General features: G+C 35.0%; 5 protein-coding genes across 6 annotated transcripts; 3 read left to right on the top strand and 2 right to left on the bottom strand.

The window, feature by feature from the left end:
• Window positions 1-16,129: 16,129 nt before the first annotated feature.
• LOC132554417 (prostaglandin G/H synthase 2-like) lies at window positions 16,130-23,956 on the top strand. The gene is made up of 10 exons (XM_060218736.1): window positions 16,130-16,210; window positions 17,672-17,788; window positions 18,459-18,602; window positions 18,867-19,010; window positions 19,714-19,892; window positions 20,150-20,233; window positions 20,866-21,112; window positions 22,321-22,607; window positions 22,785-22,929; window positions 23,441-23,956. The coding sequence occupies exons 1-10, from the start codon at window positions 16,141-16,143 to the stop codon at window positions 23,782-23,784; spliced, it is 1,761 nt and encodes a 586-aa protein (XP_060074719.1). The 5' UTR covers window positions 16,130-16,140; the 3' UTR covers window positions 23,785-23,956.
• Window positions 23,957-29,210: 5,254 nt separating this feature from the next.
• Window positions 29,211-31,515, bottom strand: LOC132554423 (peptidyl-prolyl cis-trans isomerase FKBP4-like). 2 transcript variants are annotated; one of them, XM_060218743.1, is made up of 2 exons: window positions 31,172-31,515; window positions 29,211-30,840 (listed from the first exon to the last, which is right to left on the bottom strand). In XM_060218743.1, exon 2 carries the CDS (start codon window positions 30,790-30,792, stop codon window positions 29,956-29,958), a length of 837 nt encoding a protein of 278 aa, XP_060074726.1. In that variant the 5' UTR covers window positions 30,793-30,840; window positions 31,172-31,515; the 3' UTR covers window positions 29,211-29,955. The 2 variants fall into 2 exon arrangements, with proteins under 2 accessions (XP_060074726.1, XP_060074725.1); XM_060218742.1 differs by having other exon boundaries at window positions 31,437-31,515.
• A 372-nt stretch (window positions 31,516-31,887) lies between these two features.
• On the top strand, window positions 31,888-58,697 carry LOC132554420 (golgin subfamily A member 1-like). The gene is made up of 21 exons (XM_060218738.1): window positions 31,888-31,961; window positions 35,590-35,702; window positions 37,398-37,477; window positions 37,778-37,859; window positions 38,047-38,121; window positions 38,462-38,559; window positions 39,447-39,575; window positions 40,944-41,092; window positions 42,253-42,364; window positions 43,410-43,505; window positions 44,044-44,172; window positions 44,771-44,866; window positions 45,417-45,512; window positions 47,502-47,597; window positions 49,468-49,620; window positions 50,685-50,780; window positions 51,132-51,221; window positions 51,458-51,548; window positions 52,132-52,445; window positions 53,090-53,431; window positions 54,039-58,697. The coding sequence occupies exons 2-21, from the start codon at window positions 35,591-35,593 to the stop codon at window positions 54,195-54,197; spliced, it is 2,595 nt and encodes an 864-aa protein (XP_060074721.1). The 5' UTR covers window positions 31,888-31,961; window position 35,590; the 3' UTR covers window positions 54,198-58,697.
• Window positions 58,698-61,395: 2,698 nt separating this feature from the next.
• LOC132554407 (actin-related protein 2/3 complex subunit 5-A-like) lies at window positions 61,396-66,422 on the bottom strand. Its single transcript, XM_060218722.1, has 4 exons — window positions 66,249-66,422; window positions 64,534-64,606; window positions 63,665-63,841; window positions 61,396-62,491 (listed from the first exon to the last, which is right to left on the bottom strand). Exons 1-4 carry the CDS (start codon window positions 66,386-66,388, stop codon window positions 62,429-62,431), a joined length of 453 nt encoding a protein of 150 aa, XP_060074705.1. The 5' UTR covers window positions 66,389-66,422; the 3' UTR covers window positions 61,396-62,428.
• A 222-nt stretch (window positions 66,423-66,644) lies between these two features.
• LOC132554415 (large ribosomal subunit protein uL29-like) lies at window positions 66,645-71,507 on the top strand. Its single transcript, XM_060218734.1, has 4 exons — window positions 66,645-66,675; window positions 67,126-67,200; window positions 69,584-69,645; window positions 71,239-71,507. The coding sequence occupies exons 1-4, from the start codon at window positions 66,673-66,675 to the stop codon at window positions 71,468-71,470; spliced, it is 372 nt and encodes a 123-aa protein (XP_060074717.1). The 5' UTR covers window positions 66,645-66,672; the 3' UTR covers window positions 71,471-71,507.
• Window positions 71,508-72,089: the final 582 nt, after the last annotated feature.

Here is a 72,089-nt window from a genome sequence, read left to right as displayed (position 1 = left end):
TGATTTCATGGCTGTCGTTGTGGTGATGTGGAGGTTTAGAACCTGGGTTGATGTAGTAGGGGCAGCATTATAGATACAAGCTGACTACTGGTCAAACAACTGTTGTAGGTACAAGCTGACCACTGGTCAAACAACTGTTGTAGGTACAAGCTGACAACTGGTCAAACACCTGTTGTAGGTACAAGCTGACTACTTGTCAAACAACCAGGTACAAGCTTACTGCTTGTCAAACAACCATTGTAAATACTGGCTAACTACTTGTCACCATAGGGTGAAAAACCCTAAAAAAAAACCTCTTAACTCAAAATAAATACTCATAAAAATTACCCTGACATGTGTTAACAGATCTACAGCTGTGAATGATAGAGATGTCCCAAATATTGTTAAATCTATATTTGAAAATTTCCATGAATTGTTGGTAGAGAACATGTTCATGGGTACAACAGTGGTGATTTACAAACATCTTCCACACTAAAGGTGAGATAAAAAAACAGATACAAAACATGTTCTTTGCAACAGGAAGAACAAAAAATAGAGAAAGATAGAGAGTATCTGTATTCAATGCCATATTGTAGTTCAAGACATCATCTGCGGATTGCTATCTATGTAAGAGCAGGATTTGTAGGCTTGACTTTTGCACCCTGTTCTTTGGAAGTTGACTTGAACACATACACGTGTTTGTGTGCTAATTGTAAATTGAAGCATTCAACCTTTATGTGTGTGTATGTGTGTGACCGTGCCCATGTCGTGGAGGTGTAAGCTAGCTTGTGTTTGGTTCATAAAGGTGTGTCTTACAGGTAAAGTATTTGTGCAGCATTGGATGCACCTTTTAATAATCCGACAGTATACAGACATTTACCGAGACAAGATTTACCTGTTTTGTTAAGAAGCAGAGATGCACGGTGTAGATACAGGACTTCCCTATATCTTACCTGTACAGGTAAGTCTGACAACTTAGATATGCTTAAGAATATTGTCATGTATTTATTTGCTTGTATCTGTAGGTCGGGAATCAGATAGGTATTATGATACAGGGAATTGGTGGTGTGATATTGTGTTTGGAGGACATAGGTATGTATATGTTCATTGTTTACACTGTTATATCAAAGTCATGCTATTTCCCATGTGCCTGTTTCCTAAATAGCTGTATTGTGTAGGGGATCCCTGTGAGCCATGATATGAATGACCTTACTATAGTAGCGACATGCATGACTGATTTCTATAATATAATTCTCAACAATAACATGAATTGCAGTTTTAAAGTTCACAAAGCGTATCACTATCTAGCCACATTTGTGACAGGACAGCCTTACCTGCTTGTACACATGTACATTTGATTTCAAATGTTAACTATGCTTTATAAGGTAAGTACTTTACTTATGAAATCCCTATACTAATGCATCTTGTATTTTTTTATGTGCCTACATATACACCATGATTCTTAAATGATGCTTGTGTAGAATGCTTATTTTTAAAAATGTGAACAGGTATCAGTTTTCAAATTCCTCCATAATACATGGAAAAAGGGACACCACAACTTTACACTCAAATTATATAAAATCAAATGATTTAAAGTTAAGCTTTAGTGCAACTGCAGTGGTGTCTCACCTAAGATTTCAGCGTAAGGTCAAGAATTATAGAGATGGTCACTGAAGGAAAGTCATCACTGACGTCACAGTCTGGTCACAAGAAAGTTGTCACTCTGATGTCACAATGTGGTCACAAGAAAGTTGTCACTCTGATGTCACAGTGTGGTCACAAGAAAGTTGTCACTCTGATGGCGCAATGTGGTCACAAGAAAGGTTGTAACTCTGATGTCACAGTGTGGTCACACAGGGAATGGTGATAACTCTGATGTCACAGTGTGGTCACAAGAAAGTTGTCACTCTGATGTCACAGTGTGGTCACAAGAAAGGTTGTCACTCTGATGTCACAGTGTGGTCACAAGAAAGGTTGTCACTCTGATGTCACAGTGTGGTCACAAGGGAAGATTGTCACTCTGATGTCACAGTGTGGTCACACAGGGAAAGGTCATAACTCTGATGTCACAGTGTAGTCACACAGGGAAAGGTCATAACTCTGATGTCACATTGTAGTCACACAGGGAAAGGTCATAACTCTGATGTCACAGATGAAACATATTACCTTTACAATAATGTAACAAGAAAAGGAGGTATCAGGTTTTATTCCGTCGACAAAATTATTTCCGACTGACCAACATATCCTGCATTTTCCCCTTCTGAGGAAAAAATGATATCTGTAGCAGTTATAGATGATTGTCTACAATATATTCTCATTAAAAGACATGAATTGTTTTCACTGATTGTTGATAGGTGAGTGTTACTACATGTATGGACATGATAAAATTCATCAAAATGTGTAAGGACAGTATCTCTTAAAGTCCACCTGATTCTAAATCTCTGTAAACACTTATGTCAGTTTTGCTGGTTATATAACAATTAGTAAATTATCTAAATCATTTCCAATTTTGATATATTTACTGTTTTTCAGTGTTAATACAACTTTCTGGATCACCATACCTCTACATGATTCAGGGATTTACAACCAAGAATAATTTGTGCACAGAATCACTTCAACAGACACTGGATTCATCTGGAATTGTTAGATCTGGTAAGGTGATATCTTTATCTAAATAATGATGTTTGATCTATCGGGCTGAATGAGAGTATATATATAGACAAGTGTGATATTAAAGGGTTGTGTAAAGACAGGAGATGTATTATTATGTAAAGGTTTCAAGATATAGAAAGGTTATATTTAAACAGATTCATATAACACAAGATATGTATACTCTATGTCAATTTGGAATATGTGGGTACATGAGAGAGTATTGATGTTAACTCTCTGTAGGGTTGACGCAAGGAAGTGTGGGTACATGGCATAAAATTGGTTTATACTCTTTGTAGGATTGATCTGGACATATGTGGGTACGTTACATGTCTGTAAACAACAGACACAACAGTAGGTCATATTACATGTCTGTAAACAACAGACACAACAGTAGGTCATATTACATGTCTGTAAACAACAGACACAACAGTAGGTCATGTTACAGTAACAGTTCATGTGGCAACATTAAATGTAGCATAAGGTTATATAAATGTTTGTGTAATCTGTAACAAGTTTGTAAATAAAAGTATTACCTGTGGGAGGCCTTCGCATCAGACGCACCAGTAGGCAAGCACTTCCTTGACACATAGTAAGTTGGCCAATTGTTTCTTGGATACAAATAAATGTTAGTGGTGATGGGAAATTGAAGGAAGCTAAGAGCTAACCCCTTTGTCTGTGGTCGTCAGTTTTAGAGTTACTGGTGACATAATAGTGTTGTTGTCTGTCAATAGGAAGGACAAATGATCAAAACTGAGGTCATTGGGCCACTCTCTTCATAAGATCCGTCCTCTTTCTTAAGATAAAATCACTTCCTTCACATAAAATGAAATAAACCCCCTCCTCCTGTCCCCAACCCCCTACCCGTCTTTTGGCAATAAAAGGGTTAAAGTTCAAATTTTGAAATTATTTAGTTGTACAGCAGACACATCGTACTCACAAGTCTTGATTTGAAGAGATCTTGTCAGGTTACAGCTGTCTGTACAGCAGACACATCATACTCACAAGTCCTAATTTGAAGAGATCTTGTCAGGTTACAGCTGTCTGTACAGCAGACACATTATACTCACAAGTCTTGATTTGTAGAGATCTTGTCAGGTTACAGCTGTCTCTACGGCAGACACACCGTACTCACAAGTCCTGATTTGTAGAGATCTTGTCAGGTTACAGCTGTCTGTACAGAAGACACTGTACTCACAAGTCCTGATTTGTAGAGATCTTGTCAGGTTACAGCTGTCTGTACAGAAGACACTGTACTCACAAGTCCTGATTTGTAGAGATTTTGTCAGGTTACAGCTGTCTGTACAGAAGACACATCATACTCACAAGTCCTGATTTGTAGAGATCTTGTCAGGTTACAGCTGTCTGTACAGAAGACACTGTACTCACAAGTCCTGATTTATAGAGATCTTGTCAGGTTACAGCTGTCTGTACAGAAGACACTGTACTCACAAGTCCTGATTTGTAGAGATTTTGTCAGGTTACAGCTGTCTGTACAGAAGACACTGTACTCACAAGTCCTGATTTATAGAGATCTTGTCAGGTTACTGGTTTCTATGGAACAAACATACAATACTCTCATATCCAAACCCATATAGATATACTCTATATAGATATAAACTGTTTGTGGATTAGACACTGAGTACTCACATGTTCTGAGCTATACAGATCTAGTCAGGAGATTGTCTGTTCAGTAGACACACAGTACTCATAGGTAGACTTCAGCTTAGTATGAGAGTAGATAGAGAGGAGATGTCCAGGAGACTTAGCCTTAGTAAGAGAGGAGATTTACCCAGTAAGACAGGAGACTCAGTCTTAAAAAGACAGTAGATGGAGAGGAGACTTACTTTTGTATAATAAAAGAGTCAGTTCTAGTATGACAGTAGATAGAGAGGAGACCTACTCTGTAAAGAAAGTGACTCAGTCTTAGTAAGACAACAGATAGAGAGGAGACCTACCCTGTAAGGTAGGTGACCCAGGCTTAGTTAGACAATAGATAGAGAGACCTACCCTGTAAGGTAGGAGACTTAGTCTTAGTAAGACAACAGATAGAGAGGAGACCTACCCTGTAAAGAAAGTGACTCAGTCTTAGTAAGACAACAGATAGAGAGGAGACCTACCCTGTAAGGAAGGTAACTCAGTCTTAGTAAGACAACAGATAGAGAGGAGACCTACCCTGTAAGGAAAGTGACTCAGTCTTAGTAAGACAACAGATAGAGAGGAGACCTACCCTGTAAGGAAGGTGACTCTGTCTTAGTAAGACAACAGATAGAGAGGAGACCTACCCTGTAAGGTAGGAGACTTAGTCCTAGTGTGACAGTAAAAAGAAAGAACATCTACAATGTAAAGTAGGAGACTTAGCCCTAATAAAACAGTAGATAGAGAGGAGACCAACCATGTAAGGTTGGAGACAAAGTCCTTTTGTGACAGTAGACAGAGAGGAGTTTTACCCTTTAAAGTAGGAGACAAAGTCCTTTTGTGACAGTAGACAGAGAGGAGTTTTACCCTTTAAAGTAGGAGACAAAGTCCTTTTGTGACAGTAGACAGAGAGGAGTTTTACCCTTTAAAGTAGGAGACAAAGTCCTTTTGTGACAGTAGACAGAGAGGAGTTTTACCCTTTAAAGTAGGAGATACAGGCCTAGTAAGACGGTGGATAGAGAGACTTACCCTGTAAGGTAGGAAATTCAGTACTAGTTAGACAGTTGAGGGAGAGAAGACCTTCCCTCTAGGAAGTTCATGAACAAACAAATGTTTAAAGCATATATTGATGATGTAATTTTCATGTCTCTATCTAGATGTTTAGTTATTGGTTGAATTTGATACAAAATGCAATCTCGCTGCACTTAAAATCACTGACAGTGATGGAGAAACGTTTTCGGTGAACGTAGGGTAGATCAAGTTCTTGAGTACTGGTAGGTCTGGTGATACTGCGGGGGCATCAATCTTTATAATACTGAGGAATCTTGATCATGAGGGAGCATTTAAAGGTTCTGAATAAAAATGGGAACTAACAAGTTATAGATTTTTCATTATAAAATAATCAAATAATGTTGTTTACATGATCTTGAAATATCAAGGTCGCTTCAGGGCTTTGCTGTCATTATAGCTGCCGAGCGTTTGTCTACAGCACTAGGTGATATCCATGACATCTAAATAAAAAAACTTTAACAGCTCCCTATAAAACACTAAGTCAGAAATGGTTGTCTTAATTTTAGGTATTAATCTCCTAATGAATAGATTTGAAAAGGTGGTGCAAAGATTCAAACTCAAAATGTGAAATGGTGACAGCCATTACGTGGTAAATAATGATTCACTTCACCACTCACATTCTCCATACTCCAGGGATTATGCTCGCTCTCTCTCTCTCTCTCTGCCTCTGGAACATTTCCATGGTGTAGGTTCCATGTATGAAACACTGTACATAAGACATGAAGACTAGTTGGATTGATTGATATCCAGCAAGTGAATCTAGGTGTCGATTAAGGGTATGTTGTACTCACTTTGAAGTTGCTACTTAGTGATATTAGAGTGTTATTGGTCTGTTTTTTGTCTTCTGCAACCCACACTAGATCAATCGAAGTACTTTCTTGTGCCTTCGTTTTTGCCAGGGAATGTTTCAGGGGTGCAGTGAGTGAAAGTGATCATCACCACTGGAGTATACTTCACCATTGTCAATTATCAAACACTTCTTCGCTGCTATATAGGTGGAAGGGACCTTAGGGGGAGTACTGAAGTCCTAATCACAACACGTCCAATGTGTCTGAAGATTTTGTAGGGATTACGAGACCAAAACAGAGAACATGTTTAAATTAACTACTTCTTGTGTTGCAAAAAATTCAAGGTAGTTTTACCATGTTAGTTTGACATCAGGACATTTTTCATCACATGTGTGAGTTGGACGCCAAGATACTTTTTCACCAGATATTTTAGCTGAACACCAGGACACATTTCATTAGACAGGTCAGTTTGAACCAGGACATTAAAATTTTCACCAGACAGGTCAGTTTGACACCAAGATAATTTTTCACCAAAATTTTCGTTTGACACCAGGATACTTTTTCTTTAAATCCCATTATCTCATAATTAATATCTATCACCATGTGAATTAAATGTAAAGAGCAATTATAAGAGATGTTGGAATTAAAAGAATTCACTTCAATATTGTTTCCAACTTTTTTATACAGAGTTATGCCCCTTTGTTCTCCATTTAATCGCGACATGTTTTAAAAATCATACCATGTCACCTGTAATTATTTCATTTTGTAAACACGTTCCTAAAAGTTTTGTAGAGTTAAAGTAAAAACATGACTTTATACAATCTTATATGGCAAAGATTGGGGGTCATCGGAGATTATAACAGCAGGGGGTTTCCCTCTCTAATGATAGTGATATAAATTATAATATCTCATTTATGTAAGAAATTTCTTCAATCTCGGATGTCAACGTTTAGCTGGTTACAGGCCTATTGTGCAGACTAAGATAAAATTTTGGCTGATTATACAGGTTAGAGATTTCAAATACATGTAAATTGAAGAGTGCCAGATATTTTAAACATATTTTGTGTGCATACGTGCAAAAACACATGTTACCTTCTACTACATCCTGTATACACAGTGTCATTCAAATAAAGAAACCAGAATATTTTAACCTAACCTGAAAAGGTTTTTTTTTTAAATCAATGATTGAAAATCTGTAGTATAACTCCCATGCATATATTTATCACAGGTTCAACCCCGCTAAACGTTGCGGGATATTTATCACGATCACTTTTACCTTGTTGACAAACCTTTAAGAAGTCTGGGTAATATTGTAGTGTCTTTTTATCAATATCGTGTTTGTTGAAGAATTTACCAGCAGATTCTATAATCCATTGATGATTTATAGATGTTTAAAGTGACTAGTCAAATATAGTGTGCAGGGAATAACCCAACAAACATCACTCCCATCATGGGACATTAGATACAGTGGAGTGTTATTCGGATGTCAGTCATTTCTACATCCACATCCATTACTCTTTAATTATTCAACTTATTGTCAGTGTAATTGATACTGTAGCGATTCATTGTCACTTCCTCTGGTAATTGAATTGGACGGAACAACATCGCCAGCATTCTTGTCAAGGTATGTAAACTAATGCTGATTTTCATATCATCGGTCTGTCATCCACTGAATTTGATCCGCTTGTAATATTTTTGTATATGTCACTGGTGTAACATACCTTGGATTTTTTTCCCAACAAAACAGCTGCCTCAGTTTGATTTAGTCCTTTTATTTTGACTTTCAGACCTGTATTTTCTGAGTTATGTAAAAATTTAAAAAAAAAAAAGTGTTTGTCTTCATTCATTATAAGTAGTTATGAATTTGTTCTTGAAGACTCATAAAAACTAACTTCTAATATTGGTTTCATACAGTACCATATGAAATGAGATTTAAGACTCTATATTTATTTTGGTGCATTGGTAATAGTTGTGTGAATCAGTTAACTTAGATAGATATGTACTAGAAAACATTAAATATGAACAGATGACAGATGTTTATGATGCCTGATCTATATGGTACCCCCAGTGATAGAAAGTTACTTTGATAGGGAGTTAATAATAAAAATGGCAGTCGCTAAAATCACGAGGACGGTAACTTATGGAGGTGACATTTCAATGTGTCAGACAAAATGTATCATCAACAGATTATGGTGTTAACATTTCATTGTGAACTTTCTTTGCACTGAATGGATGACGAAGCAGGAGAGATTTGTCATTCTTGGTTTGTCAGGTATAACCACCCACTTGACTTTATCTACTGATGGTTAAGATGGTAAATTTCCTAATATATCTCACGTCTGTACTCTTCTCTGTCTAATTGAACTGCAGCCTTAGTACTTGTTACATACTATAATACTTCAGACAACGGCTGCCTTCAGTTGATCCTGACGTCATTAATTATTGATATTTTTTATAATATGGTAGAACACTGGTTCACCTTGCCATTGTGGGGATGATTAAACTGGATCATAATATGTTTAGATAAATCTAAAACTATTGAAGGGAAATTCTACATTCTCTCAAGTTGTAAATGGCTCAATATCATTTTTTGACTTGGAAAACGACTATCTATAATTCACAAATAATTTCTGTACGTCAAGGATACTATTTACTCATTGTTGACATAGAAAGATAACTTTCTATAAGATGAAATATTATATAAAGAGTCATTCTTAAAGAAGGGTGAGACACATTCTAGGTACAGTGGGATTGGTTAAAGGGACACATTCTAGATACAGTGACATTAGTTAAAGGGACATATTCTAGGTAAAGTGAGATTTGTAAAAGGGACACATTTTAGGTACAGTGAGATTTGGTAAAGTGACACGTTCTAACTACAGTGAAATTTGTTAAAGGGACACATTCTAGGTACATTGAGATTTGTTAAAGAGACGCATTCTTGGTACAGTGAGATTGGTTAAAGGGGCACATTCTGGGTACAGTGAGATTTGGTAAAGGGACACATTCTAGGTACAGTAGGATTGGTTAAAGGGGCACATTCTAGGTACAGTGAGATTTGTTAAAGGGACACATTCAAGGTACAGTGAGATTTGGTAAAGTGACATGTTCTAGCAACAGTGAAATTTGGTAAAGAGACACATTCTAGGTACAGTGAGATTGGTTAAAGGGACACATTCTAGGTACAGTGGGATTGGTTAAAGGGACACATTCTAGGTACAGTGACATTGGTTAAAGGGACACATTCTAGGTACAGTGACATTGGTTAAAGGGACACATTCTAGGTACAGTGAGATTGGTTAAAGGGACACATTCTAGGTACAGTGACATTGGTTAAAGGGACACATTCTAGGTACAGTGACATTGGTTAAAGGGACACATTCTAGGTACAGTGACATTGGTGAAAGGGACACATTCTAGGTACAGTGAGATTTGGTAAAGTGACACGTTCTAGCAACAGTGAAATTTGGTAAAGGGACACATTCTAGGTACAGTGAGATTTGGTAAAGGGACACATTCTAGGAACAGTGAGTTTTGGTAATGAGACACATTCTAGGTACAGTGAGATTGGTTAAAGGGACACATTCTAGGTACAGTGAGATTGGTTAAAGGGGCACATTCTAGGTACAGTGACATTGGTTAAAGGGACACATTCCAGGTACAGTGAGATTTGGTAAAGTGACACATTCTAGCAACAGTGAAATTTGGTAAAGGGACACATTCTAGGTACAGTGAGATTGGTTAAAGGGACACATTCTAGGTACAGTGAGATTTGGTAAAGGAACACATTCTAGGTACAGTGGGATTGGTTAAAGGGACACATTCTAGGTACAGTGATATTGGTTAAAGGGACACATTCTAGGTACAGTGAGATTGGTTAAAGGGACACATTCTAGGTACAGTGAGATTTGTTAAAGGGACACATTCTAGGTACAGTGACATTGGTGAAAGGGACACATTCTAGGTACAGTGAGATTTGGTAAAGTGACACATTCTAGCAACAGTGAAATTTGGTAAAGGGACACATTCTAGGTACAGTGAGATTTGGTAAAGGGACACATTCTAGGAACAGTGAGTTTTGGTAATGGGACACATTCTAGGTACAGTGAGATTGGTTAAAGGGACACATTCTAGGTACAGTGAGATTGGTTAAAGGGACACATTCTAGGTACAGTGAGATTGGTTAAAGGGACACATTCTAGGTACAGTGAGATTTGGTAAAGGGACACATTCTAGGAACAGTGAGTTTTGGTAATGAGACACATTCTAGGTACAGTGAGATTGGTTAAAGGGACACATTCTAGGTACAGTGAGATTTGTTAAAGAGACACATTCTAGGTACAGTGAGATTTGGTAAAGAGACACGTTCAAGCTACAGTGAGATTTGGTAACGGTTACATTCTAGGTACAGTGAGATTTGGTAAAGGGACACATTCTAGGTACAGTGAGATTTGGTTAAGAGACACATACCTGAGATTTAGAATGAGACACAATTTAGGTACATTGAGATTTGGTGATGAGAAAGATAGCAGACAATTTTCCAAGGATATAGTACCTCGACAATTATTAGACAATACTAATGGGAAAATAAACCAAACAAACAAACAAAACCCCATTGTATTTAGACTTTAAAATTCATACATAAAATAATATATTTCATTTTGCACCAAATCTCTTTTGACAATGTATTCTTCTTGATGGAATGATGAGTCAAACAAGCTGTCAATCAGGATTGAAATTTGTAACTACAAAACGGAAAAGGATACAAATCCAGTTTCACATGTTTAATAGTGTGTTTGTTTACTGTTCACACTGATGCTGGTGCAAATCCACGACTCATGCAATTAATCGAATTAATGCAGAAATGCTTTGGGAAATGACTTAACGCATCAAACAACACACGAGGATTTGACTCCCAACACAGATGTTGCTTCTTTTTTTCTCAAACGTGCTAGACTGGAAACAAATCTGGTGACACAACAGACAAAGGCAGTACAGCGACATTTCACTGCTGTTGATATGTCCCAACAACACATGCAGCATGAGGTTGTGTGTTTTCCTACTGCAAAATAATGTTAGGTTGGCTGATGTGGTTAAAAGGAAAAACGTAATGGCATATTGTTTCGTCACTGTAGCACATATAGGTGACGTTACCTTCCTCCATAACCAAAGAGGTCCTTCCATGCTTTGTAATTCCTACTTAATCCGTAATTCTCCTTTTGCCAAACTGACTATACTGAATTATACAAAAACCATGGTAACATTCTCCCAACCAATGGTACACCTGAACATGGCTATTTTTAGACTGCTAGAAGGGTGAAATCTGGACTTATTTGTGAGTAGAACTTTCGACTAGTCCTTGTTGGTGAATCGCAGATGTCTTCAGCATAATTCTAGGTGCTTAGCTCTGTGACATTAAATTAAAATTGGATGGGTAGCGAGACAACACAGCAAGATGTTGACCTTAAACAATCTGTTTGGTATAATTGTGGCACTCATATCAAAGTCCAGGAATGCTTCTAGAAGGCAATGAAGAGGAATTTAACTGCTTACACAAATGTGATGTCTGAATACCTGGTATATATCTCTTACTGACTTGAGGTCACAGTTGGATGCCCTGTTTGTGGGCAGTCCCCTAATGTGTTTTTCTGCAGATTATGTCTCCACAAAGTTTTTATCATTAATGTGCACCCCACACTGTTATGACACAACATTCTTAGATAATCTAGCCTTTAACATGGTATCCGTACATTCATGTTTGTGGCAAAATTCTTTGGAAAAACAATGGTTTTCTGAAACACTGCATAGAATACTACCATACATGCAAAAATTTTAAGCTGTTCTCTTTGTATGCATTGCCTAGGCTCACAACCAAAAAAGAAAGAAAACAAAAAAAAACATGCATTAACCATTGAAGCATATCAAAAAATCAAAAGTTTAAAGCTTTTTCCTGTTGAACAAACTTTTCAATACTTCAAAATTTAGTTTTGGAAATTATATTGATGAGGAAAATATTCTCTTTTAATTTTTTTTCTTTTTAAAAATTTTCAACATACATGGGTTTCCCCAACACCTATTGAAAAGAGTTTATTCTGATTTCTCTAGTTAGTCTGAATACATAGTGGTTTAACGCCTATTGAAATAATGTGTTCAGAATTGCTCAGGTCAGACCAGCAGGATAGAAATTGTTTCGGTACAAGTATTTAGCGAGCTGCAACACCTGTTGAGACTGTGTATTATTATTGCTCTATTTAACTCAAGAATGAATTATCCCAACACTGAAAATGTATGATCATTTCTTTTCTGTTAGCAGGAGTTTAATTATGCAGATAAGATAAATGGGTTACCTTCAGACTACAAGGGTAATGTCTGCATAGCTCTTAAATCCTGATTTTTTTTTTAAAGTTTTGTATCATTATGAATACATGGTTGAGAAGATTACCCTCTGACCTGTATTAAGGAGGTACATTACATATCTACCTGAATCTATCCTTCTACATTAAAATCCCTCATTTTTCATTGGACGACTTGAATACATTGAAGAGGCCATCTAACATGGCTTGTCTGTGTTTCTGTTTAAGTACATGTAACCTGAATGCTTTTCCTTATGTACAGAGGTGAAATAAAATCTGAAATAAAGGAATTCTAGACAGTGTGTATGATGAATGCAAACAAGAGAAACCTTAAACTGAGATATATTATATAACTGCCACAATAGCAAAATTGTAGCGTAAACAAGGCTGCATACATGCAAGTCGTACAGGTCTGATGCGGCCTCATGTGTTGGTAAGTCAGTTTCCTCATTTACATTCTTAGACAATTCATTATTCTTCTTTTCATTTTCGTTTTTTTTTTTATTATTAAAATTTGCTATTTATAATACCCAAAGTTAAAATTGATTCCTTAAAATTTATGAGATTTATGTATTTGAAGTAGAAACAAAATGACAAATGATATATTGTACAGAAATGCAAGAAACACATGTATGTAAGGACTGTTACTTAGGTATAAGGAAAGGATGTAAAAGGATGTTTAATCCCGTAATCTATCCTGCTGTTGGGGAAATGATTAGAATATTTGATATCTCTGTATACCTGACCTTGTGGAGTTATTTCTCAATATGTTGAGAAATGAAAACATATTGTGTTGCCATGTAAAGCCTGAGTAATTTTTAAGCAAGAATATAAGGTAAGACATACCCACTATTCATCTCCCAATATGTCAACCCACATCCGAGCTTCATCATTTATACTGATGTCTGCAGGTTAACCTTAATTTCAAGGTTATAAACCTGGAGACCTGTCTAGGTAAGTATTGGTGTCTGGTTGACTCAACCACTGATGTACATAATGTGACTTGGTGCACGGATATATGTATCCAGTCAGATTGCATGTATTCATATCATGTTACACATTCCTGGTGTCCGAGGACACATTTAACCTATAGATATATATTGAACTAGAGTTACTAAGAACTTAGTCGTGTACAAATTTATTATCAGTTTCTCAAACGAGAGTTATTTTTAGACTTAGTTTCATGATGGAGTAAACATATTAAAAAACACATTTCTTTCTGTCCATTCAGACTTCAATTGGCCACCCACTGTGATTTAGATAGAGCTAGTGTGACAGATCAAACTTCAATACACCACATAAGCAGTTTGTACCAAAATGCCCACGAATTCATATCAGATTTTCATGAATAATCATGAATAAATAAATTAAGGTAATGCCTATTGAAAATGGAAATAACCAGTATTTTTACATCAAAGGTAAGGAAATTCTGTCAGTTTTATCTTCCTTAACAATGACTCTTTACATTAAAGGTCAGGAAATTCTGTCAGTTTCACCTCCCTTAACAATAACCCTCTACATTAAAGGTAAGGAAATTCTGTCAGTTTCACCTCCCTTAACAATGACCCTTTATATTAAAGGTAGGGAAATTCTGTCAGTTTTATCTTCCTTAACAATGACTCTTTACATTAAAGGTCAGGAAATTCTGTCAGTTTCACCTCCCTTAACAATGACCCTTTATATTAAAGGTAAGGAATTCTGTCAGTTTCACCTCCCTTAACAATGACCCTCTAAGTTAAAGGTAAGGAAATTCTGTCAGTTTCACCTCCCTTAACAATGACCCTTTATATTAAAGGTAAGGAATTCTGTCAGTTTCACCTCTCTTAACAATAACCCTCTACATTAAAGGTAAGGAATTCTGTCAGTTTCACCTCCCTTAACAATGACTCTTTATAGTAAAGGTAAGGAATTCTGTCAGTTTCACCTCCCTTAACAATGACTCTTTATATTAAAGGTAAGGAAATTCTGTCAGTTTCACTTCCCTTAACAATGACCCTTTAAGTTAAAGGTAGGGAAATTCTGTCAGTTTCACCTCCCTTAACAATAACCCTCTACATTAAAGGTAAAGAATTCTGTCAGTTTCACCTCCCTTAACAATGACCCTTTAAGTTAAAGGTAAGGAAATTCTGTCAGTTTCACCTCCCTTAACAATAACCCTCTACATTAAAGGTAAGGAAATTCTGTCAGTTTTATCTCCCTTAACAATAACCCTCTACATTAAAGGTAAGGAATTCTGTCAGTTTCACCTCCCTTAACAATGACCCTTTAAGTTAAAGGTAAGGAAATTCTGTCAGTTTCACCTCCCTTAACAATAACCCTCTACATTAAAGGTAAGGAAATTCTGTCAGTTTCACCTCCCTTAACAATGACCCTTTACATTAAAGGTAAGGAATTCTGTCAGTTTCACCTCCCTTAACAATAACCCTCTACATTAAAGGCAAGAAATTCTGTCAGTTTCACCTCCCTTAACAATAACCCTCTACATTAAAGGTTAGGATATTCTATCAGTTTCACCTCCCCATATAATGACCCTTTTCATACTATTTGCATCTTCTCTTAATTTAGAATAATACAACCTTTTGACCATTTTACATATGTCGAAGTTATTCAATATGATATGATTCTTTTAACAATGAAATTGTAACCAGTTGTGATAATTAATTTTTTGCAAACTCTTGTACATAAATGTTTATATCTTCCCTTGTAATTACGTCCCCTTAATTTACAAAGCCATAACAGTTTATTTTTTAGACCCCGTTACTTCAATGATGTTATTTTCCATTTTAAGAATTGAAGTGTTGGGTCTATTCATTGACATTGTATAGTTCCCCTTTTTAACACTGTCGGAATTTTATGTCTAGTCTGGACATGTTCTGGCTATTAAAAAATAATGAGTTATTTCCCCTTTTGTTTACAATGTTTACTTTTGCTGTTGCCCATTACATAACTATAAACCTGTGCATACTTTGTACATTCCAATCAGAACAAATTTGCCTTGTTTATTCCGATACGCCCCTTCTATTCTGTGGGAAATTGAATTAAATGCCAACTCTGTGTCATTTTAGTTACACGTCTTGAAATCAATTGTTAAATGCAGTTGTGCAAATTTTGGAATTGCTGTATAATAAATATCACGTTCTGCGCGTACTCATTGTTAATTGTTGTGATGAGAGGGCTTTCTTTCCTAGATATACTCCCACTGTTTTACCTTCACGTGATGTGAGGCCACGTGTAGCGTGGCACCGCATGTTAACCAGGAGGGGACAAAATAACAAAATTATGTGATAATGTCTTTGTATTGTGATAATATTAGCCTTTACTAAACCGGTTTGTGATAATGGGTCTGATTCCAATGCTTGGATTATCAAACATGGGTATAATACAGTGGCTTGTGTAGGAGGGTTACAACACATGTGAGGTTTACAAGAAACGGTACACTCCTTAACAGACAGCGACATTTTACATGTTGGCTTCTACAGAGGCTGTGAGTTACCAAATCACAACAGCTTTGTGTTCCTTCATAACTTAAAAATTTGCAGAGAGGCTTAAATTTTGTTTCTAAATTTTTCATTACAATGAAGATACCAATTCTATGATATAATTTACTTCATATTTTTCAGGTTTAGAGACACTGTGATTTTGTAGTACGTGACATACAGATCATGGAGGAGCTGAAGCAGGGATACAGGCTGTTGGTGTTGATGGTGGTTATCACAGGGATGGTGTCTGCTAGTAAGAATACGATTCTGTTTTCTTCTATCATTTACAATAGCAGCATTGTCTATATGTTACTCCGTGATATCGCATAAATTGGTTAAAACATGTTCGTCTCATTTTGATAGTTCTATTAAAATTGCCATGAAACTTATCAAGTTTGTATATTTATAAAAATACTAAACAGTCAGAAGTTTGCTGACACCTGTGTCAGTTTCACTTGTCAGCTGGTTATTGGTATCTAATAAGACTCATAAAGATTTATCAAATTTTAAAAAAATATATATTTTTTATTCATGGATTATTAGGTGATGAATATACCCTGATACAATACTAGGATTTTAGACACAGCTTCAGCTCGGCAATTTGTTTGTAAAATTTTATATCAATATTCAGGCCAAATCAACTTTATTTATATTTGATTGTTTGAAATATTTTTTTTATCCACACAATAGGTAAGAGGTCATTTAAAAACAATGTATTCAGATAATGGGGACGCTTTTATAATGACACTATACTGAAGATTTCTGACAATATTGATGATATCATGGTGAATTCTGTGTTGATGACAATCCCCTGTGTTATAGTGAATCCTGTGTTAATGACAATCCCCTGTTATAGTGAATCCTGTGTTGATGACAATCCCCTGTGTTACAGTGAATCCTGTGTTGATGACAATCCCCTGTTATAGTGAATCCTGTGTTGATGACAATCCCCTGTGTTACAGTGAATCCTGTGTTGATGACAATCCCCTGTGTTATAGTGAATCCTGTGATGATGACAATCCCCTGTGTAATAGTGAATCCTGTGTTGATGACAATCCCCTGTGTTATAGTGAATCCTGTGTTGATGAAAATCCCCTGTGTTACAGTGAATCCTGTGTTGATGACAATCCCCTGTGTTACAGTGAATCCTGTGTTGATGACAATCCCCTGTGTTATAGTGAATCCTGTGTTGATGACAATCCCCTGTGTTACAGTGAATCCTGTGTTGATGACAATCCCCTGTGTTATAGTGAATCCTGTGTTGATGACAATCCCCTGTGTTATAGTGAATCCTGTGTTGATGACAATCCCCTGTGTTATAGTAAATCCTGTGTTGATGACAATCCCCTGTGTTATAGTGAATCCTGTGTTGATGACAATCCCCTGTGTTATAATGAATCCTGTGTTAATGACAATCCCCTGTGTTATAGTGAATCCTGTGTTGTTGACAATCCCCTGTTATAGTGAATCCTGTGTTGATGACAATCCCCTGTGTTATAGTGAATCCTGTGTTGATGACAATCCCCTGTGTTATAGTAAATCCTGTGTTGATGACAATCCCCTGTGTTATAGTGAATCCTGTGTTGATGACAATCCCCTGTGTTACAGTGAATCCTGTGTTGATGACAATCCCCTGTGTTATAGTGAAACAGTCTGATAATTAATCCCGTGTTATGGTAAACACCTCTTGCTCAGAATCCCCTCTATATTCCAGACACAAGCTGCTGTTCCTACCCGTGCCAGAATGGAGGCGTGTGTATGACGGCTGGCATGGAGGGCTTTCATTGTGATTGTACTGGTACAGATTTCTACGGCACTTTGTGTGATACCCGTAAGTATGTTTGCAGTCTTGAATAATTCCACTATATCAAACTGAATTGCCTTGACCTGCTATCAAATCTACTTCACCTACAAGTACACACTGTTTTGTAGAACATGACATTTATACTCACTGTTTTGTAGAACCTGACAATAGCACCCACAGTTTTGTAGAACCTGACAATAGCACCCACAGTTTTGTAGAACCTGACAATAGCACCCATAGTTTTGTAGAACCTGAAAATCATATACACTGTTATGTAGAACCTGACAATAGCACCCACAGTTTTGTAGAACCTGAAAATCATATACACTGTTTTATAGAACCTGACAATAGGATCCTCTGTTTTGTAGATTCTGACGATAATATCCACTGTTTTGTAGATTCTGACGATAATATCCACTGTTTTGTAGATTCTGACGATAATATCCACTGTTTTGTAGATTCTGACGATAATATCCACAGTTTTGTAGATTCTGACAATAATATCCACTGTTTTGTAGATTCTGACGATAATATCCACAGTTTTGTAGATTCTGACAACAGTATCCACAGTTTTGTATAGCCTGACAATAGTATCCTCTGTTTTGTAGAATCTGACAATAGTATCCTCTGTTTTGTTGGTTCTGACAATAATATCCACTGTTTTTTCATAACCTGCATTTCCATTTCCGTTTTCTAGCAACATTTATGAAGCGTATCAAGTTGTGGTTGAAGCCTAGCCCTGACACAACCCACTACCTGTTAACTCACTACAACTGGCTCTGGGACAGAGTTAACAGCATTGACTTTCTACGGAATGCTGTCATGAAAAAAGTCTACACAAGTGAGTATTGCGGATGTTTGTCATGCATCTTAGATCTTTTTAAGAGTAATGTCGTTAATTTGAGTAAATAATTATCATACCTATCAGAGAAAAGAGCCTAACTGTTGAAGGGAATCTGCCATTGTTTGATAAAAAATCTGAAAACTGCTCATATTTTGAAAAAAAGAGTTTGTGATCATATGCTTTCAATTGATTATTGAAAAGGTAGGTCATCAATGTTGAACTAGATAAGACATGGGCATTCGGTGAATCTTGTTTTTACAGTGAGGTCAGATATGATTGACAGCCCACCTACCTACACCTCTGATCACACTTACATCACACTTGATGCCAACTACAACCAGACCTACTATATACGTACACTGCCACCTGTTCCAAGCAATTGCCCAACACCTATGGGCGTATGGGGTGAGTAAACTGAGCTACTGTATACCTAACGACTGTCCCACATTGATGGGTGTATCTGGTGATGAATCCCAGCTTCTGTATACCTTACGACTGTCCCACATTGATGGGTGTATCTGGTGATTAATCCCAGCTACTGTATACCTAACGACTGTCCCACATTGATGGGTGTATCTGGTGATTAATCCCAGCTACTGTATACCTAACGACTGTCCCACATTGATGGGTGTATCTGGTGATTAATCCCAGCTTCTGTATACCTTACGACTGTCCCACATTGATGGGTGTATCTGGTGATGAATCCCAGCATCTGTATATCTTACGACTGTCCCACATTGATGGGTGTATCTGGTGATTAATCCCAGCTACTGTATACCTTACCACTGTCCCACATTGATGGGTGTATCTGGTGATTAATCCCAGCTACTATATACCTAACGACTGTACCACATTGATGGGTGTATCTGGTGATGAATCCCAGCTACTGTATACCTAACGACTGTCCCACATTGATGGGTGTATCTGGTGATGAATCCCAGCTACTGTATACCTAACAACTGTCCCACATTGATGGGTGTATCGGGTGAGTAAACAGACTTGCTGTATATACATATACCCTTGATTCCAACACAGATCACAGGTAGAAGTGTTAAGTAGCATATTTTTGCTAGCCACCATATTAACTTAATTGTTTTACTCATTACAGGTAAAAAAGAGATGCCAGATGTGGATAGAATAATTAAGAAATTCTTTGTAAGAAAGGAGCTAATTCCTGAGCCCATGGGAACAAGTGCACTATTCAGTTTCTTTGCACAACATTTCACACATCAGTTTTTCAAGACTGACATTAAAAAAGGCCCACAATACCAGTGGGGTGGACATGGGGTAAGAAACATATATGTAACATCATAGAAAAATTTTAGTTTCATTTTCTACTACGTTTGAATTAAAGTTTAATTGATACCTGCATCATTGGACTCTAGTAAGCTGAGTGGTAGACCAGAGTACACAAATATAATTTGTGATGTATAAAAACTTACCAGTTGTAGAAATTCATATTGTCTCTAACGTAATTACACTATTGAACTTTGAGATAGACTATCCAGATTTCATACTGATGCGATCTGTATGTTGTACTACAGGTCGATGTTTCTCATATTTACGGAAGGGATAAAGACGCAGAGGGAAAACTGCGAAGTTTTAAAGATGGAAAACTGAAAGTACAGGTAAACCCCGTTACTAAAATATCCTACATCCTTTTCCTTGCTGGGATAAAGGGCTACCAAGTTTGTTCAAAGGAATGACCTTAACCCACTTTCAAGGTCACATGGGTCAAATGTATGAAAACCTTCAAACTTCTCATGAACTGAAACACCTAGAGACATGGTATTATTTTGCTGGTATGTTCCTAGGATGAAGCCCGACAAAGTTTAGGAAAATATATTACTTTGACCTTTGTTCAATGTCACAGGTATCCAATTTGTGAAAACCTTGAAACGGCTTCTTCTCATGAACTAAAGGGCCAAGAGGCATGACATTTGGTTGAGTGCTGCAGGCCCATTGGGCCTCTTGTTTTGTTATATCAGTGTTGATGAATCACCATATACTAGGTAAATACACTCCAAAAGTTAAATGAATGAAAAGAAACTATGGTGAGAGGTATATATTACCATTAGTCATTTTTTATGTTTATAGCACAGCAGTATAATACACTAATATGTGAGAGAAAGAATTTCATCTGAGAATGAGATACCAATCTGTCTTATCATGATAATTCCATTAAAATAAGCAACAGGGAAAGGTGTTTGATACTGAAATATTAAATTTTATAACTGAATGATCTTTCTTTACATATTAGATAATAGACGGAGAAGAGTTCCCTCCCTTGGAGAAAGATGCACCAGTGGGTATGATTTACCCTCCTGGTACACCTGACAACCGCAGGTTTGCCATCGGCCAGCAGGTGTTTGGACTTCTCCCTGGACTCTTCATGTATGCCACGATCTGGTTACGGGAGCATAATCGTGTATGTGACATCCTCAAAGCCGAACACCCTGAATGGGATGACGAGAGATTGTATCAGACAGGCAAACTTGTTATATTGGGTAGGTAATAACACACAAACAAAGACACTTGTTAAACTGGGTAGATTATAACATACAGGGAGACACATATTATATTGGGTAGGTAATAACACACAAACAAAGACACATGTTAAACTGGGTAGATTATAACATACAGGGAGACACATATTATATAGGGTAGGTAATAACACACACAGACACTTGTTAAACTGAGTAGATTATAACATACAGGGAGACACATATTATATCGGGTAGGTAATAACACACAAACAAAGACACATGTTAAACTGGGTAGATTATAACATACAGGGAGACACATATTATATAGGGTAGGTAATAACACACACAGACACTTGTTATACTGAGTAAATTATAACATACAGAGAGACACGTATTACACTGGGTTGGTAATAACACACACAGACACTTGTTATACTGAGTAAATTATAACATACAGAGAGACACGTATTACACTGGGTTGGTGATAACACACACAGACACTTGTTATACTGAGTAAATTATAACATACAGACACGTATTACACTGGGTTGGTGATAACACACACAGACACTTGTTATACTGAGTAAATTATAACATACAGGGAGACACATATTATATAGGGTAGGTAATAACACACACAGACACTTGTTATACTGAGTAAATTATAACATACAGAGAGACACGTATTACACTGGGTTGGTGATAACACACACAGACACTTGTTATACTGAGTAAATTATAACATACAGAGAGACACGTATTACACTGGGTTGGTAATAACACACACAGACACTTGTTATACTGAGTAAATTATAACATACAGAGAGACACGTGGTTGGTAATAACACACAAACAAAGACACTTGTTATGCTGGATAAGTTATAAGACAAAGAGACACTTATTTTACTGGGTTGTAGGTCACAATACCTAGAAAGACACTTGTTATATTGTGCATGTTACAATACAGAAACTCTTGTTATAATGCTTAGGTAAAAACACACACACAGAAACTTGTAACACTGGGTATGGTATAAAACGCAGAGACAACAGTTTTACTGGGTTGGTAATAACACATAGAGAGACACTAGTTATTCTGGGTAGGTTTAAACACATAGAAAAATACTTGATTTACTGGGTAGGTTATAACACAGACAAATACGTTTCATTTGATAATCATGATTGTTAAAATTGAGACTCTTAATTTCATTGGATAATCTTGACTATTTAAGGGGAGACAATCAAGATTGTGATAGAGGACTATGTACAGCATTTGAGTCACTACAACTACAAGCTACTGTTCAACCCAGAACTCTTGTTTGGTGAGCCGTTTCAGTACCAGAACAGAATCACAGTAGAATTCAACCATCTGTATCATTGGCATCCGCTGATGCCCAGTGAATTCAACATCAGTGGTACTACCTACAATCTGCGAGAGTTTGTCTATCACCCAGAAATTGTACTCAAACATGGCATGCATGACTTTGTTGATTCTCTCTCAAAACAACGAGCTGGACAAGTAAGCATATTTCGCAGATTCAGCAACATTTGAAATTACTAAATAACTTTCACTGGTTTTGTGAATTTCGTGGTGTTAGTTCATTCACCTTTTCTGAGATCTTTGCTGAACTCAATGAATTTTTTTTTAATATTTTGGAAATGTCTGATGTGGTTTTATACTGATTGGTTGTTTTAGTTTGGTCCCTTTAACCATGGTCCATTGACCATTCCTGTGGTAACAGAGCTCCTTAAACAGGGACGTCAACTCCGGCTACAACCCTATAATCAGTACAGGAAAAAGTTCAACCTGCCTCCTTACAAAACCTTCGAGGACTTGACAGGTATGAACCCATTAACAATTCATATTCAAGTCCACACACACTTCATCCATGTTTTTCATGTTTCCTTGTTTTATTTGCCATTTCACTCATGACCACCTAATTTAAACTCTTTTCAAAACTCTTTTCAAAACATCAAACATTTTGATGAGATATACATCAGAGTTGGTTTTCCACCGTGAAATAAAGTTGCCATTTTCCTAAGTGGCATTTCAATAAATTTTTGATGGTATGTTGCCCTCTTTATTTTGCAGCTTTTTCATATATCACTTTGCTAGACCCACATATCTCTTTTAGATGTGTTTCAGTGTAGCATGTACATGTGGTGAGATGATGTCATTCTTTCTTACTAACATTTTATACACATCATTGAATAATCATTATTACATTTCCATGTTTTTCTCACTCAAATCTTCATCAACTTTCTATAAAATTAAGTTTTTTATTCCACTGAACAAATTATTATTACAAAGTTACTTTTTTGATATGAAAACAGGTACTTCCTCTGTTACAGGGAATAAAGAATTAGCTAAGGCATTGGAGGAGGAATATCAAGACATTAATGCTGTAGAATTCTACGTCGGACTTATCATGGAGAAAAGACGGTATAAATCGGTGTTCGGATCATCTATAGTGGAGATGGGTGGGCCCTACTCAGTAAAGGGACTCATGTCTAATCCTATATGTAGTCCCAAATACTGGAAACCTTCTACTTTTGGAGGGGATGTAGGGTTTGATATCATTAATACAGCAACACTTAAAAAGCTATTCTGTAGTAACATTAAGGGTGACTGTCCAGTAGTATCATTTGAGGTACCAGATTATTTGAGGGGTGACGATTTACATGATGAGCTATGATAGATCTTTTCACAAATATCAATTTTTTTTTATTATACAACAAATATGCTTTTTGAAAATCTCTATGGAGTATGTAATGACAGTATTTCAAATTTAATACTAAAATTTACAATAGAACTACCTAAACATCTGATAATTAGTAACAATATTTCTTAAGCTCTCAAGAATTGAGTGGTCGTCTATGTAATATTGAATAGAAAAATGTCTTTATCTAAGATAAAAAAGGCCATTCATTTTATAACTGATGAGGAGAAGACATTAAAGGCTAGCTATGTAATTTCAATAGAAATAAGTCAAGGATTTGTGTATGACAAACATGGGCCATGTAATGATTAACAAAGAACTGTCTTTCTCAAGGATCACTATACATAAATGCCATACATTTCAAAGTTAATGGGGAGGAAAAGTTACCAGGGAATTATTATAGAATAAAAGGCCAGCCATGTAGTATGTAATAACTTTATCACTGATTGTTAAAGAATAAAAGGCCAGCTTTGTAATATTAAATATGACTTTATCAAGAATTATTATACAGCAAAAGTCAGCTGTTGTGAAATAACATCAGACTATGATTGACTGCAATGTATTTTAATTTCTGTATAAAATATTTGCTGTGTCTTTTTTGTATTGAATTTCTTGTATACCTGGTAATTATTTTCACAGATAATCATCAAAATGAGGTTGTGATATCTTACATAATTATGTTTTGCTTTCAATCATTGCCAGTCCCAAACAGTTCCATCTTTCCAGGGATTTCTTTATAAAATGTCATTATGAATCATGATCATTTGAATTAGATTTGCAGATGTACACTTCTTCCTATATCTGTGTTTTATTGTGTGAAAAAATATTGTAAATTATTCACATAACCGTAGATTTAACTTTCCTATACTCAAATATACCACATTTTTCCGTCGTGGATCAGATTTCGTCATTATAGGATCTCACCTGAGTTTCGCTTTCATGCTAGATACATGAAACAAACCCTAAGAATTTTTTTATTTTTCCGAGCCTCTTGTGAGGTCAATGAAAAATTTGTAATATATTTCTTTAATGGAAACAAATATAAGATTCTGTTTATCACATAACTTGGGTAATGTTGTAAGCATTTAAGAATATATTTTTTAACTCTATAAAAAATCTGTACTGATGATATTCTCACACCATATCTCATATTTTGGTGATGTCACCATGAAATTATGATGTCACAATGAAGTTATGATGTCACAATGAAGTTATGATGTCACAATGGAAAGAAAATTGCAACCTTCAGACAACCACAGCTTCACTAGATCGGTTGCATCATAAATGATCATAAGACAATTTTGGATGGATGGAACTTATTACACTGATAAAAAGGGCAATTATGTGATAATTTTTTGTTGATGTAATTGTAAATCATCAATATCATTTCAGCTAGTGTTGTGTTTTTTTGTACAATTATGGTAATGATCTGGTAAATGTAGTAGCAAAGTAATGCATGTCAATTCATTTTGTATCTTGTTTAGCTGTCTCAACCATACTGAGGTTTTTCTGTTGAATTTGCCTGTTGTTTTCTACAGAATTTGACTTTCAACAGTTAATTATAAGTGAATAAATGCTCTTAGTGATTCTCGGAAATTTATCTTTTATAATATCATTTTTTCTTTATAAATCTAAACTGAAATTTAAGTCATTTGAACAAATGTTAAGTACATTAACTGTGCTGTGGAGAATCAGGATATAGTCCCAACAAATCAACAATAAACTCTAAATTTTTGTGATAATTTTCAGGGATGGTGTATAAAATTGCAAAAATGAACACCATTACAGTTGAATCAATGGTGATAGTTACAATCCATTTGAAAAGTTTTGTGAAACTTGATTTCCTTCAAATGAAGGTAAAACAGAAAATCTTAACTGTTGAAATAACAAACTTTTCAGAAATAAATTTCACTAAAATCAGTATTATGAGCTCAGATTGATGTAAACTGGACATCACTGAAAATGTCACAAATTAGCTCGGGAAAAAAATCAGAAAAACTGTTAATCACAAGGAATTAAGATCTGATGTTATGTGTTCATAATGAGAAGTTTCTTATTTAATTATGTTTAATCTGAAATAATCACATATATACCTATATGAGGTTGTGAAGTTAATGTGCCGTTTCCACATTACACCTGTAAAAGGTTGAGAAGTCATGTTGTTTCTGTACTGATTGCACAAGGTTTACAAATTACACCTGTAAAAGGTTGAGAAGTCATGTTGTTTCTGTACTGATTGCACAAGGTTTTACAAATTACACCTGTATAAGGTTGTGAAGTCATGCTGTTTTCTGTACTGATTGCATTAGGTTTACATATTACACCTACCTGTGATATACTGTTTAAATACTGTGTGGCTGTGATGCAGTTAATATGGTACCTTATCATTTGAAGCTCATTGAAACAGAAAATAAAGTAATATAAAAAAAATTCATGACATAACTAGAATCCAACAGTTGTACAAGAACGTTTTGTCAGTACCAATTTGTCATATGAGGTTTTTATAGAAACTGTAGAGATATAGTGCCACTAAAATCATGATGAATGAGTTCTCATACTAATATATTTGTATACTTATATCAAACATGGTAGTGCTGACTTTGAAGGTCAGTTCTTAACGCTTTTGTTAACTGTGAAAAGTTGAGATTTTATGTTCTAAAGTTGTAGAATAAATGTATATTTGACATGAATATGAAATATATTTGGAAGTCAACTTACTAATTTGTGATGCATGTCTTTGCTAGGATTTTTGGGTATGATACAGAGTTATGTCCCTTTCTATTTAACAGCTTCGTGTTGTATGTGCCAACCTGATACATTATTTGATTTTTTTTTTCAATTCTCAGATATGCTCATCATAAAGTAACTTTTGTATCAGATAACAATACCATTCCTATCAGTATTTATATATATTCTATCTAGCATACATTCTTGTTGGAGAAATAATATTTTTTCTTGTTTCCCCATTCCTGTCTGTCATATACAATCTATATATTTATATGTATATCATGAAAGTTGACATTCTGGAGAGAAATGGTGACAGAAATGAGATTACTAGTGGTTATAATTCAGGCTTCATATCCTAACTTCATTAATGTTGGAAGAGTCACCTCTCAACTAGAAGAATAAAGAGGTGGAAGGTAAGGGGGGGGGGGGGAGGTTCTAAGGGTAAACATTGAATATTGAGTAAACAATGATGTGTGGCTTTATTTTTCAATTTTTGTATTTACTGTGTAGAATTTAAGAGAGAATCTTGCTGTATCCAATGGTTGTTAATGTTGATGATGCTGAGTTGAAGTACATGTACAAATATTTTTAGACAGTATGATTCATGTAATACAGATTTCATGTGAAACTGATAACACTTTATATATACTATAATGTATCATGTTTGAATGTTGAGTATGAAATAAATCATTATTCACAAAGTTTCTTTCATGTTTTATCAATTTTACATTTTCTACACTTGCACCTTCTGTACTTTGAAAACCTGGATCAGTTTGTGTGAAGAAGCTATATAAGTGTTTGATATATCACAAGGTGATGAAGGGTGATTGCGATGATAAATCACACCTGTTTATAACAACTTTATTGACCAATTTTTCCTGTTTCCCTCGGAGGTTTGTTATAAGACAGATTTGACTGTATTTACATGGAAAAACCAACCAAAGTTTGGCATGATTGATTCATTAATCGTCTTCATGTGTATCCATCATAACTTACAATCAACACAAAGAGGCTCAGAAGATATGCATCAGTGGATATTTATATAATGTCAAAAATATAGGTCTTCATCTGTATAATTTACATCCATATTTAGATACAAATATTTACACAATTCCTTAATATGCAGGTAACAACAGAAGATTTTTGATACATTAAATTTTTTTCAGAAGATAGAAAACCAAAATTAAGCGGGGACTTGCATAGATATAATCCGACCCAAGAATAAAAATGTTCGAGTGACCTTTGACCTTTAAATTTGACCAATGACCACCAAAATCTAATCAAGTGTAGACCTTGGTTGTATGATGTGAATATGAACCAAATCTTTTCAGGGGTCCATAAAATAACTTGTATTACAAGGTTATGTGGGACAGAACCACAAATTCACTGATGGACACCTATAGTGATTATCATACCCACTTACATAAGTTATGGGTATGATTAATCTTCTTTGATTTGGACTGATCTAGCTCTTGAAAACCCATAAAATAAAAAATAAAAAACGAAATTTCAAACAAAATTTATTACATATTTCATCAATTCTTATAAAAACAATATATCTTACTCAAGAAAGAGTATTATTTTCATTGCCTTCGAATCTGCAAGGTGCTGGACATAAGTTATTCAATGGCAGATGCAGTTTCCTTCTGATAGACTTGTGATTTCACAACAGTGACACAGACTTATGTGTTAACAACATGACCATGGTCTTCCTGTGTGCTATAAATGTTGTAATGAGATTATGTCCCGGATAATAATGAAAGTGCTAATGTCCATCCATCCCTATACTTTGAGGCAAGTTGCATTGCTTCCCCAACTCCACAACCCCCAGGCCTATAGCAAGACAAATATATAGAAACTGTCTTCTGCTCTATGATTTATAAATAATCAAAATATTTAATAAGATGTGTATAAAATTGTACACATGTACATAATTCCTTCATAATGGCTCACTCAGAATCATCACCATGGTCTGTCATCCAATGGCCGACAGGCAGCCATCTTGGATTTTTTCAATGAAGTTTGTTATCACTATTTCTTAAAAGTAAGGAATGGATCTTTCTCAAATTTCATATGTAGGTTCCCTTGGTCTCTATTTGTGCCCATGTAATTTTGGAACTGATCAGAAAAACAAATTTGCCAAATGGCGGCCATCTTGGATTTTGACATTGAAAGTTCCTTATCACTATTTCTTGAGAGGTCCTGTATGGATATCTCACAAAATTCATACATAAGTTCCCTTTGATCTCTCATTGTGCTCGTTTGCTTTAGGGACTGATCAGAGGAAACAAAATGGCTTCCAGGTGGCCATTTTGGATTTGGAAGGTAAAGATTATCATTTACTTCTGCATTGGAATGTTCAAATGTGTTATCATTAAGAGCAAAAACAGAGAATAGAAGAGAAAAGAAGGAAAAAGATCAAACTTTCAAAAATCCCTCTGTGATCTTGTTTCAATAAATTTTTATTCTATCTAATCCATTGAAAAATATGAATAATTATTATTATGAGACATTCTTAACACATAAAAGATCATTAGGGCCATCAACCGGTGAAACACACAGCAATCCAAAAACGAAATAACATCAAACGAACTAAAAGGTAAAAGACAAATGCTAAAAATGTTCAATGGTTATATTATCACAAAAGATAAATTAGTAAGTCATAGTCAATAATATAGACCAACATCTTTCAGAAATCCAGAATTTTATTAAACTCTACAGTGTCAAAAAGGGTCTTTATATTTGTGATGTTACGATAAAAAATTTCTCAAGTAGACAGAAGGTCAATGCAGTCCAATAAAAATTGTTTAACGGTGAATGGCTCATCACATCCTATGCACCGAGGGTTATCATCGCCTTTCAACATATATGAATGTGCAAGGTATGTATGGCCCATCCAAAGACAGGCAAGGACAACTTAGTCTTGGTGGTAGTCGAAAAATATGAATAGATCTACCTAATCATTAAAGAATGTATCATCTTTGCGGTATTTACTTCAAAATACCTCGTTTAAAATTTCAAGACACTGTATATATTTATATTGTGATAGAATGAATTAAAACAAGAATGTTAATACAGTCTGACTTGTATAGAATTCATTTATTGCAAGTCATTATATATAAATAACCCCAACTCATGATACATCCATTAAAACAAGCTAGGTAAGATGATACATCATTGTACCAGCTAATTTCCTAAAAAAAATATTAAGAGATTGAATTTAGGTAAAGATGTAAGATTTACGCCATTGTGTGAAGGAAATTGATAAATGATTTGGAAATTTTCCCAGTAACAATGGAACAATTTCTGTAAACTACCATACTATCAAATGTATGTGACAGTACACATGTATACAAAACCAAACTCTTTAACATGTTTTAGTAGCTGCATAATACTCCAAGCAATTACTAGCAACTGAATTTAAGTAAACATTTGGCTAAGTCCTGATGATAGTTGCCTATTTTCAGCCCGTTGGCCTTTCTGAGCTTTCATGAGGAGGTTTTTTATAAACTTGTTCTCAGGATTAAACTGCAGGCCCTTATTGAAGTCTTGTGCAGCTGAAGAGTAGTCTCCCTTTGAGAGGTATGCCTGACCTCTCCGCACGTGACCTTTTACATTTTTGTTATCCAGAATTAAAGCCTTTGTACAATTTGTGATGACATGGTCAGCAGCTGAGGGGAACTTGAGTTGGCATGCTGCCAAGTTGAGATGACACTCATAAAGTAACTGATTAACATTTTCCGGTATCTCAATGCTTTGGTCAATCAATAGGAGATACTTGGTGGCTTTACTAAATTGTCTGAAGGCACATTTTATCTTTTCTTGTTTGAATAGTTCTACTCCAGTTTGTTTGTGTTGTTTTGCTTTCTCGTACTTCTGGTTGTTGGTCAGAAGTGGCCAACCCGAAGGGTTCTCAAAGTGCTGCAGGTTTATAGTAACCTCACAAGGCCTGTCAAAGCCCACGAATGCCTCTTTTCTTCGAAACATTGCAACTTCTTCTTTTCTCATCGTGCTTATACATTGGTCAATAAAAAAATCATGTTCATCATCAAGCTCTGCAATAGTCAAAACTTGCAAATCTTCACAATCATATTTTCTACTGGACACTGGAACATCATTAGCATTTATGATAACTGTGCATGTTGCTTGGTCCAAAGGTCTGGCTAGGCCCAAACCTTCAACAAGTATTGTTTTTGTAAAAAGGCCTGATTTGTCCAGCTGTTGTTTAGTAACTTCAAGGCATTGTGTTGTTTCCATCTCCACACAGAGTCAAATCAGGGACGTATTAATAGTCCTCACATCAGTCTGGGGAAAAAGAAAATTCACATTATGCACAAGTATGTGGTTTTAAAATGAAGGCAAAACCCGCTGAGTAAAGTCCTATGATAACAAATCCAGTTATGTCAGGTTTTCATTCCCATTGATAAGACAATTTGATACCAAAATATTTTGACGTGACCCCATTTCTTTTCATTAGACATGTATATAGTAAGAAGTGTGTCATTGAAAAGTTACTGATTCATGTCAGAAAAATTCGAAACTTTATTTCAAAGACACAATGTAAAGTTTTGGAAAAAAACGTAACTTCATAAACTTAATCGCCTATATATATATAGATTGAGATAATAAGTCTAACCACCGGCCATCGGCTGCTTTCGTTTAGGCGGACGAACCGATAAGTTGATGTTCTTTAAGTCTCATTTGACGCACACACTGAAAAACACATTCTTAACACATGTGTCCAAAGCTGTTGGTTGTCATCAAGCAAAATTAAGAATAGGAGGTCAGTCCTTAACAAGGCAGGCCCATTTTTACCGATTAAGCTTGGTCCAAATGTTGGCATTTTATGTAACATAACTACAGCATGGGCTTAAATTGTTTGTTGAAAAAATAGAAGATACCTGCAAGAGTGTTACGACATTTGGACCAACTGAACGTCAGAAAACAGCTATGGTTGCTAATTACATGCATGTCAGTTGTTTTTTTCATCTTATTTTTTGTCTGGCTCGTTGTGATACAAATAATTGAGCTATGGTAAAATGTGGACAAGTGCCGGCAATATCTGGATGCCCCGAGCTTCCAAAATAGTGCATAAGGCCTACATTGATTCATTATTGTAAAGTTATATTGATAGTAGCAAAATAAATATGTATAATACAATAACATTAAATTCGTTGCTAAGTCACAAATATTCTCAATTAATTTTTATTGACTATGCCTTTTTAAATTGACCGTCGAGAACAAGATCGAATCCGTAACTTTACACGATATTATCCGTAAATTACTCCTTACCTAAACGTAAGAGGAACCGGAAATGAAAGTATGTTGACAGACCGCCGACCGGACACTCGTTCTGCTGTTTTGCCATGTTGGCACAGACCTGTTTACTTTTATGGGACTTGTAGTATTTGATGTGAAGTTCTTAGGTAAGGAATGTCTTTCGGTTACCGCATTTATAGAATATAGAACCGAATGTTTCTAATGATAGTAGTATGTGAGTGCGTTTGATGTTTCCTGTTGTCTTACTCCCCCCTCCTTCCATTAACGATATTTGCATATGTCAAAATACCTTGTTCAGCCAGATTTAACCATTTGTTAAAACATTAAATTAAAATGAAATTAAATGGGTTGGCCTACAATAGACAGCACAATATAAAAGAAATCCTATCGGTAGTGACCTTATGTAATGCAATATGTAGGCACCAACACCTAACATATCGTCTCGACATCGGTTCCGGACTGTTATGTATTTCGGAACGGTCATTTGGTCGAACCGTATCACATAAACCATTTCACTGCTTGACCTCGCTCCCGGATAATTTTGGATGCTTTAACATGTTACGCTTTCAGAAAGAATGGAAATTTGTGGTTAAAACCATTCACGATAAAATATTATGAGTACATGTTTTTTTTTGGCAAATTTCCTTCTTTTTTCTTAATTCACAGTTTTACATGTCAAATATTCTCCCACATGTGATGAAAAAAACCACCAATACATTGTTAGATGCCAATGTTTTGTTGTCGTCTGTCAAGTGCATAAAACTCCACCATGAATAATAGGCCATGCCTTCCTGCAACTTTTTGGATTTGGAAATCCAAACATGCATGTCTTATATTGGAAAAAGGATGATTACTGAATTATCATTTTGATGAATAATTTATGACTTTTATTAACTAGCATGTTGGAGGCCGAAAGAGAAAAATTAACTTTATGTAAAGATGTACTCCTCTGATGTTTTGACCAAAAGTAAGACATAATTCAGTTTAACATGACTTCCAGCATAAAATCTAGGTCTTTTCCTTTATACACTTTGCCATCAATAGTTGTACTTACAAGTTGGAAACAGGTGATTTATATCATGGTTTGATGAAATTTCGCTTGAGGACAACATTTTTTGATGGCGTGATTTAGTTAATAGCATCAATAATTTCCATGTTTTCTGGTTGCTAAGATACCTACTTCTTTTGAGCAGAATTCTTTAAGTCATTGGTAGATTTCAACTAAGTTGTGCATGAATTATTGCCACAAATCAGATTTCAAATTTGGGAATTTTGACTAGCAGACCACTTTCCCAGACCTAGAAATAAATGTTTTAGCAGTTTCTTGATCTTGGTAAAAGTGGCTATTTGGGTGAAATTTGCAAAAAATAAAGCACAGGGACCCCTTCTTTTTTAATAATGAAAAGTTTAATACTAAAAGATGGTTGAATAAAAAGTTTGTCATTTTGGAATATTTTTCATTTTTTGGTTGCTATACAGATTTAAACTGAAAACTTACGATTCTCATATTATTTTTTTCTTAACATCCAAGTATCATACCCTTATTTGTAATGAAAGGCTTAAATCTATTTCAAGAAAAGTTGTTACCAACATAACAGAGAATATCAGTTATTTAGGGAGAGAATGAGGATAATATGTGGAAATGAATTATTTCATGTTACACATATTCTGACACCTGTACCACAAAAAGAAGTGCAGCAACATAAAAACTTTTTGCTTTGAATTTACTTTTTTAAATCAAAACATTTCAAAAATTCATTATCAGAAAAAAAAGTTTGATACTGGATTTTTTTTTTTACTTCTCAGCAGATATACATCCTTAAACGGTTGGTGGTATAAAAAAGAAGTTTACTATGAAATATGGCAAATTTGAGAAATAGCCTGGGACCAAACAATCAAAACTTGAATCTAATGCTTAGGAAAAGATGCACATCTAAACATATATATCCAACATTATTTTGGTTTGATTTTTTTCCCTATTAAAACATCATTCTCGTTCAAATGATGTTTTTATATAATGTATGTGTACTTTTGGGTCACTGTGAGTTAACTCAAGCATCTCTGTGATTTAGTGATATCATCAGAATCGGAAGTGCAGTTACATGACAGAAGCACATGTCAGTCTTTTCAGGCGAGCGAATTTGAAATCGTATCTGGATTTTTAAAGAAAAATACTAGTGTTTCACCAGACAGTTTTTTTTAAATAAATTTTATAATATGAACACATTTCAATTCATTTATGTATCTGATTAGTGGCAATTCATCAACATAGCATAGCTAACGTGAAATTATTCTTAAGGGGTCCAAAACTAATGCGCCAAGGATAATAATCCTTTTTGGTGTTTCTCAATAACTCTTTAGGATATAAGTCTGTGTGCCATAGATCTATATATGGTACATAATAGAGATGTTATGTTGTATAGTAAAGAAATGGTAAACAATGTCTGAAATCAGGACCAGATGTATTTAATACAGGTAAATGTATTCTTCTATAGTTCAATGGTTTACACACTCTAGATGCATGTCAGTCCAGTTTACTTACATTTAGTGGAAATAAGATGTTCTTGAAAGAAAAGCAATTCTGCTACATTTTTTATGCTAAGAGCATTTTCAATGCTCTTCAGCATGTTGTTATCATTGATGATTATTTTTTCTTACAATCTGGTTCTATCAAATGAGTCTTTTTGAATTTTAAATATTATTAAGCTTTATGTTTTAAATTCACTTATATTGATGTGTTTTACAGCAGCTGTACACTGATATAGAGTCCTACAAATACTCCCTACACTACACATTACAGTTGAAGCAGTTACATACATAAGTTATTCATCATGCAGTCGCAACACAATCAAATACAACCCATGTACAGGTAAACATCAATATATCTGACATTCATTTTGTCCTATCAGACACCGAATCTCAATAAAACATTGACATATCAGAAATCCACTTCACTGTAAAACATTGACATATCAGAGATCAACTTCACTATAAAATATTGACATATCAGAGATCCACTTCACTATAAAACATGGACATATCAGAAATCCACTTCACTGTAAAACATTGACATATCAGAGATCCACTTCACTATAAAACATTGACATATCAGAGATCCACTTCACTATAAAATATTGACATATCAGAGATCCACTTCACTATAAAACATTGGCATATCAGAGATCCACTTCATTATAAAACATTGACATATCAGAGATCCACTTCATTATAAAACATTGACATATCAGAGATCCACTTCACTATAAAACATTGACATATCAGAGATCCACTTCACTATAAAACATTGACATATCAGAGATCCACTTCACTATAAACATTGACATATCAGAGATCCACTTCACTATAAAATATTGACATATCAGAGATCCACTTCATTATAAAACATTGACATATCAGAGATCCACTTCACTTAAACATTGACATATCAGAGATCCACTTCATTATAAAACATTGACATATCAGAGATCCACTTCAATATAAAACATTGACATATCAGAGATCCACTTCACTATAAAACATTGACATATCAGAGATCCACTTCACTATAAACATTGGCATATCAGAGATCCACTTCACTATAAAACATTGACATATCAGAGATCCACTTAACACCTCTTTTACCTTCTTTATACACTATAAAAAAAAATCACTGAGGTTGTATAGAAATAAACAGATGTCTACATTTACATGTAGAAATCATGATCATACAGTGAGCATATTTTTCATGTGTACATTTAATACATCTCCATGTAGAATGTTCAAGAATTTAAAGAAGAAGCTTGAACAACAAGGAGAAAATGTGAGTGACAGTGAGAGGAATCTACCTGGATCACCTATCCCTGTACACCAGACACCAAAAAAACCTGGTAAGTATTACTGTAAAAGTAGATTTTTAGTTACCCTATTCAAATCACCTTGCATCTGTGGTCTATCTGTCTGCTGTACATCTGTCCATTGTCCGTCAACAATTTGTGTTATCGCTATTTCTTGAGAAGTGCTGGATGGATCTTTCTCAAACTGCATATGGCGATTCCCCTTGGTACCTAGTTGTGCAAGTTTGATTTTGGGACTGATCAGAAAAACAAAATGGCTGACAGAGGGCCATCTTGGATTTTGCCTTTGCAAGTTTGTTATCACTATTTCTTGAAAACTACTGTATAGATCTTTCTGAAAATTCATGCATATGTTCCTTTTGGTCTTAACTGTGCCCATTTTGGGACTGATCAAAAAAAAATTTGACAAACAGATGACCATCTTGGATTTTGACTTTGAAAGTTTGTTATTGTTATTTCTTGAGAAGCACTTGATGAATCTCTCTCAAATTTCATATGTAGGTTCCCGTTTGTGTCTAGTTGTGCCTGTGTAATTTTGGACATGATTTAAAAAAAACAGATAATTGGCCATCTTGGATTTTGACTTTGAAAGTTTGTTATTGCTGTTTCTTGAGAAGTACTGGATGGATGGATCTTTCATAATTTCAAATGTAAGTTCCCTTTTGTCCCTATTTGTGTAAGCTTGATTTTGTGTTTGATCAGGAAAAAACATTGGCTAACAGACAGCCAACTTGGATTTGGCATGTAAAAATTGTCATTGCTGTTTCTGCAAATGAATGTTGAAGATTGTTGTCTCTATTTTTTTGTAAGAAGTACTGAATGGATCTCTCTTAGATTTCATATATCTGTTCCCTGTGTGGTCTCTACTTGTGTCCAATTTGAATTTGGAACTGATCAGAAAAATGGCTTTCAGGCAACCATTTTGGATTTAGACAGTAAAATTATCATCAATATTTCTGCAATGGAATGGTCAAATTTCTTATCGTTAAGAGCAAAAACAGGGGAGAGGAGAGAAAAGAAGGGAAAAGATCCAACTTTCAAAGAGGAAAGTAAAGATCAAATAATGGTAGGTGCCAAGATCCCTCTGGGATGTAGATGTGCCGAAATATGAAGTTTTACAAAATATCTTCTGAGGTGTGATTCATGAATTCTCAGAATGTGTGATATTGGAAAAACCTATCCACTTTCTCTAAAGTCCTGAAATTTACCAATAACATCAATGATCAAGTGTTATTTGTTGGTTGAAAGGGAATATGTGAATGTGTGAGCTATGTGTATGTCTGTCTGTCTGTCCGTCCAGTTGTGAATCATTCCAAATCTGTGTCATATCTGTAGAATCTCTCCACAGATTTGCTTCATACATTGTACTTGTGCTCTAGTATGATAACTCGAAGTTTTACTCCTAGTAAGATTCTGATATGTGTAGGAGTAGAGGACCTCATGTGTTACCAAGATGTTTTAGTTTAATCATGATTGTCAACCCATCTTTTAATCTATTCTCTGTAGACAAAGTTATGGCTGTTTTCAACTTCTTAATATTCATCATAATTATGCGACTTCTGTTTGTTTCTTGATATTTTCCGATTTTCCAAATCTATAAAATGTTCAGTACATGTACGCTTATCCACAATTTCTACAATTATCTGTGATAAATGCTGTTAAAGGATAAAGCATCCAGCATTTATAGAAAGGTGCCTGACCATTTGTTCATTGCTTTGTGTTATGTAGGTGCCAAGGTTTCAAGTCCTTTAAGTCAGGATGGTCATGGTTACGAGTCAGATTCTGGAGCTGCAAACTCTGGTGAACAGGTCAGTGTTGGGCAAACTACAAATTCAAGGTCGAGAGTTGAGGTGAGAGGTTATAAAGAACTGGTCAATGTAAATGTAAATTTAAATATATAATTCATTTATTTCACAACAGTTGAGAAACAAGATTTAATTATTTGATTACCAGGTACACTCTCGTTGGACCAGAAGGAAGCACCTGTATATAGATCTGATTAAATAGTACTTAAATTAGTATTAATTTTAATGTTTCATTTTATATTAATGTCAGAAAAGATTAATTATGATAAATAAGAAACTCATTAATTTTTGCTTTGTGGACAGCTCACAGGGACACAGGAGGAATTGGCAGTTCTCCTGTCGAAGCGAACAGAACAGTGTAAAAAGTATGAGGTAACAATTAAAGGTAGGACATTGTTTTATCTTGACCTGAAATCAATGATGAAAAAGTGAATTAAAGTGAATTTGTGTTGAGTATTTATTATAATGAAAATCTTTCACTGTATTTGATGGGTTGGTATCTGAGTAAAGGACCATACTGATTTACTTTTGACTTTGATGACAGATCAACAAAGCTTTTGATGTGTTTACAGAATATGCTGCAATTATCAAAGAGAAGAACAAGAATACTGAAAAACTGGAGCAGACATTGAAGAAGCAAGAAGATGGTGAGTCTTTACAGCTAACGAAGCCCTTCATTCTCAGAATAAACATCGACTCTACCTGATCATGAATTGAAGTATATTAAAAAACAAGTTCCTTTGAATTCTGGTGCTTGATGTCAGTCTAATTGTAATTACCAACATATTTACATCCCATTGCCTGTGATAAATTTATGCATGTACTTGTTAAGAAAGTCTTTAATTTTTCTGTATATAGATTAAATACCAACTCTGTGCTTATGTTATGATTTTGTGTTTAAGAGTACCAGAAGATTGCTCACAATATCTCGGTATGTAAGCATGATAATGTATTGATTACATGGCACCACTTCTCATTTGTTTTAAGATTCTGCTAAAAAAATTCAAGAACTCCAGGAGCAGTTCCAATGTAAGCAGGCCAAAATGTCTGAAGGATTTACACTGGCCTTGCAGAAGAAGGATGAGGTCAGTAGCATTATCAAACTTTGTTTGATTTACAACATTTGCAAAACAAGTTATTCCAACTTCCATATGAATCACTCTTGCTGGCCCAGATGAAGGGGTCTTACTCAGTTAGGGTAGGCAATTATTTCTTCAATTCATGAATTTGATTTGACCTCATAGGATTTGGCGGCTGGGCCCCAAAATGGAAAATAAGACAATATTTGGGTTCAAAACGCTACTCCTTATTTGGTTGAAATCCACTCAAGCATTAAAAAGGTCTGAAACATCATTAAGAGTGGAGAAGTATTTCTTAAATTCAGAAAGTTGCACATTAAGCCTGCAGCTTCTCAACAACCAAAAGGCCAAGGATGATGATATTAGGCCTATAACATGTTTGGATGAAGGGCTACTAACTTTGTAAATGTGAATGACTTTCAAAATCACGGGTATCAAATGTGTTAAAATGTTTAAATGACTTCTTCTGAATAACCAAAAGGACCAGGGATGCTGATATTGGACAACTTTCAAGGTGACGGGGGTCAAATGTGTTGAAATGCTTAAGCACCTTTGTTTCAGTAAAAGAAAGTCCAAGGGTCTTGATGTTGGGCCTGTAGCTTGCTTTTTCAACAAGAAATATATATGGAGTAATGGCAATTGTGTAGAGCATGTATAAAGAATGTGATTTCAAGTTTGCAGAAAATGTCTTGATGAACCAACAATGTCTCTTGTAAAAGCTGTATGGTGGTTTAGCAATTTATTTCAGGCCTATTTGTCCTCTTTCATATATAGGTCTTTATGGTCAGATGACCATTAAGGCCTATGGGCCTCGAGGTTTCTTTCTCCATAACGGAGTGTACTATACTCAGTGATTATTTCCATTTTTTTATTGTTAGACTTTCTGTTTACAGGAGAAAGACAAGGTACTCCAGCGATTAGAACAAGTTGGAGATTACAAGAAGAAATTTTTCAAACAAGAAGAGGAGAATGACGAGTTCCAGGGGCTCGCTACACAAGAACTTGCCAAGGTCAAACATATGGTCAGTACATAAAGACATTAGGGTCAAAGAATTAGGAAATTTAAGATGTGTTGAAGTTTAAGTCAGCATGCTTCACTGTTTTTGTCTTGGACTTTTCATACTTCGGATATCTTTATTAAGGCCCTACACAAAAGTTTGGGTGCCCTATGATAATCATGTCCGTACGTCTGTCAGTCAGTACTTTTGTTTCTGTGTGATAACTTTGGATGCCTTTGGAAGATCAAGCTCAAACTTCATACAGTGCTTCTTTATGAAAAGATCTTGCGTGGGAGTGCTTTTCAGCATCAAAGGTCAAGGTCACTTTTACTATAAAAAGAAAATCAGTTTCCGTGTGAAAACTAAGAATTCACTTGGCTAATCTAACCCAAATTTCATACAGTACTATCTTACTAAAGGTGTTTGCTTAGGATTGCTTTACAGTTTTGAAATGTCAAAGGTCAACTATGAATAGAAAAATCAGTTTCCCTGTGATAACATAAATTTGCTTTAGTCATTCAAGCTCAAACCTCATACAATGCTTCCGGATTGCTTTTCAGCTTCGAAGGTCAATGACATGAATGCACTTTCTGTTCTGATCAATTTTTGTCATTTTTCTTATCTAAACTCTTGTTATGAATTAAACACTTTTCATTTCTTGATGAATAACATAATATAGAATGCCTTCTCATGGATTAGAAACTCTGTTTATTTTTACACTGTGAGGAATATATCTGTTATTTACACTTATCAATTGAATGATATCCAAACATCATACTTTTTCTTCTGGGTCTGGGGTGTGTGTGTCTAAGGGGGAGGTGGGGGGGGGGGGGAGTTTTTATTTCCAGCCACAATATCAGGACCCTTGCTGACCTGTTCAAGTTTATATTCGTTACTCTTCGTCCATCATCGTGTGTAAACTTTTTCTTTAAAACGCTACTCCTCTTTCATACCCGGATGGATTTCATGCAGATTTGGTCTGATGCATCATTGATAGTGGGAATCATTTCACAAAGTCAAAAAAATTGATTGACCCTTTGTCAATAGGAATGACCTTTATCTACTTGAAAGGTGACAGGGATCAAATGTGTTAAAATGCTTTAGCAACAACTTTTCAATAACCTAAAGGCCAAGGGTCAGGGCCTGTTGCTTGCTTTTTTTAACAAGCAATATGTCTGAAGTAAATGATATTGTTTAGTGCATGTATAAAGAATATGATTTCAAGTTTGCAGAAAATGTCTTGATGAACCAACAAAGTCTTCTGTGTAAGCTGTAGAGTAGTTGAGTTATTAATTTTAGGCCTATTTGGCCTCTTTCATATATAGGTCTTTATGGTCAGATGACAGTTAAGGCCCATAGGAATCTTGTTTATTTTATTTCATTATTTTATAGCTCCTCAACACCCAAGAAGAAGTGACACAGTTAAAATCAGAATTAGAACAAAAATCTACAAGATTAGTCCAAGCAGAACAGGAAAAAGTGAAATACGAAAAGGAATTACCCTCACTCCAAAGTCAGTTTGACAACCAGAAGCTTCAATGGTATGTATATATAACTGAGTCTTCTTTACTGATTCCTAGGTGATACTAAAATACCAAAATCTCTAAATGACTTCTTTTCAATAACCAAAAGGACCAGGGTGCTGATATTAAGGTCACAGGGGTCATATATGTTGAAATGATTAAGCAACTTCCTCTCAATAACCGAAAGGCCCAGAATGATGATATAAGGCCTGTAGCATGCTAGGATGATGGGCTACCAACTTTGTTAATATGAATTTCATTGACTTTCAAGGTCGCATATATCAAATGTGTTAAAATGTTTAAATGGCATCTTCTCAATAACTAAAAGGACCAGGGGTGCTGATATTGGACAAACATTCAAGATCACAGGGGTCAAATGTGTTGAAATGCTTAAGCAACTTCTCAGTAACGGAAAGCCCAAATGTCTTGATATTTGGCCTGTAGCATGCTTTTTCAGCAAGCAATATGTCCAGAGTAATGGCATTTGTGTAGTGCATGTATAAAGAATATGATTTCAAGTTTGCAGAAATGTATTGATGAACCAACAATGTCTCTTGTAAAAGCTGTATGGTGGTTTAGCAATTTATTTCAGGCCTATTTGTCCTCTTTCATATATAAGTTGTAAAGTAGTTGATCAATTTATTTTAGGCTTATTTTGCCTTTCATATAAAGGTCTTTATAGTCAGATGACCGTTAAGGCCCATGGGCCTCTTGTTTTTAAGTATGACTGTTTACGCTCTGCATAATTGTAAATAATGTTTTTTTCTCTTAGTTAATATACAGATCTTCTCAAATTTACTTTGTTTACAAAATTTTCCACTTATATCCTTAGACTTCGTATTGTGACTAGCAAACAAACTCCATATCACGAAAATGCAATGAAAACTCCAAAAGAAATTTATTTCTGAACACCTTCTGTTGAAATCCACAACATGGTAACAAACTACTTTCAGCAAATTCCTACTGGGAATGCCTTCACAACATGACTCCGTGTAAAGACTATGAAAATTTAAATTCCTTTAAATCAAAAAGCTTTATAATCTAATGAACAAAGAATATCACCCATGGTCACACCAAGAAACTGTATACTGCTACCTATGATTGAGGTAGAGGCAAATGATTTGATACCATATTGAACCGTACATCAGTACTGTACTGACTTCTTATATTGTTTACAGTTATCAATTAGAAGAAGAGACCAAGGAATATTCGAGGATGGTGGCCAGTTTAACCAGTGGGAAAGACGCCTGTGAGAAGGCTATAGAGAGACTAAACAACGAGCTTTCCCAGGTTTGTAGGATTAGCTACTGTTACAAAGACAGGTTGTATTTATATAACATAAATTGAGATATTGTCCAATTCAACTGAAAAGTGAAATACAAGGGTTTTGAGGGAAGGCAGTTACAATTTAATCATTTCCAAAAAACATTCAATGTCATTTGGTTGCTATGGTAACCACATACGGCCTATGATTAGATAGATCTTCTCCAAACTGCTTCTAGTGTTGTGAACTGATTTCATTGGGGATGTTAGGGACTATGTGTAAATGTGTTAAAAGTATATAGTTTTTTTTAGGTCAACTGACCCAAAGGGTCAAGATGAGGTATTGCTAATGTGCATCATCCGTCGTCATTGACAGTCCGCTGTTTGCCGTCAGCTGTTTGCCTTCCGTTAAGTTTTGCTTTAAAACTTTACTCCTGCTTGATGTGTTTGCAGATTTCAACCAAATTAGGGGAAATTAGACAATGTTTTGCTCTGAAACATTACTCCTTCTTAATGCTTGCGTATATTTCAACCAAATTTGGTGTGAAACATGATTGTAGGTGGGTTATCATTTCTTCAATTCAGACAGTTTATTCAACTCCTCGGGACTTTTGGGGGATGGGGGAGGAGGGGTGGAATTACACAATATCTTGCTTCAAAATGCTACTCTTTCTTACTGTTTAGAAGGAATTCAACCAAATTTGGTCTGAATCGTCAATGGGAATGAGGAATCATTTCTTAAATTCAGAAATTTGATTCAACCACCTAGGGACTTGGAGGCAGGGCCCAAAAGGGGAAATTAGACTACATTTTTAGATTTTGATGGTCGAGGTAAAATGGTGAAAGGTAACAATTTGACATTTATTAGGAGTGAAGCGTCCAATAGATTTCTAAAATTACTGTTTAAGATATCTAGACAAAATAACACCTCGATATGTACTGCTTAGAATGCTTGTTCCTTGACATGTAGAAATATTTATAAATTACACTGTATTTAATAGAGACTTTTTCATTTGGTGAACATATTTCCAGAACTCATATGTTGTTCTTGAATGTTCCATTTTTATTGTAGCTATCTAGTCAGTTGAAATCAGTGGAAGGCACCAAGACAGAACTTGAAAATCAAAATGAGTCCCTGCGACACAACTTTGATCAGCACAAAAATAAGGTAAATTCCAGAACAGTAATACATGTTTATCATAAACAAGTAAGATAGATATATCAATCACAACAGCCTCGGAGTGTATGATTTTCAATTTTATCTGGTGCTTGTCAACCGGTTCAACCTTGCAGGCTTCTTCAGGACTGAGAAGAAGTCTGAAAGGGCAAAACTGTTCGACAAGCACCAAATAAAATTGAAAATCATACACTCCGAGGCTGTTGTGATGGATGTATCTATCTGATTTGTTCTACTGCTCAATCGCCCTGCATACCCTAAGGGTATCCAGCTGAGGAGTGAAGGAAACCCTCCCAAATAGGACGAACAATGTTGGCCCTATACTGGAACTCTCTCATAAACAAGTATTTAGAACAAAATTAGGATGTTTATATATTTAATTTATCAATATTGTGATATATGAATACTTGAAAGTAATGATGTTAATTGAAGAGTGTAACCAAAGTTGACCTTTCTAATAATCCCTTGACCATCATTATTTGTTGGTCAGCTAATGAAAATGATATAACAGCATTGTAAAATGTTGCAGACAACCCAGCTACTGGAGGAGAAAAATGACCATGTCTCCCAGTTACAGAACAGAGTGAAGATGCTGGAACAGCGAGTACAGGATCAAAGTCTAGGTGGTGATGAGAGGATACAGGCTGTCCTTGTAGAGGTAATTACTTAGTACGAGTTTTTAAAGTCTTTTTGTAGATTATGTGTGACAGTATGAATAGAAACTTGCCTTGATAGGGTAAGTCAGAATTAATTGATTTGTAAAGTCACAAGTTGATGAAAACCTGCGAGAATATGGTTAGAAAGTAGGGAAAATGTATTAAATAAAGTATTATTCCTTTACGAACGTCAGTCCGAAGAGCAGGAGATTTATTTTCATTTTGTTATTTATGTATCTTGTCGAATGAACCATTAATTTGCAGTTTGAGAGATAAACTTAACGGTTTTTTTGAGAGATAACATCAACGTTTAGTGTTTAGAAAGATAGCCTTGACCTTCATGTTTAGAAAGATAGCCTTAACCTTCATGTTTAGAAAGATAGCCTTGACCTTCATGTTTAGAAAGATAGCTTTTACCGGGCTTCATGATTAGAGAACCATGAAATTTGTGTTTAGATAAATAATCTTGATCTTCATACTGAGAAAGAAATCCTGGCATTTGTCCTCAAAGATATACCCTGAGCCTTTGTTTTTAAAGATATTATCTTGATTTGATAACCTTGACCTTCATGTTTAGAGAGATAACCTTGACATTTTTAGAGGGACAGTCTTGAAAGGAAGTTGGAAGAGTCACATCAGCAGCTGTCTGAGATAAAAATGACTTGGAGCAACAAAATATCACACTTAGAGGAGCAGGTAAGAAGACATTTTTTTACATGATATACATGAAGACATAAAGACATAAATCACACTGTCATGCCCACTGATTTTATATTAAACTCATCATCATCATCATCATCATCATCATCATCATCATCATCATCATCATCATCATCATCATCATCATCAAATGACTTCACCTTAAATGTGTTAGCGATCATCTAAGAAAAATTTAAGATTTGAGAATTATTCTCCACTCATTCACTTACTTTCACACATCAACACACATCCCTCGTCCCCCAAAATGTTTTTCGTAAAGCAGTACCTAGATAAGCAAGAGAATGCTTACAGACTTTTGAGAGAGAGAGAGAGAGAGAGAGCGAGAGAGAGAGAGAGGGAGAGAGAGAGAGGGAGAGAGAGTTAGTTTCCATCATGTTTTTTAAAAACAAAAATTTGTCAATATCTTATGACTGGTGTATTTAGTTGACTCAGCGAGGTAGTATGATAATATCAAAAAGACATGTCAATTTTCTCTAATGTATCTTTCATATTCTTGTTAAATGAGACGTGATTCAATTTTTTTCAGATAGCACATTTAAATAAAAAGATTGTGGAGGATAATGAGGAAATGGCACGCAGCCAAAAATCTTCTGAATCATTAAGACAACAGATGAAGTCACAGGTAATATCTTCATTGACAAAAAAATTTCTCATATATTTGTGATATTTTTACTTTCACCCAGACAGGGATTCATCATATTACTTTTGGTTTCATTGTGTTGTCACATCAGTTGGTATTTATAGAGTCAACGTAGTTCATCTTAAACTCCAATTTAGCTCAGAGTATTTCCTTGGTCCTTGTTTAAGCTTCCCGCTTTATTATCTGGATAGATTTCAACCAAATTTAATGTGATGCATCATTGAGTGACTGTTATCATTTCTATAAATTCAGAATTTTGATTCAACCCCTAGGGGGTCTAGGGACAGGGCCCCACAGGGGGAGGTGCTAAAATTAGATTTAAAACGCTACTCCACATTCTACCTGGGTGGATTTCAATAACTTTTGTCCTTATTCATTAGTTAAGGTAGGCTATTACTTAGATTCAGAAATTTGATTTGACCTCTAGGAACTAGGGCCCCAAAAGGGGAATTCAGACAATGTCTTGCTTAAAAATGCTACTCCTTTTTAATGCTTGAATGGATTTCGACCAATTTGTTCTGAAACATCATTGATAGTTGGGAATCATTTCTTATATTCAGAAAGTTGATTCAACCCTTAGGGACTTTGGGATGGGGCCCCAAAAGGGGAAATTAGACAATATTTTGCTTCAAAATGCTACTCTATTTTAATAGGAATGACCTTGATCCGCTTGAAAGGTCACATGGATCAAATATGTTTAAATCTTTAAATGACTTCTTCTCAATAATCAAAAGGTGAAGGATGATAATATAAGGCCTGTAGTATGCTAGGATTAAGGGCTACCTATTTTGTTAATATGAATGACATTGACCCACTTTCAAGGTCACTGGTATCAAATGCGTTAAAATGTTTAAATGACTTCTCTCAATAACTGAAAGGCCAAGGGTTTTGAATTTGGGCCTGTAGCTTGCTTTTTCATATATATGGAGTAATGGCAATTGTGTAGTGTATGTATCAGAATAGGATTTCAAGTTTTCAGAAAATGTCTTGATGAACCAACAATATCTTCTATGTAAGCTGTAGAGTAGCTGAGCAATTTATTTTAAGCCTATTTTGCCTCTTTCATATATAGGTCTTTATGGTCAGATGAAGGTTTAGGTCTATAAGAATCTTGTTTCCCTTATGATTCAGTCTTCTATCTTTATTAGCCCACTATCATCATTTGGTTTCTTCAAATCTCACTATGTCAATTGTCTATCTGTAAACCATTTTTGTTATCACTACTCCTTGAGAACTGATTCTCTCGAATTTCACAGATAGGTTCACCTTGGTCCCTAGTTGTACCTGTTTGATTTTAGGAGTGATCAGAAAAAACAAAATGGCTTACAGATAGCCATCTTTGATTTTTACATGGAAAATTTGTTATGGCTATTCTTTGAGAAGTGCTTGATGGATCTCTCTCAAATTTCATTGGTAGGTTCTTAGTTGGGCCCATTTGATTTAATGTCTGACCAGAAAAACAATGACCAACTGGTGGCCATCTTGGGTTTTGACAAAGAAATATTGTTATCTCTATGTGTAATTTCATGTGTCATAAAACCCAAGATACGGATATGTAGTGAGAATTTAGATACTATAAAATGCTCTTTTCATTAATGCTTACAAAAGAATTTAAGTGAAGTAATAAACAAAATCTTACATTCATCCTATTTCATAAGAGTTATGAAATTCATCAAAACCTTTTCATTTTATCTTGACAGAGGCTCAGTAAAATGAAAAATTGATGGAGTTGTTTCATAAATAACATGCCAAATATAAACCCCTGTAAATGATCTTCTGTATAATATTGTCAACTCTTTCTGGAACTCAAGGGTCACAGAAATTGGAAGTCTGTATAGGTACAATGTGTACTTAAATAACTTGCATGAAAACTACGTACAAACCATATATTTTGGAGAACCCCATTCATATTACATTTGACAAATTAGAAATTCCGACAGTGTTTGATTTTTCTCTCTTTCTCTGTGACAGATTACAGATTTGCAATTAAAGCTGGATGGTGCAGAAAAAAGGGCAGAAGAAAATTTTCTCTTGGCCAACAAGAAAGATTCTCTGTTTGAAGAACAGGTAATTTGATAGACAAGAAAGGAAAAAGAAAATGATATACATCATTTATAAACAACTTGGACTTTTGAAAAACTTCACATTATCAGATGGTGGCTGTTCAATTCGCCCCACGTCTGTTGTCCATCGTCTGTCCGTTGTCCATATGTCTGTCCTGGCATCCGTCTGTCCATGGACAGTTTTTGTGATCGCTATTTCTTGAGAAGTATTGGATGGATCTTTCTCAAATTTGAATGTAGGTTCCCCTTGGTCCCTAGTTGTGCCCTTTGGATTTTGGGACTGGTTAGAAAAACAAAATGGCTGACGAATGACCATCTTGGATTTATTCATTGAAATTTGTTATCACTGTTTCATGAAATGTACGTGATAGATCTCTCTCGAATTTTATATGTAGGTTTCCCTTGGTTTCTTGTTGTGTCCATCTGATTTCAGGACTGATCAGAAAAACAAAATGGCTGACAGGTGGCCATCTTGGATTTTATTTTTGAAAGATTGCTATCAATATTTCTAGAGAATTCAAATCTCAAGTGTAGGGGGCCCTTGGTCCCAGGTTACTCCTTTTTGATGTATGGTTAATTAGAAGAAGAAAATGGCCAACAAGCGTCCATCTTTGATTTTGATTTTTTAAGATTGTTATCGCTACTTCATGAAAAATATGACATAGATATTTCTCAGATTTCATGTATAGGTTCCTCTTTGTCAATAGTTGTGCCTGTTTGACTTTGGGACTGATCAGAGAAACAAAATGGCCCACAGGCAGCCATCTTGGATTTTGCCTTTTAAATATTGTTATCCCCATTTCATAAGAAGTACTGAAAGGATCTCTCTCAAATTTCATTCATATATTCCCTTTGGGCTCATTTGCTTTTGAGACTGATCAGAAGAAACAAAATGGCTTCCAAGTGACCATCTTGGATTTGGCAGGTAAAGATTATTGCTATTTCTGCAAAGGAATGCTTAAATCTCTTATCATTAACAGCATAAACAGAGAAGAGAAGAGAAATGAGGAACAAGATCCTACTTTCAAAGAGCAAATAAAGATCAAACAATGGTGGGCGCCAAGATCCCTCTGGGATCTCTTGTTTCTTGTTCTGAAGCCCTAGCCATTATATAGGGGCTTATAGTTCTAACTGTATGACCATCCAATGATTTTGTGTTCTGTCTTGTTTTGAATCAATGTCTGTACATTAGTAAGTTCATTTTTAAAGGGATTTTCACTGAGCTTTATATGTAACTGTGATGCTGTAATGACAACAACACATCAAAGGGGGTCACAAGAAAAAGTGTAGCTAGAATCATGATATTTTGCTGGCAGGTTTCTTTGATGAAGCTTAACAATGTTTTGAAAAGAAATGTCCTTGACCAGTATTCAATTCAAGGTTACAGGGGTAAAATTAGTTAAAAACTGCAAACAAATTGTAATGAACCATGGGGATAAAATCATGGTAATTCAAGTTCACAGGAAGGGCTTTTACTGGGGACTGTGTGGGGCCAAATATAGCCCCTCTCCCAATAAGATTATTTCATAATATAGTTAATTTCCAAAATATAAACCTTGCTCCTTCAAAGTTTCTTCCCAGCTTATCAATTTTCTTCCCAAAATGGGATAAGAAGGCTTTTTCCCAAATGAACAGAAAAATAGCCATTCATGGGTTAAACTTCTGCCTTCTTCTTCACAATGAATTAAAGGCCTAGAATTAAAGATTTTAATTATGTAAAAAGTTAATGCATTTGTGAAAAGGTTTGAATACCAGGTGAGTGATGCATGCCTATTGGGCATCTTGTTTTAAGTAAGCTGGGTACACCAGATTTTGATATGCTTGCAACATATACCTGGTAAGGTATTACAATTTCATTGTATTCTTTGGTTCAGAAACATGACTTAAAAGCTGAAGTAAATAAGTCCCATATGGAGAAGATGGACCTGGAGACAAAGTTGATAGCCAAGATCACCTCTCTGGAATCCCAAATTCAGTCTCTGGAGGAAGCAAAAGTGCATGAAAAGAGTCTAGTTCTGCAGAATGTTGTAAGTGGAGAAAAAGTTTGATTATTTTCCGGGTATATAAAAGTATGACTATGTTTCCTAATAGGGACTTGCCTTAGGCCTTGTAACTACACTTTCTTACCAACTGATCATTACTTAATTTCATACATTTTTAGACCACATTATCAGATGGTAGGCTATTTGAATCATTCTGCACCAGTGGTCCGTCGTCCATCCATCCATCGACAATTTTTGTTATCGCTATTTCTTGAGAAGTCCTGGATAGATCTTTCTCAAATTGTGTATCTAGGTACCCATTGGTCCTTTATTGTGCCCGTATGATTTTAGGATTGATGAAAAAAACAAAATGGCCGAAAGGCTGCCATCTTGTTTTTCTGATTTTGAAAATTTGTTATTGCTATTTCTTGAGATGTACTTAATGGATCTTTTTCAAATTTCATATGTAGGATCCCCTTGGTCTCTATTTGTGCCAGTGTAATTTTGGCACTGGTCAGGAAAAAAAATGGCTGAAAGGCAGCCATCTTGGATTTTGACTTTGAAAGATTGTTATTGCTATTTCTGGAGAAGTTTTGTATAAATCTTTCTCAAATTTCATGTATAGATTTCTCATAGTCCACAGTTTTGCCCATCTAATTTTGGGACTGTTTAGAAAAACAAAATGGCTGACAGACAGCCTTCATGGTATTTGCCTAATAAAGATTTTCATTGCTATTTCTGAAGGAAGCACTTAATGGATATCTCTCAAATTTCATATGTATGTTCCCTTTGGTCTCTCCTTGTGCTCATTTGCTTTTGACACTGATCAGAAGAAACAAAATGGCTTCCAGATGGCCATTTATGATTTGACAGGTAAAGATTATTATTTGTTTTTGCAAAGGAATGATCAAATGTCTTATCATTTAGAACAAAAATTGAGAACAGAAGAAAAAAAAAGGAAAAGATTTAACTTTCAAAGAGCATATAAAGATCAAACAATGGTGGGTGCCATGATCCCTCTGGGATCTCTTGTTGTGGGTGTCATATACTATATTTGAAAGTTTTGCAGAATATTGAATATATGAGTCTTCTATAAAAACACATTTTAGGCACAGTTAGAGAGTCAGCAGAAGAGTTACCTAGACAATGCTGTCCAATTGGAGAGGCGTGTGGAAGAGGTTGAACAAGAAAAAGACAAGTTGATGGTGAGTTCTGAGAGATGAGAAAAACAGACTAATGTTGAGTTTGTAGTGGGTCCAAAAGTCAGACTATTGGTACGCTTTGATTGGTCACAAAATAGGCCGATGGTGAGTTCTGATTGGTCACAAAGACAGGCTACTGTTTAATCCTGATGGGTCACAAAGGCAGCCCATTGAAAGGGTGAGATTTCATTCATTGGAAAGTAGAAACGTGAGTGTAGGATCTTAATGACTATCTCCTTGTTTTCATTCAGATTACCTGCAGTAGGTAGTTATAATTCATATCAGTGGTGTATTTAAAAGTATCTATCTAGCTCAGTACTCAAGAGTTCTGGGGATCTTTTCTTGTGATTTCAGAATGAAAATTTAGAGAAGATGGAAGAAATTGCAAGACTTCAAAAGGAGTTAACAGATCTCCAAACATCAAAGACTGAAACTGAAGCAAAAGTAAGTACCCTGTTAGTGATCTGTTGAATTTGAAAGTCTAACCTGTTTGCAGATTTGTTATCTCATGGTTGTGTAGGGTTTAAATACTCTCATTATGGAGTACATTGTACACTGTAATTTGATGTTAGTAACTTATCATCACTGCTGATGGATACAGAATACAGGTCTTCATGTCTCATCATACTGTATCATTGGCCTATTAATGCATCGTGTAATACTGGTTTTTCGTTTTATAGGCCACGACACTAGAAGAACAAGTGAAGTCTGTGAAGCAAAATACAGATGCTTTGAAAGAACAAAAGGCAAAGTTGAAAGCTTCTCAAAAAGGTAGGATTAATTTGTCACAAAAAGTGATGTATCATGCTTAACAGTTGATAGGGTTTGTGTAGAGATAAGGAACTTTGATTTTGGCAGAAACGGTATGATGTATTATAATTAACAAATAGAAACGACTTATTGTTCCATGAAACTCTATAGTAAAGTGTCATAACCAGGACACAGCATGACACCCCACCATGTTACATAATGAAAACAGGCTAAATAGATTTTATTGTCAACAGATTTCAAGACGAGTCAAGAGTACCAGTTTTATAGCATGCAGTTAGACTTGATTTAGGGGAAACACCTCCCCCTCCCCCCTCCCCACCAGAAACAAAGGCAAACCCCAATGTCTAATGAAAGTTTGAAAAGGATAGAAGTTTGATGTTTACCACTGGTAAATTGCTGTTGTCAAGCAAGGAATCACTAGAAAAGAAAAACAAAATGAACTGACAAGATTTAAAGGAGTGTAAGTTATTAATTAGAAATGATGTTGTATGCTTAATTTAAGTAGTTGTGAATGGCAACAGGTGTTCTAAAGAATCTTTTAACATTTTATTAGCTAGATGTTTTAAATTTTGTGGGTTTTTAGAAAAGGATGAGTTGATGGTAAGGAACGCTGAGCTGTCTCAGCAACTGAAGTGTTTGGAGGTGAGGAAATCCTCGGAGGAACAACAGCTCAGTGGAGAGATGAAAGAAAAAGAGTCTCTAATCGAAGCCCTTCAGCAGGAAGTGAAGGAGAAGGAGTCACAAGCTGAAGAAATGAATGAGAGGCTGCAACAGTACCAAGGTCAATTGAAGGAATTTGAGGTTCAGAGGTCAAAGTCAATGGAAGAAAACAGTACTATGTCCACACTGCAGCAGACAGTCACAAGCCTAGAGGAACAGCTTGCAGACAAAAATAAGGTGATTGCATGGGCATCCTTCTATCTGTAAATAATTCTTGTTATTGCATATTTACTATTCGAACTGCTTCAAACTGTTTCAAACTTTTGCGATCACTTTCATCCAGCCTCATGCATAGTGCATCCATATCGGTTCCTCCAGGTCCCTAGTTGTGCTTGTTTGAGTTTGGGACTGATTATCATCGCTACATTTCTACAAAGGAGTGTTCAAATGTCTTATCATTAAGTGCAAAAAAAGAGAAGAGAAAAGAAGGGAAAAGATCCAACTTTCAAAGAGCATATAAAGATCAAACAATGATGGGCGCCAAGATCCCTCTGGGATCTCTTGTTTCTATTCATAGGTCATCTTATCCAAAGGCTTCCACTGTATTCCACTGGATCTGAAGCCAGCTAGTGATATATGAAAGTGTTTAACTGGCTAATTCAGGTACAGCTACTGTGTGTGGTGTGCAATATTTACTGTGATAACACGAACAAAAGGGATTATAGGAACCACCCCACTTAGTACAGTACCCTAGGAACCACCCCACTTAGTACAGTACCCTAGGAACCACACCACTTGGTACAGTACCCAGGCTAGTTTCGATATTATGGTGTCATTGTGTGTCATCATAAGTTGTAACATTGATGTATGTACTCTTTCAGGCCTTGAAGAAACAGGAACAGAGGTTAGCAGATTTGAAAAAGACTTTACAAAGAGAACTTAAGGTGCAGGCTTTACCCAATGATGAACCTATCCTGATACGGGGTGCTTCAGATCCAAGCCTTTCTTCTCAGAGACTAACTCCTCCCACTCAAACATCTCCACCGAAGGACTTTACAAACAATTTCGGGGGACTAAGTCCCAACAGACTTCTCGAAGTGCACAGTCCAAATGACAGGAAGAACATGCGTATGCCAGGGGGAGATAACTCTCTAGACAATGAAGTGAATTTTCAATACCTCAAACACGTGGTGCTTAAGTTCATGTTAAGTAGGGAATCTGAGGTAAGCATTTCATTAAATGTTATGTCGAAGAATCTGAAGTGGAAAACTAATTTTAGGATCTTATGACTAAAGTTATGATCAGTGAGGAATTTAGTTTACGTTGAACAAAAAATCTTTTGCTTTGATTTGAAATTTTCTTTTAAAAGATTTTGAGTATGAGCTACTCCAGTAAAAATCTTCTTGACCATAGGACTCCAAGATAAATACTTTTATCAGTAGTATGATATTTTGCCTATTACTTCCTAGCAAATTATCAATAAACTTATATGGGTTAAAAACAGTAAGTCTTTGTGTGACTTAGAGGTTTTACTTGAACAACAGTAAGTTTATGTTTTGGAAAAATATGAGATATACATTTTGCTTTAAGTAAGTTTTTGCTTTGGGCTGTGTTCAGCATTAAGTATTTTACTGAATAGGTGAATCATTAAAACATAAGCATGAACAATATTTTCATTAGTTTTCTGTAAATTTCATAAATTATGTCAGATATGTCCAATGTTTTGACATAATTTGTAAAGCTGTGTGATGATATTACATGGTAAAGAATGCATATTAAACTGCTTATGATGTAATACAATTCATATACATTTGGTGTGATGTCTTTCAGGCTCTCCACTTGATACGAGCTGTTTCTGTCTTGCTTCGATTTACTCATGAAGAACAAAAACTTATTCGTGAAACTTTGGAGTGGAAAAGATCTTGGTTTGGTTCTCGTCCACCAACAGGTGCTGGTCAAATGACCAAATTTATTCCCCCATCGTATTGACAGTGAGCACATCAAGCTGTGATTATGATATTGATTGGATATAGACTATGGGACACAAGGTGTAATGGATTTGTAAGCATGTACATGAAATTCAGTGTTAACATTGGGGATGATATTGGCCTATATGTATAGATATGCTTTTTATGATAAGAGATGGTCTTGTTTCTGAAGGTTGAACAAGTCGTTTAAAGACAAATTTTATTGGACAAGAAACTTGGAAAAAATAGAAGTGTCTATACATAGTGTACACTGCAATTTAAAGACAATTAAATCATTCTTAAATTTGTTAAAAAGATACTTTGTAACGCAAGTTCGATCTCACTGTGGTGGTGTTGCAAAACTACTTTTAACACAAGTTCAATCTCACTGTGGTAGTGTTGCAACACTACTTTTAACACAAGTTCAATCTCACTGTGGTAGTGTTGCAACACTACGCTGATGCTGCATTGAAATACATTCTATGTATACTGTAACACTGGTAAAATTATTTTACTATATTGACAATACGCTGTAACCTGTACCGCAGGATTTGTAATACTTTGTACACTGTAACACAAGTAAATCTTACATCTTTAGTAATACACTGTAACAGGTCTGACAATGTTAGTACAGAATACAGAACCAGGGTATTGTCTTAGTATCAAAAAACAACATTCTTTTAACTCTTGAAATTTTCCTGTGTTAGCAATAATTTCAGTGCAGGGTTGAATACATGACTGTTAGCAATACACTGTAATGATGGTCAAATCTCACTTGATAGTAATACACAGTCACACACTTACATCCTGATGAGATTACCACACTTTGAATTTGTGTATTTAATATTACAGATAAATGGCCAAGATGATCACTGTTAAACTACTCTTTAATAAAATGATGGACATCTCTGGAAAAATATGCTTTTTTAAACAGTGTCACTTTGTGCCCCATGTTATCTTGTTTTTGAGGATTAAATACACGCCTCTTTGTATTAGGAATTTGATCCAGATAGGTCCAGATTTTAGAAATAGTGTGTTTGTGTGTGGGTTTTAATGAGATTAATGGCAGATTAAATAAAAATACAGAGTATGAGAGATTGTAAGTCAAATGTTTTTAAGTGGAAGAAATTTTTACATGTGAATCTCTGCAGTATTTGCAGAATTGTTAAATTAAACATTTTATATGTTGAGAAATATGAGATAAAATTTTGATTTTATGTATCTACAAGCCTTTATGATATATGTGGAATGTCTACCTGGGTATTTATTTATTTGTGGTTGTGAACCATATCTGACCTAGTAATGATGCCAAGTGCCAGATATCAACAGACAGAGGTTCCTTCTGTCTTTTCATTTCTTTCTTTCAAAAAAAAAAAAAAAACTACACACCAGTATTCAAATACATGGTTTATGACCAAACATCTTCTGTCTGTTGTAACACCTTATATCTGTTTTCCAAAGGGAGACAATATTGCTGGCATTTAGACTTCCTTATAAGGACTTACATGGTTTATGATTATGTCTGTGGGAAATGTGTTCATCAACTATACTATAAATTCAACAATGTTTTCTGGCATTTTTTTCTTTTTGTCGAATTTGAGAGTACTCTTACTTAGCAAATCTATGTGTCCATGAAATTATAAACAGTAAAAAATACATAATGTGTTGTTAGTAGTGGCTTTCGTATGTACATACTGTACAGCTCGTTATTTTCAAAGGGATGATTTTTTCCTGATTTCACAGTTCATTTCTTGTGATCAGGAAAATTTTATCTGCGAAATATTAAGATGCTTGAAAATATTGTCCGTGACATAAAACATTTGTTTGAGTGAAGTAACCAGTACCAAGCTGCTTTAACTCATTCCGTAATGATTTTATGATTTGACGGATGGTATATACACATTTTGATACAAGTTTGGGTAGGTAGCATTCCTATAGATGTGCGAGATAAACAAGGGAGCGTAACAACTATTGCTGTAAAATTTGTACAGAACACTTTATGTACATAACTCGTCTATTCACAAAAATTTGATTTCAAGTTGTGAAAATTTAATTTTCCTGGTTTATGTAAAAATCATGAAAATATTTGCCCGCAAAAATAGACGGCTATGCTGTATGATATTGTACTATTTATTCATGAAATCAAATAACAACCAAAATATATTTTTACTGAAAACCATAAAAATTAAGCTCTACATAAATACATGATTTGGCAGTTGAAAATCACAAACCATATTCCATATGTCTCATTCTTGCAAACTGTAAAATTCCTGTAATATTTATACTCAACAAAAAAAGAAACACAATTAAATGATGCAATCAGTAGCCTATGATATTTTGGGAAATTTGTACAAAATGATGTTTCAGTGCCTGATGTGCGCATCTCTTGCACGGATTCTCCTATGCGTTGAATTCATGAGAACATTAATTCACCTAAAGGGAATGTTGTTCAGTTCTTGTGATGATGCTACGATCATCTGGGCGCGGCTAGTTGGGGGTTTTGACGTTTCCTTATACACCTGTCCAGCTCATAGCACAGATGCTCAATGGGAGATGTGTCAGGGCTAAATGGGGGCCATTCCAGAGGCTGAAGGTTGTTTGAGAAAATCACGGCAGACTCTGGCAACATGTGGTCGAGCATTGTCTTTCTGGAAAATTGTGTTATGACATCTGAGAAGTGGAAGGACGGAATCGATCGCGTTCAACCACACGAGTCAGCAAAACACTCACCATGTCCCAATATACTCTTTTTTTTTCTTTCTGAGCGATACAGACAGAATCTAGACTTTTCAGTGAACATCACACGCCTCCACAGACGCATCCCAAACCTATTTTGGCCATATCAAGACGCACTAGCCCTCTGAATTTTCACTCTTGATGTAAAATACTTGACTAGATATTCCATCATTTCCTTACAGCTAAGGTGTACTGCAGGGGGGACTTTGTGCGCTTTTTTTTTGTTGAATATGTAACTGATCAGTAAGGTTGTTTTTTTTGTATCTGTATGACTTAAATATGCATTGTAATATTATTGACTTCAGGGATGATTTTGCATGTGTACAGGGTTGCGACCATCAAACATCAAAACTATAGGATATTGTCCACTTACATGCCTGTCATTCATCATCTAAAAAGGAAATCGTTAGGAAGTTTAGATCTATTTTTAGCAGAAATCGTTAGGAAGTTTAGACCTAATTTTAGCACAAATCGTTAGGAAGTTTAGACCTATTTTTAGCACAAATCGTTAGGAAGTTTAGACCTATTTTTAGCACAAATCGTTAGGAAGTTTAGACCTATTTTTAGCACAATTTGTGTGTGCAAGGTTAAAAGCCATCATGTGATATCGCAAGGTATTTCTGGGATGTAAAATGTAAAAATATTTGTATATAAATTCTAGCTTAAGATATTTAATATATCATTTTAATTGTATATATAAACACTAATTGTAAACAAAAATAAGAAAAAATGATCCTTGTTATATTAAAATAATCTTCCTATGTTTTATATTCTATTTCTTCCATGGCAAATCAGTAAGGCCAAAGATTTTTAAATTAGAAATTAGAAAAACACCATTAGTCGAAGTATTTGCCAAAATAAAACTTTCAACACTCATATTAATTTCAGTCAGTCAGAACACTGTTCACAGGTGGTTAACTCCAGAGAAAATGTGAGAAGAAAATTAATATGTCTGAAAACCCCGAGATCTAGGGTAATATCAGGTTGGCACATGTTCAGTAGGAATTCTGTAAATGGCTTACCATACAAGGTATAAGGACCACCTTCTTGAGTATTTATATTTTACAATTGTGAAGTGAAAGTAATTTGAAAAAATTACAAATGAATTTGTAGTGGAGATTTTGATGAGCAATTTTAATTTATTATGTGTAATGATTTTATTATCTTTTGATATTTATTAATTGCTTTGATTGTCAAAAATCATGTTGAAATGACTGCTTGCTAAGTCACTGAACAGTTGTGGCGACTACCTGCTAAGTCACTGAATAGTAGTAACAACTACCTGTTAAGTCACTGAACAGTAGTGGTGACTACTTGCTAAGTCACTGAACAGTAGTGGCGACTACTTGCTAAGTCACTGAACAGTAGTCGCGACTGCCTGCTAAGTCCTAAGTCACTGAACAGTTGTGACGACTACCTGCTAAGTCACTGAACAGTTGTGATCACTACCTGCTAAGTCACTGAACAGTTGTGACGACTACCTGCTAAGTCACTGAACAGTTGTGACGACTACCTGCTAAGTCACTGAACAGTTGTGACGACTACCTGCTAAGTCACTGAACAGTAGTGGCGACTACCTGCTAAGTCACTGAACAGTTGTGATGACTGCTTGCTAAGTCACTGAACCGTTGAGACGACTACCTGCTAAGTCACTGAACAGTTGTGACAACTACCTGCAAAGTCACTGAACAGAAGTGATGACTGCCTGCTAAGTCACTGAACAGTGGTGGTGACTACCTGCTAAGTCACTGAACAGTTGTGATGACTACCTGCTAAGTCACTGAACAGTAGTTGAGTCAGCTGTATTTGACAATCTGTGTTTCATTGACTGGTAGAGTCAGCAGTATTTGACAAGTCTGTGTTTCATTGACTAGTAGAGTCAGCAGTCTACTATAGAATACCCCAGGGCATTGGCTTTTCTATTGAATTAATCTAAACAGTAAACAGGCACCTAGATATACCAGAATGCACAGAGTAACTGCTATCTTGATAAATGAATTTACCATGAATTCATACCAACTTAATATTTAAGGAATAAGTTGGTGTCCATCACTTAGTGTTTATTTAGTTTTAATGCTTTAGAAGGACATTATTTCAGATAACACCAGCAGCAAAAATATCTTGGCTTTCAAGTACCTTGCAGGTTTGTCTGAACAATGTATTAAAATGGTTATCTGCAAAATCTACAAAAGAGTATTGTGCAATCAAAAACAATACTCTTGATTTCTTCTTTGGACGTGTTTAGTGTGATTTGAGGATTTAAATATGTGAATACAATATTTCCATCGTGACTTAAACATGGAATTGTGATAAAAATGTTGACACATATATGAATAAATTTTATATGCAGGTCCTGTTGTGTTGCTTTTCATTATACACTTACCTATACCAGGTTACTGCTATCTTATGATCATCTTGTCAGAAGTCAACAACATTTTTTAATTTTTCAGTCCTGTTGGTTTTGATGTCTTTGCCACACTTTATTTTAATTTCTGACAAGCAGGAATAGAATATTTTTTGATGAGAGAGTTATACAAGTCGTTTGACCCTTTGGTTTTTTTTATAAATAATTCAACATTGACAGATACCAGGCGATAACAAATATAATCGTGATTGATCGTAGATAAATATTTTCTTACCGCAGATAATATACCATGATATTTAAGAAAGTTAGTGTTAAGTTGGTATAATAGTCTAAATTCTTCTTGAGGATAAATGGTGAGATTATCAATGTTTTTTATAAAGTCATTTACATGGTAATACCTTTATCATAACACGTTTTGTAAAATATCCTATCATTCCCTACCATCAGATTTTTATTAAACCATAATGGTGTTTTCAAGACATGTTTTCCTACATATACCTTACCACATCTGTGAGATTCAGTTTTGTCCAAGTTTGAAGTACATCTTCCCAAAACTTTTTATCACATCTAAGTAAACAAACTTTGATGTAATCACTTCAACAGTTAGACAACATGTGTAAATTAACATAAGATTTCAAAATTACTTGCCATTAACCTGATGATGTATTAATCTCATCCATCCCAGTCTTCAAGATTCAATGAAAGATCTCACATTCACCATTTTAAATTCCCCTTCACAATAATCTTAATTTTAATAAATTTCTTATCAAATTTAAATTTCGGACCTCATGTAGGTTTACACTAAATTCTATTCCTAAAAGAATAAATCTACTATTTTCCCATTGCAAGTTTACCTCTGGCAGAAATGTGTTTTCACTAAATATTTCACTTCCTATTCAAACCACCTGTGTTTTGTCTATATTAAGTTTTTTAACCAGAAATATTTGCAAAAGTATTTAATTCTTTGATCATCAAAGATATCTCAGAAATTCCCCAGACTAGCAGGTTGAGATGGATTGGCCATGTAGAACACAGTGAATGAAGGATATCAAAGATCCGTACCCTAAATGTCACTTGTAATCGGGCCTTGGGTAGACCAAAACTGACCAGGGATGGCCTAGTGAAACGAGATTGTACATCCCGAGGCATAGGTGACACTAATCCACCGCATCGCCAAACACGGAGAGGGAGACTTCATTCTCGACTGGACAGCCAGACCTCACCCTTGGGTAAGGATTAATGAAACGCCTGGATAATCTAAAAACTGGTTAATGATGATGATAGATTCCATAAGTGACTTCTTTTCCATCTAAAATCAGAGATGTATTGTCTGTGTACCGAGTGATTAAAATTTGAATGCTGTTTACACCTATACGCTTAATATTTTTGTTATATCTTATCCTAGTACCTAACATTTCTACACACACAATAAATATAAATGGTGCGACTGGGTCGCCTTGACGACAACCTCTTTTTATAAGTAGAAAACAAGACAAATTCCCTCCCTGAGTAATTGTAGAACTAACCTAAGTGTGGAACAATTTAACCCAGTAGAACCAATATTAAAATACTTTAAGACTTCAGTAATAAATTTCCATGAGACAAGAGTCAAAAGCCTGTTCAAAATCTAGCATTAGTAACATACTCGGAATGTTCTATCTCCAACATACTGCATATCATAAACTAATCTTTTATATTGTATTTTCCCTTATGTATTGGCCCGAAATAAATCCTGTTTGATCCCGACTTGTTAACTTATCTAAAACTTGTTTTATTCTCCTTGCTATTGACCTGAAAGCTATCTTATACACAAAATTCAATAATGATATGGGTGGCCAGTTCTTAAGTACCATCTTGGTTTATCGCCTGGCAATCTTTGAGAAGCTATTTATTATTAAGTTAAAAATATTACCCAATATTAGCTGTTGTAAATATTTGTATAATTGGTGTAAACTTTGATAATCTTCCTTTACAATATAACATCATTAAAATGTTTGCATCTTGTAATGTTCTCAAATGCATCAACACCACACTTAACTCTGTGGGATTTCAGTGTAAATATGCAATTGATTTAATACTGTTGAAACTGTGATCAAACAAAATGACAATAACATCAGACTAGTATTAAATTTAATATTTTATTACATATTTGTATATCTTCATACATTAGTTACACAATATATAGCTAAGACTTGTACACATTTCTCTTCAAATAGTTATCATACTTTCCAGAATACAGATTGTCTTGTAAACAACCTGTTCTATACAAGTGAAAACTTTTTATATCAGAATGGTACTAGTATAAATCAGCTTTATCACAAGAGAAAGAAAACATAAAATACTTCATTGGTTGATTAATGATAGTACTGGTAATAAAATTCTGTTAGGTTGTTACCTCAGTATTAACATGTCAGAAAAAAAGTCCAAAATGCACTCTGTAGTAGCTGCTTTTTTCAGCTTTCTGATGATATACCTCAGAGCTTGACGTATAAAACAACAGCACACTTCATGAATTCCCACACTCCTCCTTACAAAAAGAAATTTTTGACTTGATAACTTCAAAATATCATCAACCAGTGACTGATGATGCGAAAATATGTACAACTTATATACTGAGCACTCATTCAACATATACAATTCCTTAATTTGTAACAGCTTTCAATTAAAACATTTCTTTCCTGCTTTCTAGAATTTGATAAATGATAACATCCCTTGAAGCGACATACAGATGATTACGCATAAGTTTCCCTTGGAATGAATCAATTATGATAATCTATTTGGGCAGGGATTATGGTAATACTAATGTAAATCAGAAGAAACGGTACAGTATAAATATGAAAAGCCTCTCTCGCTTACTGCGATGATGACTTGTATCCAGCAGCTCTGACAAACGATAACTAATTTTCAGAGAATTTTACGATATGACAATTGATATTTGCCTACATCCATGTACTCATTAAGCTGTCAGTCCCAACTATGCTACATATCACCAATAGCACTGCCGGTCTCGCATAATGCAGCAGAAGTGGGCACTACACAGTATAACGGCAATAAACAGCATCATCATGGTTAAATCTTACAGCTACGAAAGTCTTGGAATTTTTACTGAATTGCACCAGATGTTTTTTTTTTTTTATCCAATTTACATATCATCACAGGCGTTTCTTGTCTGTAAGTACTCGTATAATACTACCTTGCCCAGCTCTGGCAAAAACCTGGAATTCAGAAAGAATAAGTCTTTTAATAGAAGTTAACAAAATATTTAGTGTGTTTAAATAATCAAGCCATAAATGAATACATGTAATGGTTTTTTTCCTTCGGCAAAAGAAATTGTTTGTGTAAGACCAGTAATGTTACTGTTCATCACTTGATTTTCTACAACGATATCCAAATTATATAAACACTTGCGCTACAGACAAGATGATATGAATATTGGTTAGAGTATAATCCCTTACCTTACCAAAAGTTCAGAATTTCTTTACTTCATTATTGGGCATATTCTTCTACTCAAAAATCAAGTAATTACATGAAGGGATAGCTAATGAATGCTATAATTTTCCACCTATGAACTTTGTAAAAACTACCTCTTAAAGCTGTCATTTTACAGTCTCAGTTTCAAATTTCAGAAATAATTACTCAAATTATGAAATAAATTACTACAACATGAAGCAACAGATATAACAATATATTCTTTATTTGTCTGATGTCCGCTGACTGTAGATTTGTTGGTAACCCATTCTATGTCTATGATTATATCTTTCACACTATTAACCTGATCTTGGCAGTTCATCAGCAGTTTGACAAATTCATTACAGATATATGTATACATGTGTTATCATAACAAGGATTCTAAGGCTTGTTTGGGTATCACATTGGCCTAAGTATAGAAATGTAAGGGATACGAGACAACAGACAATATCACACGAGATGTGTGTATGGCTGCATTTCTTACTTAAGAACAACAGTTTGATAATATCACTATGAAGTGCAAATATTTGCCTGATTTATAATCAATTCCCTGTGAATAGCTTGGGTCATTTTGAAGCAGAGTTTTGGTGGAGATTCCTTATGGTAGCTGGTGGCTACTTCACCGAACTTACGCAAGAGATCTGTTGCATGTCATCCATAGTAATTAGAGCCATGACGACAGAAACCAGTCCATTTCTCAGCTTCCTGAGAAACCTACGGTTAGGGAGTGTTGAGACACCCTCCTAGATACAGACCATTGTCATCTAGCATAAACATGGCCACTCACCAGAGTTAAGAAATGTTGTAAACCTCCACATTTGTTGGAGTTCTAAAATGAAACTCCATTGTTTAGCTAGGCCATCTTTATATTCCTGTCAAATACAATGTAAATATTAACAGTAACATACACTTGTACTTACTTTATCATGCCAGCCAAGAAGGGTAGCACTACTATTATCTGTGGGGAATTCAAATCCTTTGTAAATATATTTCATAAGAATATCAATAGATTTTGAGTCCAATGCCTTCACACAGCCTTCGATCTCATTATTCTTGAATGATTGCAACACTCGCACCACAAGATTTGTTGTCTTGTCCTGGAAAAAAAAAGCAAAAAAATTGTAGATGTTCCATGAAAAAATGTTACTTTGATTCTGTATGTATATTGTCAAGTTGCAAAGAAATGTCTGTAAGAGAATAGGTCAGATCTGCTCTCAGTTTGCACCTCTCCAATAATGTAGAGTATCTAGATTCAAGAGTCTCCTAGATATTATATATATATATATTCAGTCCTTAACAATGTTCATTTCATAATGGTACCTGTAGTATATTTATTATGCCTATTCTGGTAAAGGGACTTTATGATTAAATCCCTTCATTAAAACTTGGTGTTCCTACAAGGTGGAGAGATCCTCCTATGTATTCTTATCTTTCTATATCCTAAACTTAAAACACTATGCATATGCTATACTTTACCATCAACATTGGACTCTAACTAGACTTTTCAGAGGCGATTTCTAAGTCTATATCTGACATGATTTTTCCTTTGACTCCAATGATCCTCAATGCATGTAATGCAAATAAAAACCATAAAGATGCCTTGTATGTCTTGGCTGGATTTGCATAGATTTTTATAGAAATTACACATATTAAAGACAGTGAATCCAAGATAGTTTTGAAAATTTCATGAGTTGGATTACTTAAACATAAAGCTGGTTTTCAGATGGTGAGTCTTGTTAGAGTCTGGGACTGGAATACATGTCCCAAATCTTAGTTTCCATACAATTACCTTCAGTGCCTGGTTTTTACACCCAATTGGAGGGTTTTTTAGTGCTGCCACCAATGCCTCTCTCTGCTTGGATGTAATCAACATTAAGGGAAATAATTGGAAATATAAACAAGACTATTGTATCAACATATAATTACTAATGTAACTACACTTCTGATTTCTATATTTACTACATGTATATAATATACTCTACTGGTTCAAAATTGATGGACTTAAGGAAACTCAATTTTTTCTATGGAAACCTCAGTTAGGATCACTACAACCTTTTCATGTGACACAAAATCCACACATCGCCCTCTTGATTTAAATATAATGAAATATACTATTGAGTTCATAACATCAAATTATGTAACCAATTATTCTCCAGATTGGATCTTAATGTACATTTTCATATCAGTCTGTAGTTCATCATCTCCCGACATAACATAAAAAAAGAGTACCAATGGGTCTGCAGCGCTTACATGGTATCTATATACCAGCCGAACATTATGCCTCTAGGCTTTATAGTTCATGAGAAGAAGTTGTTGAAAGGTTTTAACAAAGTTGACCCCTGTGACCTTGAATATAAGTCAATCCCATTTCTTTTCACAAACTTTGTCGAGCTTCATCCTGGGAACATACCAACAAAATATCAAAACATTTGGTCCATTGGTTATTAAGAAAAAGTTGTTTAAAGGAAAAAGTTGATGCCGGACGCTGCCTCAAAGCATGCATAAGCTCACTTTGGCTTTCGGGCCAGGCGAGCTATAAACCTGAAAATACATCAGAATAATTCAGATTACCCAAACCAGGGCTGTATACAGTTGTGTCTTTGGTGCAAAGACTTAGAGAAAAGTTGGAGAAATGTCTAGTTTGAACAGTCCTCGGTTCAAATCCCAGTCTGGCTGTGCATATTCCCTTCCTATTGTGGCAGGGTGTATATTTCATGCCTATTGTTAGGTTTAGGTGAATGCTTGACAAATAGATAGCTGAACCTGAGTAGTAAATAATTATGTCTTCAGGACGAACACTGAGTGAAAAGAGGGATGAATGTGACGGAATTGGACCAGGTTGATCACCAGCTAGCAGGAAGTTCAATTGGTAGAGCAACTGTCTACAGTTCAGAAGATCTTAGATTTAAACCCTGGTCTGACCTTGCCCTTTCATAAAGGAATTTGTCAAAAAAAAAACTTGAGAATTATTTATTTGCAGTAGCTTTACAAAGAAATATTAGCAGTCTCCTATATCCCCTTTACATTCCATTACACAAACTTGTCTGAATAATGAGATGATATTTATCTTTCTAGTAGAGAGAATGCCTGCGTTGGGAGTTCCAATGCATTCTCTCCAACCAAAGAAATTTACCATCCTGTTTATTACAACGGTGAAAAAAAAACCTATAGTTTAGAATTACATGAACTTCACTGAAGGCTGAAGATTGCAAAGCAAATCTCAGAAAACGAACCGAACACTACACGAACAGGCCGGGGAAAACCAAAAATGTGTGTAGAATTCGCAAAATAGCCTATATATATTATATACGGTATGGATTTGTAACTAAAAATAGCCGAAATCACTTTAATCTTTGCTTTTTTACTTTTTGTCCTAGACCCATACTAAGTTTGGCAACAATAAATAGGCATTATGTTCAGGAGTGCATGTCTCTTTCATAGGCAATCACAAGGAAGTGATACGAAACAGTTGTGATTGTCAGAATATATCTTCAGAAAGGATATTGAGCGAGTAATGCGTTAATTTCTCCTTCATTGGGACCAATTTCAGCTTCCTGATCTTCATCTTCATCTATGTATTGATCTTCGTCGAACTGGTCGACATTCACTTTTCTGAATTTACTAGCACCGGTGTTTTTCGACATTTTTCTGCTCTTTCGTCTCGCTCTGGATGGCTACCCCACACCCCGGAAATGAAATAAACTTCCGGCTCTTACCATAGAAGAAAGTGTCCGTAAAAATGCAATCAAAACTTTAAGTTGTTAATATGGCAATTATTGTGGACTTATTAATCAAAGTAATTAAGTAACTCTGTTTCCACGAAGTCAGAAAATTTTAATTTTCAGCATGGCATATTCCTACCGGATGTCGATATAGATTGAGGTAAACTTCACTTCCGTCCTTTTCTATACACATTACATTTGCCACCATGGTATGAAAATTTCGCCACTATTAATCTTCAAACATCCTGAGTTCTAATTCTTCTTTGACATTTTTTTCATTGAAGTTGAATAAAGTATTACATCCTTATTCGTACAATCAACTCATTTACCTCCATTATTTCTCGCTTTTCTTTAAATTGATTTTGAAAGTATCGGAATAATATTTTTCGTCTGCTGAAGTCGATATCTAACGAGTATCTAAATGTAAGGTGTTTACAAACTACCCGTTAAAAAAAAGAGAAAAAAATGCCATCCTAGAATAAGGTAAAAGATGCATTAAACCGTCCGTTAATCTGTTCTGTGATTGCAGATGTGTAAACTGACGACGCATGATAACCAGAAATGATCTGATCAGAATGAAGATAAACTTTTTTTCTCTTGAAAGACGCTGCTACTTATACAGCATGTTGTCATAATCCTACTATTGTTTAATATTTTAGGCAAAGGTTAAGGCGAAGGAACTCCGGGGTAAGAAGAAGGAAGATTTGATGAAACAGCTCGATGAGCTAAAAAACGTGAGTATGAATAAACTAATGATTAACGTCGATGGGGAGTAAATCACTTGATAATACTTGTTACTGACTTCAACATTATTATACATTAAATAATGGACTGAAAGTGCGATGCATTGAATTAAATTTGTATTTAAAAAGATATACCAAAACAAATGAAAAAAATATTGTCATTTAATCAGAACTACAAAGTATTTATTTTGGAAAACAAAATAACCTTATTCCCAGTAATGAATTGGACTGCCGGTGCAATACTTTCGGACTGATTGCAGTTGACAAGTGTTGTGGGGTTGGGGTATTTACTGAAATGGTGGAAATCAAGACTTAAATCGGCTGTGTTTGAAGGGAATGGTCCTGGCATTACCTTCTTAATTGGTTTATATGTCAAAATCATGTCATTTCCTCAAGTGGATTTATTTACTCTAATGGAGAAAAACGGGGCTTGAACTGGTTGAATTTAAAGAGAATGAACCTAGCATTGCCTTATTTAGTGACCTGGTGGGTTTGTATGTGAAAAAATTATATTTATTTTTACAAGAAGTATTCTAATTTTCAAAAATTTGCAATTCACAATCCGACTTTTGCTAATGTTGATGTACGGAAATGGAGAGAAACTGGGCTTAAATCAATTATATTTCAGAGAATGGACCTGTCATTGCCGTCTTTGGCGATCGGTTGGTTCATATATCAAATAATGTAACTTTAGCGAAATGGGAGGTAATGGACATGAAATCAATATTTTAATAAGAGAATGGACCCAATATATAGCATTCTTTTATTTTCATTTGGATGAAATATTTTGAGGTTATTTGACTTAAAAGTATTTTCAATTGCTATTCAAAATATGTTGTCTTAGTAACCTAGCATTTGGTTATACTAAAATGATAAGCTGGAAAATGGAAATCCTATAAAAGTTTAATAATAAATAAAAATGAGACATTCTTCCACATGGGTACCAATCATAATTGTTATTTTGCTAATGGCTGGCTTGATGTTGATGACAGAAGTCCAAAAGCCATTGAACTTTTCCAGTTCTTGGCTGCCAGACTGTTTCTCTTGCCGACAGCTTTGTTCATTGATATTTCGACAAGTCAGCTTGTAGGAAATTAAACATAGTGTGCAGTCAAATAAGAAACTATTAATGACTTAAAGACTCGACCAGGCCAAAAAGTCGAAGTACAAGGAACTTGATATTGTTGTTGCTAATCAACCGAGACGGACATTCACAGATCTCGGAGAGCGATACATTGATAAACTGATAAGTAACCTTGACGACAGGTTTATAGACAACCATAACATCTTAATTTTTGTACACTGTACATGTGTGGAAAAATTGAAGACTTGCAATCACTCGGATTTAGAAGAGTCTACTGTAGTAAATGTACTTAATGAAAGACCAACATTGATAACAGCTGTTTAAATGTATCAGAAAAACTTGCTAAGTTATCAGTTTTGTTTTGAACTTGAAGATCAATGAATAAAACAAAATGATTGAAACTGAAATTAATTATTTATTAGCAAAAACAAGTTAAATATGTGGACTCCGATTTTTCTTTCATGGACTCGCAAATTGTTTGGCTAGCAGTCCCTCGGACCCGCAGTTTTAAAATAGGAGGTAAATCCCTGTGTATAAAAAATTAAAAGAATTTTTGAAAAAGAAGGAAGGGACAAAACTCTTCTCAACTTAAATAACTTGTGCAGTAAATAATTGAGAATATCATGCCAACCTAAATTTAAACATACAAGAAATGTAGGAATGCTAGTGATAATCGTTTGCTATATTTTTGAGTTCTTTCTTACCATGGTGAGCGTATTTATTTATGATACAAAAATATAACTTTATTTTTGTGTGACAAATTTTTTTTTTACTTTTGACATTGATATTTTTTGACAAAACACTTGATTGAAAGGAAAAATGATCTATTGTCAACAAAATTTGTACACGACAGTCTTGTGTAAGCTGCTTTGAATAGTTGCTAATTTGAAAATAAAAGGCATAGTTTTAAACAGTGAATATGCATTTTCTAAAGCAAAACATTTAAGAGCCAACATTGCAAAGAGCAAACTTAAAAGTGATAATGCAACTCAGATTCATAAAGAAGATGGACGTCTCTCAGACTGAAGCATGTCCTAAGTAAACTCTCTATAATCTCACAAACGAACACTTTGGTTTCTATTAATTGAATATTTGAGCAAGCAAAGGTTAAGCAAGTGTTCATTAGAACAAACTTGATGCTGAACCTACTTTGCATTATTTTCTGTAGAGGATTTGATCTCCCATGATCCTTTGTACTGCTCTTACTTCTGAAGAAAACACTGAACTAGTTAGGAACTGCTATGACTACATAAAACATTTTTCTAAGTGTAATTTATGAATTCTTTATAGGAGCTTGCTACCCTGAGGGTTGCCAAGGTGACTGGTGGAGCTGCATCAAAGCTATCTAAAATGTAAGTACTGTAAGTTACATTAACCCAAGAATATGATAATTTCACATATTTGAAACGAAAATTGGAAAAAGAACCTTTCTTGCTGATATCCATGGCAGTAGCCAGCTTGAGTGCTTTATATGACCAAATGGTATTCCCAAAAGTGTTCAAGCATATGGTCTTGTACGTATCCTCTTGTGCATAAGCAATAACATTTTAACATCTGGCTTCAAATGTAGGATGTGATCATCATGACAACAGAAATAAGTGATGTAAACTAGTATCAGATAATCTATGAAGATTTTAAACACTGGATCGATAGGACTGATATTTCTGTTGATCATGATGATTGTTTTACCATCTGAACAAGTGTTTGGTTGAAATTTTTATGCAGTGATATAGTGAAATAGTAAATGTAGAAGACATTATAATCAGGCATTAAAACAAACCGCAAGACAACATTGAAATAAAGTTTGGCCTAAATATCAATTCCATTACATTTATGAAATACTGAGGAAGAGAGCATGTTCATTATCAGGCAGGCCCCACTTGTATAAAACATCTCAACTTGAGATTTCCTCAAGTCGAGATTTTCCTCAGCTAATATCTCCTTGAAAATATCTTGTATGAAAATTCCTCAAGGTATTTCAGGACATCCTAGCCGATGCATTCCTCCTGTTTGTTGAGAAAATTTTATACAAGCCGTTTTTGAGGAGATATCAGCTGAGGAAATCTCAAGTTGAGATGTTTTATACAAGTGGGGCCTGCTCTGTTTTTTTCTAAGCATTTGAACACGTCAGATATGTGGTGGTTGTCAATAATGATTTGTGCTTTATATGACCAAATGGTATTCCCAAAAGTGTTCAAGCATACTGTCTTGTACGTATCCTCTTGTGCATAAGCAGTAACATTTTAACATCTGGCATCAAATGTAGGATGTGATCATCATGACAACAGAAATAAGTGATGTAAACTAGTATCAGATAATCTATGAAGATTTTAAACACTGGATCGATAGGACTGATATTTCTGTTGATCATGATGATTGTTTTACCATCTGAACAAGTGTTTGGTTGAAATTTTTATGCAGTGATATAGTGAAATAGTAAATGTAGAACACATTATAATCAAGCATTAAAACAAACTGCAAGACAACATTGAAATAAACTTTGGCCTAAATATCAATTCCATTACATTTATGAAATACTGAGGAAGAGAGCATGTTCATTATCAGACAGGCCCCACTTGTATAAAACATCTCAACTTGAGATTTCTCCTTGAAAATATCTTGTATGAAAATTCCTCAAGGAATTTCAGGACATCCTAGCCGATGCATTCCTCATGTTCGTTGAGAAAATTTTATACAAGCCGTTTTAGAGGAGATATCAGCTGAGGAAAATCTCGATTTGAGGAAATCTCAAGTTGAGATGTTTTCTACAAGTGGGGCCTGCTCTTTTTTTCTAAGCATTTGAACACATCAGGTATGTGGTGGTTGTCAATAGTGACTAATTTGACATTAAGTGGTCAGAGAAAATGAGGTAGAGAGGGCAAAATGCCTTGTACTTGTAATTTGCATTGTTTTAATGAGTTTCTTTGTACTCTTAATTCTTTCAGTCATATTGTCCGCAAGTCTATTGCCCGTGTGTTGACCGTCATCCATCAAACACAAAAAGAAAACTTGAGGAAATATTACAGGACAAAGCGGTACAAGCCCAAGGATCTTCGCCAAAAGAAGACACGTGCTATTCGTCGTAAGCTCACCGCTTCTGAACTTGCTTTGAAGACAAGAAAGCAGATCAGGAAGAACAGTCTTTATCCCATGAGAAAATATGCCGTAAAAGAATAAATGTCATTTTCAAATAAACCATTGGGGTAAAAAAATGTCTTATGTCTTATGTCTTATTTACCCATTTGATAAGGATACAGAGTGATTGGAAGTGAAATATAGCTATTTTAAGCATGTTTGAACAAGATGAAAATGTTTAAATACCAAAACATCAAAGCTGTATCTCGCATGTTGGGGAAGTCATGATTTTGATGGAAAACAAAATCATAATGATAAGAGGTATATCACAGAGATGTGACAAATAAAAAAATCCCAAATTTTGCACTAATGGATGTGATGCAAGTTATGGCAGGAATTAACATTGGATTCAACAGTAATCTTGTCTTAGTGCTTTTGGTGTGGAAAAGTGTCTTGGTGAAATATAACAGCTGTATCTTTATGCTGGTTTTATATTAAGATTTGATTACACCAAAGTAGGTGGACAGTAATTGATTGGGCAAAATTTTTTTTTTTTCTTTTTTACACCTTTTTTTTAATAAAATATATACCTTATTGATAAGCAGTTATATCGCGTATCGCGTAACAATTTTCTGAAAAGTAGTCATTGATGACAAATCCTAAGGACTTGTCATTACAGAAGAGGTAAAGGTATTACTGGAGTTAACACTACAACAGATGC

This window comes from Ylistrum balloti, unplaced genomic scaffold (assembly GCF_031769215.1).
Source record: "Ylistrum balloti isolate Yb309-2 unplaced genomic scaffold, AGI_CSIRO_Ybal_v1 Utg370402, whole genome shotgun sequence".
Lineage (NCBI taxonomy): Eukaryota > Metazoa > Mollusca > Bivalvia > Pectinida > Pectinidae > Ylistrum > Ylistrum balloti.
The sequence above is the reverse complement of the archived record's forward strand: the minus strand, read 5'-3'. Positions and strand labels throughout refer to the sequence as shown.

Bases quoted from the DNA above. Each gene is read 5' to 3' on its own strand.
- LOC132554417 (XM_060218736.1), top strand. From the start codon at position 16,141: ATGGAGGAGCTGAAGCAGGGATACAGGCTGTTGGTGTTGATGGTGGTT. The intron at 19,011-19,713 runs GTGAGTAAACTG...TACTCATTACAG, and splicing joins AACACCTATGGGCGTATGGG to GTAAAAAAGAGATGCCAGAT. The intron at 22,608-22,784 runs GTAAGCATATTT...TGGTTGTTTTAG, and splicing joins CAAAACAACGAGCTGGACAA to TTTGGTCCCTTTAACCATGG.
- LOC132554423 (XM_060218743.1), bottom strand. From the start codon at position 30,792: ATGGAAACAACACAATGCCTTGAAGTTACTAAACAACAGCTGGACAAA.
- LOC132554420 (XM_060218738.1), top strand. From the start codon at position 35,591: ATGTTCAAGAATTTAAAGAAGAAGCTTGAACAACAAGGAGAAAATGTG. The intron at 44,173-44,770 runs GTAATTACTTAG...TGACATTTTTAG, and splicing joins TACAGGCTGTCCTTGTAGAG to AGGGACAGTCTTGAAAGGAA. The intron at 50,781-51,131 runs GTGAGTTCTGAG...TTGTGATTTCAG, and splicing joins AAGAAAAAGACAAGTTGATG to AATGAAAATTTAGAGAAGAT.
- LOC132554407 (XM_060218722.1), bottom strand. From the start codon at position 66,388: ATGTCGAAAAACACCGGTGCTAGTAAATTCAGAAAAGTGAATGTCGAC. The intron at 64,607-66,248 runs ATATCCTTTCTG...AATGTTGATTAC, and splicing joins ATTAACGCATTACTCGCTCA to ATCCAAGCAGAGAGAGGCAT. The intron at 62,492-63,664 runs GTAAGTACAAGT...TCTGAATTCCAG, and splicing joins TTCTTGGCTGGCATGATAAA to GTTTTTGCCAGAGCTGGGCA.
- LOC132554415 (XM_060218734.1), top strand. The intron at 67,201-69,583 runs GTGAGTATGAAT...AATTCTTTATAG, and splicing joins AGCTCGATGAGCTAAAAAAC to GAGCTTGCTACCCTGAGGGT. The intron at 69,646-71,238 runs GTAAGTACTGTA...TAATTCTTTCAG, and splicing joins GCATCAAAGCTATCTAAAAT to TCATATTGTCCGCAAGTCTA.